General features: G+C 51.7%; 1 protein-coding gene and 1 long non-coding RNA gene across 2 annotated transcripts; one reads left to right on the plus strand and one right to left on the minus strand.

The window, feature by feature from the left end:
* The first annotated feature begins 10,392 nt into the window (after positions 1–10,392).
* On the plus strand, positions 10,393–19,396 carry KLF11 (Kruppel like factor 11). The gene is made up of 4 exons (XM_032430176.1): positions 10,393–10,549; positions 12,327–12,596; positions 13,849–14,809; positions 16,717–19,396. The coding sequence occupies exons 1-4, from the start codon at positions 10,508–10,510 to the stop codon at positions 16,995–16,997; spliced, it is 1,554 nt and encodes a 517-aa protein (XP_032286067.1). The 5' UTR covers positions 10,393–10,507; the 3' UTR covers positions 16,998–19,396.
* Positions 19,397–26,371: 6,975 nt separating this feature from the next.
* LOC116648230 lies at positions 26,372–47,531 on the minus strand. The gene is made up of 3 exons (XR_004302474.1): positions 47,425–47,531; positions 32,322–32,374; positions 26,372–28,305 (listed from the first exon to the last, which is right to left on the minus strand). It is a non-coding gene; the product is annotated as an uncharacterized LOC116648230 (long non-coding RNA).
* Between the last annotated feature and the right edge of the window lie 23,081 nt (positions 47,532–70,612).

Consider the following 70,612-nt stretch of genomic DNA (forward strand, 5'->3'; position numbering starts at 1 on the left):
CAAGGCTCCGGGGAGCAAGGGCCGCCATGAGCCTCCCGAACCCCAGGACGGCCCTGGGGCCTCAGCAGCCAGCCCACCCGAGGCAGGCATCCTCACGGCCCTGATGGACTCCTGCCCAGCGTGGCTCAGGTACACCTCACGCTGGGGGGCGCACCCCTCGTGGGGCGGTCCGTGCACTTACTACATCCTATTACATAGCCCTCTTCACTGCTGGTAGAGAGGGAGAAAACGCCATCCATCCGAGAGCCAGCCGCAGGACCATTCTTGGAGGAGAGAGCTGCCTAGGTTTGTGGGTCACCAGTTGTAGAAAGACGGCCCCCAGGGCCTGCCCACTATGGGGTTGCAGAGGGGCAGAGTTAACTGGGTGGGGGTCAGGCAGCCGGGGAGGAGAGACATGGGGGGCACTGCACATGGAGGACAGAGGACCCGGCTTTTTTTTTTTTTTTTTTTAATATCTACGTATTTATTTGAGAGAGAAAGTGTGTGTGCACAAGCTGAGGGAGCAGCAGAGAGAGAGAGAATCTTAAGCAGACTCCTCACTGAGCAAGGAGCCCGACGCAGGGCTCGATCCCAGGACCCTGAGATCATGACCTAAGCTGAAATCAAGAGTTGACGCTTAACGAACTGAGCCACCCAGGCGCCCCGAGGACTCGGACTTTTACGACAGGGACGTTCTGCTTTGCGTTAAGTCTTCACTTGTACCTCTTCCTCCAGCGTGACCTTGAGTCAAGGTGTCCATGCACTTGGCTGTGAAGGATCAGGCTCATCCAAGGGCACTCCAGGCCCAGGAGCTGAGGAGAGGAGGAGGAATCTGCACGAGCAGTTCTCAGAGCTGGTCACAAAGGGAGAGGTGTGGCCCTGGGGGTCCCTGCGGATACTGGGAAGGATGCGGGGCTCCAACTGGACAAGGGCTGTGCTGGAGCAGTTGAGGCTATTTCCTCACGTCTTAGGAGCAGGAGGGCTCAGTGGGCTGAGGGACTTGAGGGCTGCTGCCGGAGCAAATCAGGCAGCCGGCCGGTGCCCCTGAGAGTTGAGGTGTCAGCTCTGGCCGGCACAACACATCCCCTTTCCTAGAACCCCAAACTCCTCACTGGGGCTCACCAGAGGCTATGCCCCTATGGCCCTGCCTGTCTCCCAGGGCCCCCTCGCGCTCGGACCCAGCCACGCTCCTGGCCCCCCGCCCCGAGCCTCCACGGCCTGCCCTCCAGCCCCCTGGCACGCGTGTACCGCTCCCTAATCCACATCTGCACACACGTGCACGCGCGCGTGCTGTCTGGAAAGCCTGCTCCGAGTCATCTCTCACAGCGCATTATTTAAAAAATTTTTTGGTAATAATTTTAGATTTATCGAAGAGTTGCCAAGATAGTAGAGAGAGTTCTGGCACACCCTCCACCCAGCTTCCCTAGTGCGAGCATCTTACGGGACCGGGGTCAGCTCATCAAAACTCAGAAATCACCGTCGGGAGAATACTACGGACTAAACCGACTTTATTCGGAGTCCACTAGTTTTCCCACCAATGCCCTTTCACAACTCCTGGGTCCCATCCAGGGGCCACAGTGCAGTTAGCCCTCGTGCCTCCTTAGGCTCCTCCATTCTGGGATGGTTCCTCAGTCTCTCCTTGAATGTCATGACTTTGACCCCTTTGAAGAGTCCTGGCATTTTGCAGAGTGTCCTTTGATTTGAGTTGTCCAACAATGCTCATGATTCGACCAGGGTTATGGAATTTAGGAAAAATAACACAGAGCTAACGCACCCTGCTCGCCTCTCCTTGGGGGTCCATAACGTCAACACAACTCAGCACCCGTGAGGATAGCGCCCACCTGCCCCCTGTGCTTGGTCATGTCTACAAGCTTGGGCTTCTTTTGTACCAGACAACGGTCCCTTCCTTCATGTTTGCTTAATTACAATGCATTTTGCTTATCTCCTCTCTGAGAGCCTCAGAGCTGAGCAGCTGAAATAGCTCTGCCCACCATGCTTTCCTCTCCTGTTGCACCCATCAGACCTCACCATTACCATTACTTTCCTTGTGAGCCTCCCGATCACAGGACAGGTTTCCAGCTCTCATTTACTGAGTACTCGGTATGTAGCAGACACCTTATCCACCAATTTATATGAGCATCAACTCATTTAATCCCCATGACACGCCTGTAAGTAGATATTTTTACTATCCCCATTTGACAGATGAGGAAACAGGCTCAGAGAGGTTAAGCAACCCGCCCGAGGTCACACAGCTAGTGAGTGAAGTCCATGAGGGCAGGAACTGTGTCATACCCGTGTCTCCCCAGCAGCTTCACCAGGAACACGCTGGCTTTGCAAGAAGAACAGCAAAACCCCAGGCTGGTCTCGTGATAACTGCCTCGGTCAAGTACCTCCTGCCTTCCTGCCCAGAGCCTCCTAGGGGCCAGGTGTCACCTGAGTCCCCACCTGGCAGGAGGCAGAGGGAAAGGCGGTGAAGCCTCTCCCCAACCCGGAGCACCGAGCACCTGCTCCTCCCAGCTCTGCCGATGCCGGGGTGGACCGGCCCCGAGAGCGACCCAAGGAAGGTGTTCAGGAAGGGGCTCAGGACAAATCAGGGCACGCGGCATTTCCAAAGCTCCTCCTGGCTAGGTGGTTCGCTCACTTCTTGGGGAAGAGTGAGCCCAGTCAACACCGGCCTGCTCTGCGGTCAGAGCGGCAGGAGCTCCCAGTTCAGGGTGGAGACAAGACGGAGATGGTAACTCTGATCAGTGTGACTGCAGAGAGGCCACGTGGGGACACCGGAGAGGGACACCGACTGCAGGCTGGGCAGAGGGGCGAGATCACAGCTAGCAGGGGCCTCCACCCGGCGGTCCCGCGGTGCCCGGGGAAGCAGCTGGCAGCAGGCCAGGCTCCTGGGTGAAGCTGGGCGGCTCAGCCCTGAGCTGTGGCTGGCCCGTGTAGACAGGCATCTCCTACAAGGAGCTGAAATCTGTTCCTATGCTGGGTCAGGGGGCCGGCCAGCGTGGGGGGGGGGGCACAGGAACAGGACAGCCTGACGGAGGCTCAGCCTGGCGCGCCCCAGAGCGCAGGAGCGAAGAGCAGGACAGATCCAGGCTCAGGCCCCTGCAGGGCACTTACAAGTGGCCCCTGGGAGATGCTCCTCCCCTGGCCACTCCGCCAACGCCCTGAGCTGCTGGCCCAGCTGGCCCTGCTGCCCATCCGGGCCACTGCCGGCGCGGCGCTGGGTCGCTGCCGAGGCCAGGCTGGGAGCAGAGCCGGCTCCAGGCAGTGGGCCAGGCAGACGGGCTGGGTGGCCACGGGGATCCGGGGAGATCGCCCTCCCAGGCCAGCGGGCTGTTTCTGCTCTTGTCCAGGACCACACTGGCCTCCAAAGGCTTTCTCCTGGGCTCTTCCCAAGAGAGCAGCCCGGGGGCCTCCGTCCAGGGGGCTGTGTCATATGGGACAGGGCACTGAGTTGGGAATCAGTCTGGAGGTGGGTTCTAGTAGCTTCTTTGTGCACCCTCAGACGGTGATTTGGACAAGTTGCTTCTGTGCTCTGGGTCTGTTTCTCTTTCCACGAAACCAGGGGGTTGGACCGTATCCGTGGTTCTCACAGCTTGGTCCCTGCGACAGCGGTGTCGATGACATCTGGGAACTTGTTAGAAACACAAATTCTCAGACCCCCATCTGAGACCTACTGGGCCCAGCAGTGTGTGTTCTAACATTTCCCCCCTCCCCGCCCCTGGGAATTCAGATGCTGCTCAATGTGAGAACTGCTGGCCTGGATCCCCTCGTAGGTCTTTTTCCGAAGCTATTTCACTCGATCGGGTACCCGCTGTGTATGCAATGGGGATACGGTGTGTGTCAGCTCTAAGACGTCGCTTCCGTTCCCTGGATGGCTACCACCCACTTGTCCCTTAGTGCCAGTTCCAAAGCCAGCTCCCACGGGAAACTCTCCACCAGCTCTGTAGGCGGAGGTAGTCGGGGGTCCTCTGCTCCCTCTGCACCTGTGTGTACTTCATTCCCCTGTCGGTGGATCAGTTTCTCCTGCCAAGTGGGACCTGAAGGCCGGGGGTTGGTCTTCGTCCCCCAGGGGCATGCAGCACCCAGCACACCACAGGGGTCTCCTTCCCAGCACAACAGGCTGTCCTGCCTGGGCGCTCAAGGTCCCCCACCAAGCACCTACCCCCTCAGAAAGCCTCCGGGGGCGCCCATGCTGAGGCTTTCCTTTGGCAAAAGTTGCAGCCTGAGGCCCACATGACCTTTCTTCCGGAGCCTGGGGGCCTGACCCGTAGATGCAAACTGGTTCTCCCCCCTGGAAGGTTTGAAGACATAACACACAGGCTGGCCATCCTCGTGGGTCCGGTGGGGGCCACAGCAGCGCCCCCCGGCCGCCCCGGGCCCACTTACAGAGACTCACAGGTGCTCCTAGCACCTGTTGTGCAGACAGGACAAAGAAGCGCGGGCCTGGAGCCCAGGAGGTGGGCTGTGGTGTCCGCAGCGTCCGCAGTGCACAGGCGGCTTCAGTCCTCTAGCTCTCGGTCTCTTCATCGTAAAACGGGGCTGAAGCAGAGGACAGAAAAGGTGGAAGAGTTGGTACCCTGCCGAATTCCTGACCCACGTTTGGTACCTGATTAGGGTCTGTGGAGCCGAGCCTCCTTTATAACTCAAGCACATCACACAGGACATCGTTATCATTTCTCTCCTGAGCAAGGCGACTCCGTGTGGACTCACTAGGCCTCAGTTTCCCCATCTGCCTCGGTTACCCCTACAAGCCCCTCTGCTCTCCCCAGTGCCAGTGCCCCGGCAGGGGTGGGGAGGACACGGGCCCTAAGGTGTTAGGAGTGGCAGGTGCCCACTGCCAGGCTGGCGGATCCATCACCCAACAGGTGGGAGATCGGTGGGTTGGTGATTCATTAATCCATCCTCTAGTACGTCAGTGATTAGGGAAGTCGCTTAGTCCACCAGACCACAGTCAACCAGCTAGTCGGTTTGCAGCAGGTTCTGGTCCTCGTGTGGCTTCCAGTCATCGGTGAGCTCAACTCAGGGGGAAAGAGAGCAGCACGGGACCCAGGCCCCACGGGGAGCCAGCTTTCCCCCGTCCCCATGTCAGCTCTGCGGCCCTTCCCCCGGCGGGCTCTGCTTTGCAGCTCTTGGTTCCACAGCTGGGCCCTGGCCAAGGCTGAAACCTTCGAGAGCTGGTAAGGCCTGGGACTGCCAGTCAGTGACCCAGGGGAGGGGTGCTGAGGGTCAGGAGGAGGACTGAGTCTGCTTGCCGTGGGTCCTTGCCTCCCGGCTGTTGCCAGGCCCAGGCCAGAGTGCAGAGGAGTCGGCTCCAGCCTCTGTTTCTGACTTTGAAATCAGCTCCTCCCAGTTCAACATGGAAGGGAGTCCAGCCAGCCCTTCTTGGCTCTCAGAGATGGAATGGGCCTCTGGAAACATCTAGTCCAGAGAGTCCCAGATTTGGGCATTTCACTGACCACAAAATTTCAGAACAAATTTGGGGGGCTGCCAATGTTTTGTTTTCACAGGTTAGGGCACTCTGTACCCTCTGCTATCACGACCTCTTTCAAAAACACAGGACATTCTGGGGCGCCTGGGTGGCTCAGATGGTTAAGCGTCTGCCTTCGGCTCAGGTCATGATCCCAGTTTCCTGGGATCAAGCCCCACGTCGGGCTCCCTGCTCAGCGGGGGGCCTGCTTCTCCCCCTTCCTCTGCTTCTCCCCCTGCTCATATTCTCTCTCTATCTCTGTGTCTCGAATGAATAAATAAAAAAATCTTTAAAAAAAAAACAACACAGGACATTCTAACGAAAAAAATTAAGAGGATCTAATCTTTGTAATAAATGATAGTCCTTAAATTGTACTTAAATACATGAGGGAAAAAATGCAACAAAACCATGACAACGAACTTGATCATAGTTCAGGACTGATTAGAATCACAGAGCAAAGTCAGAAAACTGAGCTCAAAGATGAGAAAGAGGCCCACCCCAGGTGACCTAGTACCTTAATCCCCGGAGCTGGGACAAGAGCCTAATTCTTGGTCTAGGGTCACTCCAACATTATGACTGGGCCCTCAGTGTGGCAGGCAATCGCCATCACTGTCCCTGGCTGAGTCTGTTCCGGATCCTTCTCATCCCACCAGGGCCTGCTCCCTGGTAGATGGCTCCCACATCACCAAGAAGGCAAAGCATACGTAAACACTTTGGCCTTCTCTCCTCTCCAACCCAGAATCTTCCTGGATCTCCAGCCATTTTCTCTCCTTTCCCATGTTCTCCCACAAGGCAAGCCCTTCCTCCTGCGCAGGGCCAACTTCCCTGTTGTGTGTCCCCCATCCTCCCAAAACACACTTCCCCTGCCTCCTTCCCCCTTCCCGTCAGACCCCCACCTCTGTCTTGCATCATTCGCTTTTCTCCACTGGCCCCTTGTCTCCAGCATATAAACATGCTCAACTTTCTGTACTGTCGTTTAAAGTTCCTTCCAGGGTGCCTGGGTGGCTCAGCCGGTTAAACGGCTGCCTTTGGCTCAGGTCATGATCTCAGGGTCCTGGGATCAAGCCCCACGTCGGGCTCCCTACTCAGTGGGGAGTCTGCTTCTCCCTCTACCCCTCCCCCTGCTTGTGATCTTGCTCTCTGACAAATAAATAAAATCTTTAAAAAAAAATTCCTTCCAAAGTTCACAGAAAAAGAAATCAAGATGGCTTTTAAACACACGAAAAACTCTGAAGGAAACTCCATCAGAGAAATGCATTGTACTATCATGAGTTCTCATTTTTTCCACTTAGCTTGGTAAAGGTCAGAAAATTCAAGGCGGCCCGGCATTAGTGAAGAAATAGGGGACTGGCTTTGCAGTCCCTTGTTGGTGGGATAAATCGGCACGAGTTCATGTTTGGAGGAAAACGTGACAATCTTTCTGAATTTAAGATGCACGTACTCACGTATGAGAGGTGTCCTGGCGGTTGCATTCGTGGTGGCCCCGGGCTGGAAACAGTCCTGATGCAGAAGTCCGCAGAAGATGGGCCAATGCATCATGGCATGTTCTGCCTCGAAGACAAATGAATTCCGATTACGTGTGACTACATGCTAGACCCCAAAGAGAACTGTAAGATTCTCTCGGGACAAGTTTCAATACATGCAGAAGTCTCCTCTGGTGTTGGAAGCCATGATCGGGGTTATCCTGGGGGGGTTCGGGGGGGGCTCCTAGGATGCTGCTACTGTTCTGTTTCTTGATCCAGGTGCCAGTGACATCAAGTGTGTGCCTCGTGCAAATTCAGTGAGTGGTACCCTTACGTTTCCACGTTCTCCTGGATCCGTACTGTGCTTCACTGACGTTTACTGAAAGGAAAAAGGACAGAAAAGAAATGCAAGGGCAGTTAACCCAGCAACTCCAGTCGCAGGAGGAGATTCTGTAGGTGTCCTCGAACGTGGGCAAACAATGCTTGGACATCACGTCCTGGCAAGCTGGACACAACCTGAACAGCCCGCTGATTTAACCAGGAGGAAAGTAAGCTCTGACACATTTGTATAATGGACCATTAGTTAGCCCTTACGAAGCACGAGACTGATCTCTGTGAACGGAGAGGTAACACCCTCTAAGACACGTGGCGAGATCAGCAAGCGAGGTGCAGAAGGTGCACAGGACACTGTCCGCTGGGGAAGAGCACGTGTGCACAGAGACTCGGTCTGCAAAGTCACACGGGAAGGTGGTGGTGGTCTGCTCAGTGGCGGTTGTCCATGTCCACATCCAGTCTGTCCACACTCTGAGGGTCTCAGTGATGTCTCTGAGTGAATGACTTGTAACGGTCTGTAGTTTACAAACATGTCACTATTCCTCTGACTCCACGCGGGACCAGCATCCAGGGTGTGGCGTGCATGTGGGAGAAGAAAGGCTTCATGGAGAAGCAGGATCTGGGTAGGGGTGAGGGAGAAATAAGGACGGACCAGCAGGAGCAAAGGCCTGTCAGTCTGTCCATCCGTAACACGGGCTAGGCAAGGGAAGGACGGGGCCTTATACTTGAAGAGCCCTGAGCCAGCCTGCTGTCCAAGTTTCCAGGGGTTCCTGCTGCCCAGGGAGCAGGCACAGAGCCTGATGTGGGAGAAGCTCACACACCACACTCACGGCCAGCAGCTGTCATCTCGTATGCGACAGAGACATGGCCAGCCACGTGACTTAGCCACACTGCCCCGGCTGGGATTTGGATCCAAGTCCGACTCCCAAACCCTGCACTTAGCATTCTGCTGAGCTGTCCTGCTGTATGGCGGTCAGGGAGGGCTTCACTGAGGAGTCACGCAGTCCTACGGAGCCAAAGTGGAGAAGGGTTGCCGTGTTCCATGTAGAAGGTACACCGTGTGCAAAGCAGGAGAGAATGACGTGACCTGACATTGTTGGGGGGGGGCGCGGTTGCACGCACAGAGCTCTGTATTAGTGCAGTGGAGGGGGGACAGCAAGAGAATAAGGGATTGGGGGAACTGGTCGGCATGATGCAGGAAGCTCGGGCCCAGGCTGGTTATGCAGAGTCATGGACTCTTGCCTAAGGAGCGAGGTTCAGTCCTCTAGCTACTTGGCTTCCAGCTGAGAGTTTGCATACTTGGTACCGTCTCTCCTTCCAGAAGATCATTCTAGCAGTGAGATGAAGGGCGGATGGTAAGCAATGAGGCCGGAGGCAGGGAGACCTGCTGGGAGGCAGTGGAAACAACTCAGGTGACAGAGGACGGTGGCCTGGGCCGGGCACGAGTGGGTGATGAGAAGAAGCTAGCAATCTGAGAGAGAGTCAGGAAGAAGAAGGGCATGAAGTAATTGGCAAAAGGAACCAAGTGCAGGAAAGGGAAGGGTCCAAGTCGACTCTGCTCTCTGGGTGAAGTATCAGGGTATCTGGCGATGCCCTTCCCAGAGACGAGAAATCCAGATTTGGGTAGACTGTGAGTTCAGTCTCAAGGACAGAGAATTAGAGGTGTCTGCAGGATGTCCAAGTTGGGGGGAGCGAGGGGTAGAAGGTGTTTGCCTTTATTCACTCCTTCAACCAATGGGTACAGTGTGCCTGCGGTGAGCCCGGCACCGGGGGTTCGCAGGGACGCACACAAGCTCCCCAACCCAGGGAGGGGAGGCAATGAACAAAGAACCGAAGAAACAGAAAAGTGACAGGCCCTGAAATGTCCCGGAGTGGGCCTGAAGAAGAAATGGAGAGTAGTGGGTCAGCTTACCTCCCCCTACCCAACCGGAGCAGAACTGTGAGGAGGCTCAGCGGCCAGACCCCTGGGCCTCCCCTGGGGCCTTACCAGGAGGCCCTGCATGCTCTTGTGGCCTGTCCCTTGGGCCCAGGGCTTCTCTAGCTCAGAGCACAGCCCCCACACTGCAGGCACGGATCCTCTACTTTCTCCTGCAGTTCGCTTTTAGGGCCAAGGACTCCTCCCGGTGGCCTCTGCACTTCGGCTGCACCCAGCCGTATCACAGCTCGGCAGCTGGGGGCCGTGTGGGCGCATGAAGGGCTGCCCCACGCTGAGCTGCAGGCTGTAGGGGCACACGTAAACACAGCCTGGCCCCTGATCGGCAAGAACTTAGAGCTGCAGAAGGGGGTAAACCACACCCAAGTACAAGGGGAAAGAAAGATGCCAGTGCGTATCTCTCTCATTCAAGCCAGAGGAGTCCTAGAGGGGGTGACGCTTACACGGGGTTGGGAAGAATGGAGGGTGTCAGCAGGCACGTTTCAGATCTTGGTTCACCCTACGCCCACTTAAAAGAGTGGAAACTGGGGCCCAGAGGTGCCTGGGAAGGGGCGTCAAAGGCGGACCCACGTCTAGAAGCTTGGGTTCTGGGTGCCTGCAGAAAGGAGCCACGGATGCAGAAATGTCACCTGGAGCCAGCCAGCTTTCAAAACTCCTCCCCATCAGGGAGGCAGTCCTAGGAGCCAACCGGAGACAAATTAAAAACAAAAACAAAAACAGGCAAGCAAAACCTGGTGGGTTCCCTCTACGGGACGAATTCTCTCCATGGGGGCCTGCACTTGGGCAGGGCGCGGGCGGGACCCCTTTAAGTACGACCCCCCTCCCCAGCCAGTCCTGCCCAGGGACTTCCCCGGCCCCATCTGCACCGCCCTTCCCTCTGGCAGCAGCCGCCGCTGCCGCCGGGACCTTTCCCCTACTTTCCAGGGCCCCCAGGCCCCGCCCCTCACTCAGACCAAAACACGTGCCGCATCCCGCCCTGCCAGATCACGCCGCGGCCAGGCTCCGATCACGCGGCTCCCCGCGGCGCCCATTGGCCGGCGGCGCAAAGACCGGGCGCGGATTGGCTGCCGGGCGTCCGGCCCCGCCCCGGCGGGGCGCGGTGTATTTTGGTTTGCCTTCGCGCCACGCCCCCCCGGCCGCTCCCTCCGCGGCCGCCCCGCCCCTCCCGCACCGCGAGGGCCGCGCCGGGGCAGAGCGGCGCGGGCGGGCGGAGGCTCCCGCCGGCTGCAGGGACTCCGGGTCGCCGCCTCCCGCGGCGCACGTGCGGGTGCAGCCGTGCGCCGAGCTCCGGCCCCGCAGCTGCTTTGTTGCCTCCGGGCCGCCGGCACCATGCACACTCCGGGCTCCGTGGGCCCGGGCGACGCGCGTGCGGTGAGTGGACGCCCATCTGAGCGAGGGGCGAGGCGGGGACGTGCCGCCTGTGCGGGGCCTGGGCGCGGAGGAGGGCGGAAAGGCACGGGGCTTTGCCGCGGCCGCACGGTTAGGGGCGCAAGGGGACCCCGGAACTGGGAGGGCCAGGGGACGCGCCCGGCCTCCCGGGGGCGTGTGCCCCGCGCCGCCCTACGCGTAGCTTTGTCTGGCGTTTCCGCAGCGGCCGCCGGCTCCCGGCGCGGGGCTATTTCCAGCCATGACGTCACCAGGCCGTGTGAGGAGGAGGCCGTTGGGCGGGGCGCGGCTGGCGGGAACGCGACATGCGGGCGGCGGGGGTGCGGCAAGCGGGCGGTGGAAAGGGAGGGGGGCGGGGCAAAAGCTGGCGGGAAGGTGGCACGCGGGGGGGCGGGGTAGGGGGTGGGGCAAAAGCTGGCGGGAAGGCCCTGCGGGGAGGGGGCGGGACAAAGCTGGCGGGAAGGCCGCGCGCGGTGGGTGGAGGCAGGGGGTGGGGCAGAGCTGGGAGGAAGGCCTTATGTAGGGGGCGGGGCAAAGCTGGAAAGGTGGTGTGGTGGGGCGGGGCAAAGGGGGTGGGGCGGGGCACAGTTGGCGGGAAGGCGCACGCGGGGGTGGGCGTGGGGGGCGAGGTAGGGCGCTGTTCTTAGCCATGGCCCCTTGGTGTCGGGGCCTGAGGGCCACGGGGAGTTGGTTGGCTGGCTAGACCTAGGACTTTGGTCGTCGAGACTGGAGGACCCCGAGGGCCTGAGAGAGAGGTGTGGGAGCCCTGCGCGCCTCCGGACCTCCCGCCCATGGCGGCAGAGCGAGCAGGGGGCAGCCCCACGCCTGTGACCTCAGGGTTCCGGGGCCCGGGCTGCGGGCGAAGCTGGGCCAGAGTGGCGCTTGCAAAGGCAGCCGCCTTACCAGCGTGCCCTGCGGGGGGGACCTGACGCGACAGAGGGTTTGACGCTCGCTAGGGCAAGCCAAGTGGAAACATGTATCTTTATAGATGTAAAGGGTCTTTGGGAAGGGCTGAGTTGATTCCAGTCACTTCTCTTCCCACCCCCCCCCCCCCCCCGAAAAAGACCGGTGTGACACACAGGAAGGACATCTGTCTCTTGGGCTGGCTAGATTTTTTTAAATTCTTCTTCTTACCTCCTGACTGCGGCAGTAGGGAGTGACTGAGTGTTCCAGAGTCTAAGAACAAGGCTCAGCCAGCGTGGGCTCCCCCTTCCTGGCACCCGTGGAGTTGAGCCACTGGAAAGTTCTGCCCATGGTGATGCCCTGACTTGAGAAGGCTGTGCTGAGTGCTTCAGAGAGTTGCCAGAAATGCATCTGTAGGGACACTCTTCTGCTGGCTTTGCCAACTCTGAAGAGCCATGTGTCCTCTCAGCCAACTGAAGGCTTAGAGTCGGTGTCCGTTTCTCCTCCTGGCTGGCCAGTGTCACACTGGCCACTTTGGCTCACACCTGCGGGATTAAAGTCTTACTGATCATTACCGAAGGAAACACGAACTTAACTTTTCTTAAGAATCAGTGTTTTCCGTGGAAACTGCTGGCCAGCCAAGTCCAGTCATCTTCATTCTTCAGAACATTGGCTTAAAAGTGAAATTGTCGTCAGTGTTCTGTTGACATATTTTCCTAGAATACAGAGCGCGTTGTGTGTCGAGTATGGTGTGTTACATGCGTGGTGCAGGCGCCTGGTGTGCGTACCCACGTGCCCATCAGGGTTGCCCTCTCTTTGTCCCCTGGACTGAGAAGCCATTGTGTTGTGTCGCCTTTAGGTTGACATCATGGACATCTGTGAGTCGATCCTGGAGAGGAAGAGGCATGATAGCGAAAGGTCTACCTGCAGCATCTTAGAGCAGAATGACATCGAAGCAGTTGAGGCTCTTGTTTGCATGAGCTCCTGGGGTCAAAGATCCCAGAAAGGTGACCTATTAAAGATAAGACCCCTCACACCTGTCTCTGACCCTGGGGATGTCACCAGCACTGTGCACGTGGACGCAGCCGCATCTGAGCTACCAAAGGACTTCGACTCTTTATCGACTCTGGTAAGAAGTGGGGAGAAGAGCATTTTTTGTAATGACTAGAGTATGTTAAATAAATGTGCTGAAGAACTTGTGGGTAGATTCATTGGGATGCTGGTAGGCCAAGTGCATAACCTCCTCTTGGGTGGGTCCTAAGGGTGAAAACTTCTCTTACTTCTCGAAAATAGGCTCTTTCCATTAATAGATTATAGCTTGCAGCCACAGGGTTAAAATGTTCATAGGAGGAAACCTACAGATTGATGCGAGAAAGTAAAATGTACTCGCTTCCGTGGGGAATTGCAGGGTGGGGGCTTAGCTTCCCCCAGAGGACCCAGTCTGGAATCAGGGTGCCTGGGTGGCAGCTAGAAGCAGCCTGTCTTTGGCACCAGCCTTCGTTAGCGAGGTTGAAATACTGGCCCCGACCTCCCTGGAGCAACCCGTTTCTTACTTGTGTGAGCTGAGTGCAGCCAAGCACGGTTTTTGTTTTTGTTTTCTTAACTTGCTAGGGCTACAGAAGTGCTGGGAGAGATTACTTCTCAGCTTGGAGAGACTGAGAATGGGCTAACAGATGTGCAAAGTAGAATCTGATGATCTTGGGTTGGAAGCTTGCCCTGGAAGGAGAGTGTGGAAAGCAGACTTGGGAAGAGGGAAGAGAAGGAACTCGTGGGCAGTGGAGAGAATTGTACAAATAATGGGCCAGAAGCACCTCACGGAGCTCCTTGGCATTGAGCTCCCCCACGGGGGGCTGACAGTAAGTGGGAGCTGTTGGGTGCTACGGAGAGGCGTGCTTCAGTCAGGGCCACTGGGTGGAGCGCAGCCTCTGGGAGAGCATCCGGCAGGTGTGCACCTGGCAGCCGTAGGCACCGGCTAAGTGTGTGTTAAATGATTAGCACTGGGATTAAAAAAAAAAAAAAATTTGAGAATCAAAAACTATTGTGAAAAGCTCTTATTTTGAATGTAAATTTGCTTTCTCATTTGTGGTCCTAATGCTTAAAGTGCTCGTTTCGGTAGCTGTGCAAGCCCACAGGTGGCACTGACGTTCTTAAAACTAAGCAAATGGGTTGGTTTGGGAGAGCTCAGGAAATGGGGAGAAGCCTGCAAAGTAAAATACTTCATGTAGTATTGAAATTCACTGGGTGCTGTTGTGAGCAGGCTTAGACGAGTCTTTCCTAGATACTTTTTAAAAGGCATTTGGGGCATGGTGATCAAAGTAAGTCCCTTTTAAAATTTAACCACAACAACCTTTTCACACAGGAATTTTTTTTTTTTTTTTAAGTGCATGACTCCTCCTCAGAGCCCTGATCTTGTGGAGCCATCGACAGGGACACTTGTTCCTTCTCAAGTAACTGATTCCAAAGCATGCATGGTCACGGCCATCCACCCAGTCTCCACTGGGGCCGCCAAAGTGCTGAGCAGGAAGGCGGAGAGGGGCCTTCCTGGTTTGAAGCCAGAGCCACTGGAGCCAGCCCCCAGCCCCCCCTGCAGGCCCATGGTGACAAGTGTCATCCGCCACACTGGGGGGAATCCTGCTCCTGGCCACATTCCTACTGCCCAGATTCAAGAATGCCAACTTCCCGTTAACAGAGGAGAAGCACAGATTTTGGGACATACTGAAGCTTTGCTGGACACACAACTCACAGATAATCTACTGACCACTAACTCAGTGTCGTGTCAGCCTCGCTTGCACAAGTCTGGTGGCCTGATCCCCATTGACAAAGGCCAGCAGGCAGGGTGGCCTGTTGCAATTCAAACCTGCTTACCAAAGAATTATGAAAGTGACTTGCCAAGGAAAGCCACCCCTCTGATTTCTGTCCCTGTCCCCAGTTCTCCTGTCTTTTGCCAAATGATCCCTGTGACTGGACAGAGTGGCATGTTACCAGCTTTTTTGAAGCCTCCTCCCCAAGTGTCTGCAGGGACTGTCAAACCCATCCTGCCCCATGCTGCTCCCGTGCCCCAGCCTGTGTTCGTGGGACCGCCTGTGCCTCAGGGAGCTGTGATGCTGGTCCTGCCCCAGGCGACCCTCCCCCAGCCTGCCACCTCTTCATCCAGTGTCGTGGCTGTGGGCAACACCAAGTTCTTGCCCCTTGCGCCTGCCCCAGTCTTCATTGCCTCCGGTCAAAACTGTGCCCCTCAGGTAGACTTTTCCCGAAGGAGAAATTATGTTTGCAACTTCCCAGGCTGCCGGAAAACCTACTTCAAAAGTTCCCACCTCAAGGCTCACCTTCGCACCCACACAGGTGAGTACTAAGGCAGGTAGGCCATTAGAACTCCAGAGCCTGTGTTGAAGAAACACACGCTGAGCCTTCCTGGAGTGGGAGGGAAACATGAGAAGCACTGGAAAAGGTGGAAAGTTGGCTGTTTTTCTTTGGTTCTGAAAAGCCTTCATAGTCTTGTAGGGATTGGGATTAACATTAGTACAACCATCATTGGTTTTTCTAGAACATGCCATCTGCTCATCCCAGTAGATAAAATGTAGTATAGTTCTAGGATTGTGGTCCCTTTGATAGATTTTTAGGGTGATGCTCATGTTGCCCTTTTTTCTTTACATTGCAGTAGACTCCTCGGTCTTTGCGTTTTAGAAAATGTGCATTTCACATTCAATAAACATCAATGTAACTTACTTTGGTTCACTATGGGGAGAGGTCTGTAAAGTGTGGAAAAGTTTGAATTCGAAAATACGTGAACTTTAAGGGGATGTAGTTTTCTTAGGTTGGGAATATATAGTTTTGAATTCAGAAGGAGAAGTCATACAAGAAACTATAATGACTTAGTGATACCTTTTTTATCTCATCAGCCTGGTCCAAGAGAATTTTTGGCAATGTTAGAACTTTCTCTGTCCAGTTAAGGTAGCCACTAGCTGTTTGCTTAAAATGTGGACAGTGTGACTAAGGGAGTAAATTTTTCATTCTCATTGAGTTTACCGTTACATAGCTACATGGGGCTGGTGGCTACCATGTTTAACGGAGGTCTGGTAGAGCTGCTGCTTTAGTAGATTCGGTTAGAATATTTCAGATGTTCTGTGGCACTCTTGTTCTTTGAGGTAGTGTTCTGCTGTTTTGTTTTTAAGGCTCCTATGGTTAAATAGTGTGTTAAACTCACCTTTGAGAGGTTCACACACATACGTGAGTGTAAGCACAGTAACAGGTTGCACGGAGTCTGCAGTGAGGATGTGTTGCATAAACTCTTGATCATGGAACCCCCTTCCACCAAGATGTCTGCTAACGGCCTGTAGGACAGCAGTGAGTTGTGGAATACAATGTAGGAAGGGCTAAACTGGAAGGAGTTACTATTGTATTGTCTTCCAAAATGCATTTCAGATTGGTGGTTATAGCTCATTATAGGTCTAATCATGGTGGCTCCCACTCAACGAATGGAATAGAGTCTAACAGATAGTCACAGATGTATCGAAGCAAGTGGGTGCCTCCAAGGGGTTCTACTTTTTTTTTTTTTTTTAAAGAGTTTATGTATTTATTTTGTGGGGGGGAGTGCCTGCATGGGCTCAAGAGCACGCACACAAGTTGGGGGGAGAGGCAGAGGGAGAAGTAGACTCCCCACTGAGCAGGGAGCCCGAGCCAAAGGCAGATGCTTAACCAACTGAGCCACCCAGGTGCCCCTAAGGGGCTCTACTTTTGAGGGAAGGAATTATTCCTTTCAAGAATCTTCCCCCTACCCAAAGCTATAACAATGAGAGATTATTTTTATTTAAAAATATCTTTTGAGGAGCACCCGGGTGGTGCAGTCTGTTGGGTATCGAGCTCTTGGTTTCGGCTTGGGTCATGATCTTGGGGTTGTGGGATCGAGCCCCGTGCCAGGCTCCACACTCAGAGTCTGCTTGAGACTATGTCTGTCCCTCCCCACTTCACGCTTGCGCACGCTCTCTCTCTTTCTCAAATGGGTAAATCTTAAAAAAAAATCTTTTGAAATGTGAGATTAGTCTGACATCTTTGGGCCCTGACATATATCTTAGGTGTGGCAACAAAAAATGGAGGATTTCCTGACTTTTGAATAACTCAACACCAGAATAACAGGATACTACTTTCTTAGATTTTGATGAACAAAATTTCAAAACGACATGAATTAACCAGCTTGGGTAAGGTGCTGAGTGTTTACGTTTTCTTTGATGTGTGTTTTTCTCCCCTCTTAGGAGAGAAGCCTTTTAACTGTAACTGGGATGGCTGTGATAAAAAATTTGCTCGTTCCGATGAACTCTCTCGCCACCGCAGAACTCACACTGGGGAGAAGAAGTTTGTGTGCCCCGTGTGTGATCGGCGTTTCATGCGCAGTGACCACCTGACAAAGCATGCCCGGCGCCACATGACTACCAAGAAGATCCCTGGCTGGCAGGCAGAGGTTGGCAAACTGAACAGAATCGCCTCAGCAGAGAGACCCGGGAGCCCACTTGTGAGCATGCCGGCCTCTGCATGAGAGGTCAGCCAGGGCCTTGCCCATGGGAATTAAAAAGCATTTTTCAGGAATGGAACTGATGGTTTTCTCTCCCAAAAAAAAAAAAAATTGTTTTAGGGAGTAGGAGAAAGTAGGGAGCTGGTTCTGATGAAAGTATGTTAACTTTTCCTTTTTGGTTGGGACCCTGTTCAAAATCTTGTAGTTTCAGAAGTTTTTTTGAGGAAATGGAAGAAAATTTGATCATCTGAATCACCAGCATCCAAACCGACATTTCGGCAATAAAGTTTACAAAATTGGGATTTTTACAACCTTTCTATTCATGTTTTGTAGAACTGAGACAGGGTACTAATTTTTATACTGTTTTTTATTAAAGTATTTATATTGTTGGTGTTCAAATCACCAATTTCTAGATAGGTGATTTTACAGCCTTCTTTTCAGTGTTCAACAATGGTTTTCATAATAACTCTACATTTAGTAAATTTGGCACATTATTCAGCCACAAAAAAAAACAAAAAAACAAAACTGCAAGTCTGTCATCAGGCCTTTTAGATCTAAGAATTTTTTAGAACCAGGACTAGTTGAATAGAGGCTTCTTAAATGGGGCGGGGGGGGTGGGGAGAGAAGAACTTGCATTTAGCTTTTTCATAGCATTTTCAAGAGAAATTCCAGGCAACAATTCCTTTAAGGCTGTAGCCCAAGGAATTAAAATTTTGGTTAAGTAGAACTAGTCATTTACCTGTGTCCATGGTGTGACTTGTAAAGAATGTACCCCAGAGGATATTTAAAATACCTGGTAGATACCCAGTGAACAGTGAGCTGTAGGATCTGAGTGTCTGTGTCTTTGGGGGCCATTGCTCTGCTGAGAGCAACCTAACTCAGTTTCCTGTTTGTACCTCAAACACCAAAAAAAGATAACGTAAGCACTCAAACCCAGCCACTTTGTTAATTGTCTGTTGACTTCTTTTGCTGTGGCCTTATAGTATTTTGTGAGTAGAAGAACTTCTTAGAGAAGAAGAAAAAGTCCTTATTGGTTGGAGGAACTTTCCACCAAAGTACAGTTTATCTGAGGTGAAGTGTACATGCAAACAGCCCAGCTCCAATATTCTGATTCCCCTAATTATTAAATATTAAGAACTACAGGAAATGCAAGTTAGACTTAAGGCAGTAATACTACTGTGCTTTCCTTTCATTCATTTTACTTGAAGGGAGTTGATCGAACTGAATTACTTGGAATGGGGTGTTTTGCAGTGTGCTTAGAAAATAGACCCATGGCACCACTTTGAATCCGTGTGATCTCAGGTCCTAATTCTCCAGAGACAGCGGCGCTGGGGTCCGGGAAGCCACTGAGCTTGCTTGTGCTGGGTGGCGTCGGGAATCCAGGCGACACGATGCATGCAAGGAACATAGGAATGTTGCACTGCTTTGTGAGCCTGGGGATGGGTTTTTTTTTGTGTATGTGTGCCATGTGTATTTAGATTTTTGTCTTTGTCTCTTTGTTACTGGCATTTACTTTTATTAAAATGATGGTATGGTGAAATACTGAATAAATATGATTAGGTTTTGTGTTTGGGTCCTCTAGTCTGATAATCGTCACCTGGTCAGTCACTGGATGTTACTTGATACCCAATAAGTTGCCCTTTGGTATCAACTGCTCAGTGACCTACACGTCCGAGTGCTGGCTGTATGTTTAGGTGGCGTTCATATTTTTGGACCCTTCATAGTTGAGTATTCCTGCAGCTCATGGGACAATACCGTTGCAAGAGAACCGTAATTAAATGTATATAGCTCATGCTTCCCCACCACCCAGTCTCTTCTCCCGCTTCCATCTTAAATCAACATAAACATTTCTGACTATGTATATGCCGTTAAGTGGCATTAAATTTGGATATTTTTCTTAATTAATGCAAAATAATGGAAGTCCGACTCATGTTCTGGTGGATGATACAAGGTCTTTGAGTATTGGATTACTTGTCACATTAAAGTTCATTCTCTGAGCAGTGTCGCTTCTAAAGAATAGATGGGTTAAAATGCTTTTGATTTATACTTCCATTTCCTGATTAGATTTAGAAATACCTTCTGTAAACGACATTTTTTCTGCCCCCCTCTGTTTGTTGACTGAAAGACTGTCAGTTGGGAGAGTGTCCATCTGAAAAACACTCTCCTGAGAACCAGAAACCCTGGGGTTCTCAGCGTGGAGGCCCCCGGCCGGCGGCTCTGGGCGTCGGGAGCGGAGCGCGCCGCGGCCTCCCCCGGTGCACTTTATTGCTGAGCAATTTTGCTTGATCTTTTTTTGACTTTGAGCCTTTTTAAGTAGTTTCAGTAATAAAATTTAAAATGTTTTGGAATTATGTTTTATGTAACAGACTTGGACTTATTATTTAAATGAATATGTGTGATGTAACTTTTTTCTTTGAATCCTATAAAACTTTTTTGATTTGCAAACTGGACTTGCGTCCTGTGTCACGTAGCTGCGTCAGAACGTACCCATATCTTCTCAGCAGAGTCTACAAAATTTATTGTATCTTGGCCCTACCTAACCCTCCTCTCTGTTTTCTGGGCTTCTGTTCAGCTCCCAGGTGCCCTTTAGATTCCTTGGAGGATCCTTTATGAAAGAAACGTGTGCAGAGGCCGCGTCTGTGTGGGCCCTCTGACGCCGCTCTGGTTCCGACGGTGGGACCGCGGGCTGGGGGACCTGTGACGGGAGGCCGCGTGAGAGGGAGTCTCCTCCCTCCCTCCTTCCCCCTCCAGCCCAGGCTGTACAAGTGTGTCGCCGAGCCGTGGTCTTCACTCCTGCTCTTGGGGTATGTTCTCTCCTGAACCTTCGGCGGGGGCTCTGCACCCACACCTCACTGAAGGAGCTGAGATCTGCGTGAGTTCACGCCTCCGTCGTCATGCTTGTGTGTCAGCAGCCTTGGACAGAGCTGGTCACCCCCCACAGGCCACACTGGTCCTGCACTGTCTGCTCTTTGCTGGGGCCCCTCCTCTCCGACCCTTTTTCTACTCCCCTCACAACCACGGGGATCGTTTCCAGTCTCGGGCCTTAGACAGAAATAACCTCCGTACTGTGGAGACTCCGTGTGTGTATCTGTCCTTTGCACCTCTAACCTGAGCATCGGAGTCCCCCTTCCAGCTGTCTACTTGACGTGTGTCCAGTCGGCATCTCAAACTCAACCAAGCTCGTCATCTCTCCCATGCTCACTTTTCTCACGGTTAAGCCCACTGTCTTGAAAAAGAACAGGGAGTCCATCCTTCCAGCCTTCAGGTGTAAAACCTTGGAGTCACCTGCACTCTTTTCTCACCTCACACGCGATCTGTCGCAGTCCCGCTGACTCCCCGCCTTCCGAAGCTGGGCCCCCTGGGATGTGATTCAATAGGCCACACTGCTCCTGGTCGTGTGTGCATGCAGGCGACGGGCTGGGGGTGAGGGGTCGGTAAATAAATGATCATAATGCGCTTTGCATTCAGCAGTCCACCCAGGAAAGTCTCTCCGACTCCGAACACCTTTGTTTCTAGGGGACAGCCACAAGCGTGGTGCCTTGAGCTGTGTGAATTTGTACTCGCTGCCCTTCCTCTCTTGTCCCCAGGGTTCTAACTGCTGCCTGGCTGTAACATCCACTGTCCCTGTGCTTTCCACCTGCCTCCTTGTTGAGGGACTTCCACAGTGAGGAACTTGAGACATTTTCCTGATGGCCGGGCCCCCTCCTGGGAGAAAGCCCAGGCACCAGGACTCCCTACCCTCGAGGGGGGAGACACAGTCCCCTCTAAGTTAGGAGGGTTGGCTCCCAAAGGCCCCTCACCGCTCCCTAAGAAGCTTAGTGCCTTCCAGAATTGTCCTGAGCTGGCTCTGCAGACAGGCTGCTTCTCCCCAGGATGTCTTGCTGATCTCAGAGGACAAAGTGGCCAACAAACAAGATGATAAAGAAGAAACAAGACGCCACAAGTCAAGTGCTGGGAGATGCACGCGTAGTGAGGTGACAATCATACTGTGATGGTGCTCGCGCTTGCTCAGCTCTCAGCAGGCCGTTCTGATGGCAGCCTCTGGGGGGCCTTCCCAGGGCACCCCTTTTCTGGGCTCCTTCAAGACTAGAGGTTTGGTCTTTAAGACTAAAACTTGTCATATTTCATTGGATTTTATTGCAAATCTAATTTACCTGCTAAAACGTAAGGTCCCGCATGCCAGAGGTCATATCGCATCCACCTGCCCCCCATCCATCCTCCCATCCACCCCCCCACCCATCCATCTCCTCCCCATCCATCCATTCAAACCCCATCCATCCATTTATCCACCATCCAACAGCACGTAACAAACTCCTGTCATGTTGGAGCAGAAACCCAGAGATGAGTCATTCTAGTTTCTGCCCCCAAGGAGCTCGTAGCCCTGCAGGTAAGACGTGAAAACACATGAACACATTGAGCCGAAAACAGGTAAAAGAAGATAGAGGGCCAGGGAGCACCGTGCAGTGAGTGGCTGATCGCTGTGCCACTGGAAGAGTCTTCTAGAAGGAGGAACATCTGAACTGAAGGTGGAGGGAAGGTTTTCCAGGCCCTGGACCAGAACAGCAGCCCGCGCAGGACAACGATGCTGACGTCCCCCCCCCCCCGCCCCTCCCAGGCTGTAGGTGCCAGAGGTGGGATGTGAGGGCCTGGTGGGAGCGGAGGGGGCGATGCTGGGGAGGCAGCCTCGTGTCTTCCCTCAGGGCCGGGCAAGCATCGCAGAGGGAGCCCCAGGGCGGGAGTAGGGAAGCGGCCCACACCCGCTGCGGACTCACCTGGATTCTGGGGAGGGATGTGGGGAAGATGTGGGTCTGTGCCCCTTCTCCCCCTTTCCTGAACCTCCCTTTCATGCCAACAGCCTACCGCCTCTCCTGGCTGAATTCACTGCCCAGCCTTATTTCACGGACCTTGTCACGGTAATCACACCTTGTCCCCCTCCATGGACTGTGGGTTCCCTGAGGACAGGGATGGCAGCCCTTCCTTGTGGCTGGTCTGTGTCCCTGAAGCCCAGCATCCTGGAAGCACAGGCGACTCCCTCGGTGTTTGTTAAACGGGGCAAATTCATGCTCCGTGCTCGGGTCAGCCTGCTCTGGCCGAGGAACCGGAGGGGTGAGGCCGGGGCTGGAGTTCAGTCAGGACACTGCCGACTCGCAGACACAGGAAGAACGCTGGGAAACAGATGGGCTTTGAGCGGCAAAGGCTGTGAGGTCTCGCCGGGGGAAGGGGGCAGGTGGGCAGTCCTGTCTCCCCGTGTCCTGTCTGAGGGCGCACGTGCAGAGGGGTGGACGGCCCCGGGCGGGGGCCGCACAGAAGAGAGTGGCCTTCTTTTCTTTTCTTGTTTCTAAAGATTTATTTCTTTATGGGGGGGGGGGGCAGAGGGAGAGAACAAATCCTGAAGCAGACTCTCTGCTGAGCACAGAGCCTGACACGAAGCTTGATCCCAGGACCCCGAGATCATGACCTGAGCCAAAATCAAGAGTCAGATGCTGATTGGACTGAGCCATCCAGGCGCCCCGAGCGGCCTTCTTTTCCACAAAGGGGTCTGATAGGCCCTGGAGTCCCTGGAGGCTGCATTGGTGGGTAGTGTTGATTTGGCCTGAGGCAGGCCGACTCCATCTAGCCATGTGCTGCTGAAAGATACTCTGCCCTTCTAAGCTTTAATTTCCTTATTTATGAAATAAGGCCTAAGTAAAGACAAGAGGCAATGCGCCTTGCTCAGTGTCTGGCACTTTTATTTTGCATGTGGAAGAAAACCTTAGCACGGACACCTGGATGGTGCAGTCGGTTAAGCGTCCGATTCTTGATCTCAGCTCAGGTCTTGATCTCAGGGTCGTGAGTTCAAGCCCTGCATTGGGCTCCACGGTGGGTGTGGAGCCTACTTAAAACAAATAAAAAACCTTAGTTGTTTCCTACCCAAAGGAGCCAGGGCTCCTTGCAGCGTAGCTGTTTTGGGGGACACAGAAACATCCAGACAGTATCCTCATGTCACCAGCTGCCTTCAAGAGCATCAGGGACTGTGCGAAACAGCAAAGAAGTCATTCCAAGGGACTGCCACGGCCCGACTTGTGACAGTGTGAACATCAAAATCATAGAAATATGAATTCACTTCCACCCTAGATGGAGTAACAAGAAACGAATACACCTCACATCTGAAATAGCAAGGGAGGGGCGCCTGGGTGGCTCAGTCGGCTGAGCGTCCAACTCTTGGTTTCTGCACGGGTTGTGATCTGGGGGTGGTGAGAGCGAACCCCGAGTCGGGCTCTGCGCTCAGCGTGGAGTCTGCTTGCGATTCTCTCCCTCCACCCCTCCCACTTGTGCTCTCTCTCTCTCTCTCTCAAATAAATAAATCTTAAAATAGCAAGGGAAAACCCACCCAGATAAAATCGCAATCCTAGCGTTTTCAAAGGACCTGGACCATAGAGAGACCCCTGAGAGACAGGAAATGAGTGGGTGAGCCCCGCGATTGCCCCTGTTGGCTGCCTCGAGGAAGTTTCCAGGCTGCCGTGGAGGGAGGGGAAACCAGGCCGGCCCCAGGGGAGTCCCTGAGTTGAGGAGATGGCACTGAGGGTCCAGGGACACTAAGGAGGTGAGGGGTCAAAGGACAGAGTGCCGAGGAAGAGAGGACAGCGAGAGAATGCTGGAGATCCGCCAAGGGCGCCCCTGAGCGACCGGCGCGCACACCGGCCTGGAGCGTGGCCGCACCTGAAACCCAAGGCCATCGTGCGCACGTGGGCGTGTGTCCATTCTCCGGGCTGCCGAGCTGCCACTTACCAGTTCCTCAAAGGGTGACTCCGCATGGTTAGATCCGTGCTCTTGAGGATAAGGCTTCTCGGAGAGAGCACAAAGGGTGCACGGAGGGGGCAGGACATGGGCTGGGCCTGGGGCTCAGTGTGCGGGAGTCCCCAGCCCCGTGCCCAGCTGGCTCGATGTCCCAACCCAGGGAGACGGCTGTGCGTGTGAGCCCGGGGGGCCGTGACGTGGGTGCCCAGGCCAGTGACGACACGGCTGGGGGAAGCTCTGAAACATTAATACAGGGAACGCCAGGAAAATGCGGAGTTCCTGCTGGTAAGCGGAGTGGGGCTCGAAGCCGTGGGTCCTCACTTGTAACCTCGGGGGCGTCCCTGAGGAAGAGTTGTGCCTCTTGGTGCACCAAACCCCCCAAGCCCAGGCCCAGCCGGCCGCCTGTGGAGCACAGACCGGCCCCTCCACCTACACTGAGCGGCCCGACCTCACGACCAAGCGCCCACCTGTTACCTGCATGGGCTTTGCAGTGACAGAGCTCCCCGCCAGCCATCTGCCGGTCAGGCCTCCCGGGCATCGTGGGCAGCGGGAAGGACAGGCGCCATCTGCCCCCTGGATAGCTGAGGACACTAAGATCCCCAGATCACTTGCTGGAAAGTGAGGCCAAGACTGGAGTCCGGGCCTCCTCCCTGCCCGCGGGGCTCTCCCAGTCCCCGCGCTCCCAGCTCTTGCAGCCGAGACAAGCTGATCGGCCTCCTCAGGCACCAAGGCTACTTCCGACCCCACGTTTTCCAAGGGCGGGGGAGGGGGCAGTGTGGACTGCAGGACCCGGGCCCCAGCGGCTCCCCGCCCCTCATCTGAGCTTGCACGGGACTTGGCTCATTCCCATCACATCTGTCTTTTATACCCCCAGGGCCTAGCACATAAAGTCGTGTAATTTCTATTTTCCACTCAGATTCTCTCCTGTCAGACTCGTAAGAAACCCAGCCCTTCCCTCTGCGGTTCCTCCTCTTTCCCTACAAATTGTGCTAAACCTCTTGGGGCTTAGCGAGCCCGAATGGGGATCTTTCCAACCGCAGCTCCCCGGGGGCTGAGCCAGGAAGTCCTGACCGACGCTGCTTCTGTGATGCTTGCTGCCAAGTGGTGTCACTGTTGACCCCTGGCCACAGGCCCCTGACGCGGGCAGAAGCCTGGGTCTTGGAAGGACAGCCCTGTGCCCGAGGCGCCGCAAGAAACCACACGCGCTTCTGTGTGGCCACACCCAGACACCGCTCCACGGGTGTCCGTCAGAGGGTCACCTCCTGAAGACTTAAAATAAGTGTCACCTTTCCTTCCCAGGGTCCACACCCCACGGAAAAGGCAGCTTTTCCTTTCCAACTCTGGAAACTGACGATTTCATCACAGAAAATAGAGCCCTGCACACCCGTTAAGGTCGGCTTGGTCCCCAGGGGTCCAGATGCCCGCACACCGAAGGGCTGATTTCGTGTTGCCTCCTGCCTAGAGGAGGGCGCTGGCCTTCAGAGCCTCAGATGTGGTTTATCCTCCCCAGTGCACCCCGGAAAGCTTTTCTCCTGCCTGATTATTGCCAGAACAGAAGGCCCTCCACCCCCATGGGTTGGACCTCCAGGCGGGCGACGGCTACTCTTCTCTGACAACCTTTCCCCTCTCCGGAGTGAAGACGTGCCTACAGCTGTGCGGGCAAGCACGGACTGGGCATCTAGCCGAGGGCCAGGCTCACAGCAGCAGGGGCTCGGGGGATGGGGACGCATGTGGCACTGAGCAGAGCCTCGGGGGGACCTCACAGGGGGGGCAGCACAGCCCAGTGGGACGTGGCTCTAAGACTTTGGACCATCAAGGGGCGGCCGGGTGGCTCAGTTGGTTAAGCGTCTGACTCTTGATTTCGGCTCAGGTCATGATCTCAGGGTCGTGAGGTCGAGCCCCGCGTCAGGCTCCGTGCTCAGCCGGGGATCTGCTTGAGCTTCTCTCCCTCTGCCCCTCCTCTCTCTCTCTCTCTCTCTCTCTCTCTCTCTCAAATAAATAAATAAATAAATAAATAAGACTTTGGCGCATCAAAGGGCACTGTCTGGCGTGGCTCTGCTCCTTCCCCAGGGAAATGGCCACGACGTTTCTCAGAGCCGGGATGGAGTGTGTTTCCTGGCTTCCTGGCATTCTGCCGCCTCTCAGAGGAGCGTGCCCCCAGAGAAACCAGGAGACGCACTTCCAGTGCTCAGACCGTCCCAGAGCTCCGCACGGGTTGGGTCGTTGTCACTTTCGACTCTGAGGCCTTTTCCTTCCTGCCTCTCGTTGAGCTGCCTCCCACCCCGTCTGGGAGCAGGTCCCGCACTCAGCTCCGGAGCAGAGGGCTGGGGCTCAGGGGGGGCGCACGGAGCTGCCCCGGGAGGGGCTGGAGCGGTGAGTGGCCGCCGCGGGCCATCAGCCGCCGTCTAGTGGTCCCAGGCCTTCCCCGCCGCCGCCACCCCTGGGCCAGCCCCCCGCCCGGGCCCACCTCACGGCTGGGACACACGGCTTTAAGCTTTATCTGGCTGGTCACCATTCAGAAGACACTTTCCTGATTCAGGGAATTAAAAAAAAAAAAAGGACCCGAGAACAACTGCTTTGCTTTGATGACGTGCACTCACTTTGACCTCGACAGAGACTGGAGTAACCACAGGACGAATTCTTCTTTTTCTGAACACTTTTATCTCATGAATCATTGTATGAGGTTTCCACTGGAAAATGCAGGAAACTGGCTGAATGTGTTCCATTTTAACAAAATAATGATGTAAAACTGTAAACATTTTACGTCATTAAATTCAAGGCCTGATCTGTCTGGTGGTGAGAAAGAAAATATTAACTGCTTTTAAGAGAAATATTTGTATGATTAAAATAGTAATGGCTTTCCTCTTTGATCGAAAGAAATGATTTGGGCTTGGATGGGGAGTCGCTCTCGCTTTGGGGGGTTTCGGAGCCACTCCGTCGGGAACCCTTGTCGGAGGGCTCCACGTGCCATCCTCCGGCTCGGCAGTAAGAATCTCCGGGCGATGGGACACCTGATCAAAGGCCGCCTTGCCAAGCAATAAAAGTTCACGGAAACACCCGTTTGCCTGTGACGACAGCAGGCCTGTGGGTCTGGGGACAGCGCCAACGGGCCCTGCGTCTGTGTCCCAGAAGCTCTTGCGTGTTGCAGGTGACGCCAGGGAGCCTCTGTGTTGGTGGTAAGTGTGACAAGCTGAGACCTATTCCGGCTTTGGCAGAAGCTGACGTCACACCCACGTGCCCCTTTGTTCTGAAGCCCTCCCAGCTGCTCCTGAGGGGCCTGCCACCTGGCCCCCGAACCGCACGCCAGCCAGAACCTTCTTCCAAGGCCGGCCACGCCTGCGCCCCCCAGGAGTCCCACCTCCCAGTCAGCCAATGGCTCCCCTGGCCCTGCCCTGGATTCACAGACGTCCCTGGCAAACCGGCGTTCTCATCTGTCCGCTGGGAACGTTCTCGGGCTCTTCTGGCCTCAATGCGGGGACGCCGTACCTTCTCCCAGGTGGGACGAGAGTAAACCAGTCCCATCAGGCCGGTGAGAGCAGGTGTTCCTCAGGACCTCCTCCAGGTGGGGCCGGGGTGCCCCCCCCCAACCCGCCCCAGCTGCAGAGGCAGCTCTGTGCCCCAGGGGGAGGGCAGAACAGCAGAGATCAAGGAAGCCTGGATTGTGGGGGCTGGAATGCCTGGAAGAGCCTCCAGGACTCAAGTTCTAGAGAGGGAAACTGAGGCCCACAGGGTGAAAGTGGCTGCATGTTAGTTAACTGAGGGCTCCAGCTCCCGGTCCTGTGCTCTCCGTCCATCACACCTGCCAAGGAGGGGCGCAGGCCTCTCTCCAGGGAGGCAGGCGGGCTGTGGCTCTCAGCAGCCCCAGCGCCAGGAAGGAAGAGTCGGGTAAGGTCTAAAGCTTAGACTCAATCCTTCCTACCCCGAGCGAGGCTGGGGTCCAGGAGCTCGGGTCTCACCCGGGGGCTGGTCAGACACGCAGACTCTCCGGCCCCGCCCCAGAGCCACAGAACCGTAATGCACACATCAACATCTCCGGGCAGTTGCTGTGCAGAACCAGGGACGTGTTAGAGGCCCCAAGGGAGCCAGTCTGATGAGCTGTCCCCAGTCCCGGTGCAGAGAGGGCCATCCGACAGGGGAAGCATCTCAGGCTCCAGGAGAAGCCCGCAGACAAGCCCTCCGCAGAGACTGCGGGAGGAGTAGCTGGGAGAGCTCCTGTGCGCGCACCGGCGGGACGGCCCCTGTGTCTGCCCTCACGCCTGGGTCTGCACGCTGAGCACCGCTTGCCAGCAAGCTTGAAGCTGGATCTTTCGAAAGAACCAGGAGTAACTGCATGTTGGAGGGGGCTCAGCTCCAGCCGGAGCCTGGGCAGGGGGCGGGGGCGGGGGTGCAACCCCAGTCTGGTCGGGGGGGCGGGGGGCCTGCAGGGCAGCTCCAGCAGCCTCAGCGACAGTACTCCTGCTCGATGCTGGCCATCAGCTCCTCTTCCGAGCAGTCGTACGAGATGGCCGAGCTGCCCGACTGCCTCTCGGGCCTCCCGTGGCTGCCGCCCGGGGCTCTGTGAGCCAGAAACACGGACAGGGGTGTCAGGAGACAAGGTGTCACCTTCAAACTCGTCATCTCCATGATGGCCCCTTCAGGGACTTCTGATCCGTCCTTAAACCAAATCCGAAAACCTTTGTCCTGGGGAAACCTTCTTAATCTTTTATAAGAGCGGGCCTCTGCCTATTTCTCTGGCTTCAATTGCCTATGACCTTGTCCGCCCAGACCTTACGTACCCTGCGAGGAAGCCAGCCCCTGGGGCGTTTCAGGGTCAGGGCCCTCAGGGTGGAAAGGCCCAAGTTCGAATCCCAGCTCTGCCACTTACTAGCGCTGCAACCTTGAACAAGGCATTTGCCTCTCTGAGCATCAATTTTTTTACCTCTACAGTGGAGCTGTATTCATAAGTTCATTCTGGGGCATAAATAAGATAATGCACAGAGAGCACGTGACACCGAGTCCTGCACGCTGCACAGCCCTAAGCAAATGTGAGCTGCATTGCGAGCTACCCATTTGCCTGATTTACTCGTGGGCAAAATCTACACCCTTGGGGGGGCTGAACAGAGCTGCTGCTGCAGGACAGGACTGCGCATGGCAGAAGTGACCAGAGTCAGACCCTGTTCCCTTGGGGGGGCTGAACAGAGCTGCTGCTGCAGGACAGGACTGGGCATGGCAGAAGTGACCAGAGTCAGACCCTGTTCCCTTGGGGGGGCTGAACAGAGCTGCTGCTGCAGGACAGGACTCGGCATGGCAGAAGTGACCAGAGTCAGACCCTGTTCCTGCTACCCGGGCTCCACAAGGTGGTTCCCATCAGCCTGCACCTGGTGGCCCACCCCCTCTCCGACTTTCTGGACATCATAGGGACTTTGGGGTGGTGTTCACTGTACCCCGAACTTCCCTTTCTTTCAGGCTGCTCCCTGGCAGTGTTGCGTGGCACTGGCCGTGGCCTGCCCAGAACCTTTGACAGCTGGGGCGGTGTGGGCATGGGTCAGGCTGCGTGCTACCCGCTGCAGCGGATGCGAGGTCCGCAGCCCAGAGCTGCCCGCCGCCGGCGGTGGGACAGTGACCTCCCGCGGCCTGCTCTGCGGTGCTGGAGAGGAAGCCCGCTCTGCTCTGCCGCTCGGGCCGCTGGGGCGACTTCCCCTCGCACCTGTGACCTCAGGGAGCCGGGCTGGGGGATCCTCAGCGGCAGGTGCAGACAGGAGCCACCAGAGTCACCAGGCGTCCCCTCCATGCGCCCTCAGCTTCTGTTACCCAATCCTAGGACCTCAGGTCGGGCCAGCCCTGCCCTCAAAGCCAGCCCGACCAGCTCAGCCCTGCCGTTTCCATGTCTCCCCGCCCTTCAGGAGAAAGATGTAGATGTCATCAAGGATGATCAGGACTCGGGGCCGCCTGGGTGGCTCATGCGGTGAAGCGTCTGCCTTCATCTCAGGTCATGATCTCGGGGTCCTGGGATCGAGCCCCGCATCGGGCTCCCTGCTGGGCGGGGAGTCTGCTTCTCCCTCTGCCCCTCCCCCCTCTTGTGCTCTGTCTCTCTCTCTCTCTCTCTCTCAAATAAATAAATAAAATCTTATAAAAAAAAAAAAGGACGATCAGGACTGGGGGGTCAAGGCCCACATGGCCCCGGTTCACATCAAACATTCCTTTCAACAAGCGTCTATGAGACACCTGCTGTGTGCCCGGCGCCGTGAGGGACCAGACCTGAGGCAGGGGCCCACGCGGCCTCCGTGGGGCTGAGCGAGCCTGGGAGCCGACTGCCGTGGGTACCTGACGGGTCACGGGAGGCTGGGTGCCGACAAAGTGGGGCGAGACCCCAGCTTGACGAGGACGGAGGGGAGGGCGAGCGTTTGCGGGAAGAGATTTTACCTGGGCTTGGAAGGATTTTTCTCTTCAGCATTTTATCACAAAGACTTCCAAGCATACAGAAAGGTTGAAATTGTAGATTCAATAATTAAGTAAATACACACTTTTTTTTTTTTTTTTTGCTGTATTTACTTTATCACACATCTACTTCATCTGATTTCTGGAGGTATTTCAAAGTAAACTGCAGATGTTAGGACATTTCTCCCAGAAATGCTGCTCTGCTGGGTTCTGACAGCAGAGCCGGGGGGTAGGGGAGGAGGCCAGGAAGGAAGGGGGGCTGCTGCCTCTGAGATCTGCGTGGGGGGTGGAGGGAGAAGGGCCCCCGAGGGCCCGGAGGCCTGGGGGAGCCACGGCAGATGTGGGCCAGGAGGCCTGCTGCTCCCTCCCCACACGGGCTCTCCTTAGAGGCCGAAGAGCCCAAGTTTGGAGACCAGAGGAAGGCTGCTCCAGGCCTGACCCCGGGGAGGGCCACTGTGCCCTCAGAGCTTGCCTCCATGGCCCTCTCCTCCTTCCCGAGGCAGCAGGGCGGGCTGCTGGAGCCCGACAGAGCCTCCCATGAAAGCAGGTGAGCCAGGGAGGGAGTAGACTCCCGGGAGGGTGGGGAGGAGTCTGAGGAGTCACCGGGAGTGTGCAGGGAGCGGAAGGGGCCCCTTCAGTTAAAAAGCAGAAGAAATAGCTAATTGATTCCACGTAGAATTTAACCCTTCTAAATTCCTCAGGTTGATGAAAACTGGAGAAAGTCATGCTAATTCTCTTTAAAATCAGTGGAAACACTCAGCCAGAGCTGAGCTGTGCGCCGTTCCTTCCGCGGGGCCCACAGGCAGGTGTGTCCCCAGGTCCCCAGCACAGAGCTGCAGGCTCGGGCGCCTGGGTTGGCCCAGCAGAGCTGGCCGGGGCCCCTGGGGCGGTGGCTGCCCTCGCACCCGAGACCACCCCCAACCCCTGGCGCCGAGTGCCAAGCCCACCCCCAGTCCATACAACGAGAGGAGGAGGGTCTGAGGGAGGACCAGGGCTCTCCACGACGCTGAAGAAGGCTCTGGGCCTGGACGGCTGGTGCCAGGTTGGTAAGCGTTCCCACTGCTTCGCCCTCTACGCCAGCGAGGGGTCCCAGCCCGCTCCCACTCGAGAGCGGTGGCCAATGGCTACAGCGTGGCACTTAGCGCCCTCTCCACCTCGGGGAGCTTCCGGCTCTCGGTGACCCCCAGGGCCCTGGGCTAACTGCCACCTGCTGGCGCAAAGCGTCCTCAGCTGGAAATGCGGTCCGGGATGCTCCTGCCTCCTGTCTCCTTGGTGACCTCCCACGCGGCCTTCAAACCAGTTTAACCCTTACCAGCTCCTCTGTGAGCCCTCAGACCGCTCCTGTCCCCTCTCTGACCTCCCCTGAGCCCACTGCCTGCCCTTGTGAAGAGACCAAGCTGCTCAGGGAAGGACCCCTGCAAATGTGTGTTCAGTAAGGGAAACCAGCAAGCTTCTTGCCCTGAAACCATTTGGAATTGGTCATAAAAACAGCTATTACGTTAGCAGTTTTACACCTGTTCACATCCGTGGTCTTGAATCCCAGAGTTACCCACATCCCAGGGACGGGGCAGATCACTGTCATCCCTTTAGAGGTAAGGAAGCCAGGAGGGTATGGTGGGGGAGAATAGGCCAGGGGCCCAAGGTCATCCCAGCCAAACCTCGTGCTGGGCTGCTCTTGATGCCCTGAAATCCTCACACGGCCCAGAGCCATGTGGGATGGCCCGGAGCAGACAGAGAAGGCCTGGTCTCTGGGCCTGGGGTCCTTAGCTGACTCTTCCCAGGGGTTTTAAAAGCATTTTCCTGATAAAATTGTAACAGATTACAGGGGGCCCATCTGCCATCCCTCTAGGCTGTAAACTCTGGAAGGCTCATCTGCAGATGTCCCACGGCACACAGTTTCTGAGTGAACGAGTGAGATCGGGAATGCCCTGGATGATCTGGATCAGGGCCTCTCTCAGGGGGACGATGACAGCGGCTGTGAGGCTGAGGGCTTCTGCACAAGCCCATGGCCAGGACCTTCCCTGGAAGGAGGGAGCTGCATCGGGCAGTTGAGCTGGGACCTGGGAGCCATGGGGTTCTGTGGGCATCTGGGGCGGAGGCAAGAAGCTGCGGCTTCTGGCAGAGGAAACGTGTTCACCCCAGCCTCGCACTCACCTGGAGACTCTGCCGCTCTCTGGGTGCTCGTCAGCGCTCTGTTTGGAGGACACCTTGAGAAGGACAAAAGGAAGAAGCATCAGAAGATTGTCAGTGACGCTTTCTGCCAACAGACACAGGCCACCATGTTTAACCCAGGACTCGATAAACCACAGCGGGAAAGCCTCCCTCTGGCTCTCCAGTTGCATCTGCTTACTTCACAGGTGGGAAGACTGAGGCTGGGGCAGGGGGTGACTTTATGAAGTTCACACATGTGGCCAGCGACCTGGCTGCACCCCCATCTCTCACCTCCAGGGGTCACATCTGCCTTCCACTTGGCTCTGCCGAGCTCTCTCTGTCCCCAGACAAGGGTGTTTAGACGGAGCACACGTTTGTCTGCGGGCTTTTCCGGTAGTCCGGGCCAAGCCCTGTGCACCAGCCTGTGCCAGTGACCACAGCTTTAGAATGAACCTTGACATCTGCTAAAGCACGTCCTCCCACCTTTTTTTTAAAAAGAGTCTTGACTACTCTCGGTTCTTTGCATTTCCCCATATATGTATTGGAATCAGGTTGGCCTATTCCATGGGAAAAAAAAATCTTGGGGATTTTGTTGGGGTGGTATTAAACCACAGATCATTTGGGGGGAATTGATACCTTTATAATAATCAGCCTTTTGATTTATAAACAAGGACTGTTTCTCCATTCATTCAGGCCTTCTTTAATGTCTTTTTTTTTAAGTCTTTATTTGAGAGAGAGAGTGTGAAGGGGGGGTGGGAGGAAGGGCAGAGGGAGAGGGAGAAGCAGGCTTCCCGCTGAGCAGGGAGCCCAATGCGGGGCTCGATCCCAGAACCCTGGGATCATGACCTGAACCAAAAGCAGACGCTTAACGACTGAGCCACCCAGGTGCCCCACACAACATCACCTTTTTTAAATAAGATTTTATTTTATATCTCTTCTTGCAGAAATATGACTGAAATATATATATTTGGGGGAGTCGGTGAATTTACCAACTCTTGTATTAGCCCTAATAATTTATGTATAGATTCTTTTTGTATTATTTTTGTTCTCATTCACCTTTTCTGGGAATAACAGCCATTCAATTTCCCCCTAACTTTTCCAGACTTCTGGTACTACATGAAAAGAAGTGATGATAACAGGCATCTTTGTCTTGCTCCCTTATTGAAAGGGAAAGTTTCTATTGTTTCACAACTTAATGCTTGCTGTGATTTTTTTCTCAAGCATCTGGATCAGAGCCTCGTCTGGGTGCTATGCGCTGGGTCATTTCTCCAGCTCTGTCTTCCAATGTGCTGATCTCTTCATCTCTGTCTAATTTCCTGCTAACCCACACCATCGGGATCTTTAACTTTGTTTATTCTAGTTTCCATTTCTACAAGTTCTGTTTGGTTCTTTTTCAAATACACCAGGTCACTTTCTCTAGGCCCTTGTCCTTTGCAGGTATTTTCTTTAAACATAATAAACATAAATTGAATATAATCTGTTCCTGGTAATCCAAACAACCGAAGTCTTCACTGATCTATTTTGGAGGGGGGAGGGGCAGAAGGAGAGGGAGAGAGAGAATCTCAAGCAGATTCCCCACTGATCGTGGAACCCGACACAGAACTCGATCCCAGGACCCTGAGATCATGACCTAAGCTGAAATCAAGAGTTGGATGCTTAACTGACTGGGCCAGGCAGACGCCCTTCACTGATCTAGTTTTGTTGACTATTTTTTTTCTGGTTTTTACTGGGTTCCTTGCATAGTTGGTTATTTTTTGTTGTTTGCTGCTCCTTGTCCTTGGAAACTTCTTTGTGAGTATTCTCTGAGTCCTAAGAGGAAGATGACTTTTTGCTGGGCACCTCGGGAGCATTTCCAGTCTGGGACCACTTGAAATTAAATCTATGCATTCAGGCCTGGGATCGGGACCTCACTTATTCTGCAGACATTGGGGAGTTTTAAAGGTTTTGTTTTTTTCCTTTTAATAGTGGAGCAATTGTGTTCTCTCATTCCATGATCCTACACTGCCAATAGACAGAACTGGGCTTTTGCCCCCACAGGAAGCTGGTTATGTTCTCTCCAAATTCTCTTGTAAAGGCCTCCTGCATCCTCGGACTCAGAGATGTGATCACATGGATCAATCACTCACCAGCCATTCACCCAGCACCCAGCGTGCCCCATGCTCTATCAGCTGCTGGGCAGACCTGTGCTCTATGCTCTTGAGGTCCTGGCAATGTCGCTGGAGAAGTAAGTCTTAAACACATTAAACAGTTAGCCAGATGTGTAAGAACACAGAGCTGGGGGGCGGGGTGTTGCTATAAAATGTGCAACTGGAGAGGGTGGGCAGTACGGTAGTCAGGGGCGTAAGTTTTGAAAGAGAGACAGACCAAACCCTGCCCTAGCAGCTCTGCAGTTCGTGTGGTTGTCCTGACCTTTCTCAGCAGTGGTTTTCCTCGTGTGCAAAGCAAGTTTACTGGGAGATATTCTAAAGTCATTCCAGAGTGCCTGGCACTTAGTAAGTTCTCAGTAAACATTAGCTGCTATCGTTTCTATTATCATCGGACCGTCCTCTAGTTATTAACCTGTTAGTGTTAGTTAGTCCTCCCCAGCAAGAGTACCACTTCTCTAAGCTGGGCACAGGATAAACATGAAGTATTTTCCGAATTAAGTTGAATGTCAAGGTGCTGGGTTGTTATAATCTTGAGTTTAAAGTCTATATAGCAGTTGGCATAGTAGAGTAAAAATAGCATAATAGAGAAAAGGGTTCAAATCCCAGTTGTGCCATTTAATAATGATATGCCTTTGGGTGGATTGTGAGGCTCTCTGAGCCTCAGTTTACCCATGTGCATAATGGGGACTGAGCCCTCAGGGCTGCTGCGAGACGAGAGATTATCCATCCGGCTCATCCGTAGTGTAACCGCCATCCTACAGATGACCAGTAAACACCATCTGAAGTATCTGAACCAACGTCCAATCTAGGCCAACCTCTGACGAAGGCCCCCTGAAAGATAACCAGATTGCGTGATGTGGTTGGTCTAGGGAGCGTCTTGGTCTTCGAGGCCTAAGCAGAGGTTCCTGTACAACATTTTCTTCCCTGCGAAATCAGCTCTGATGTGTCTCTTGGGAAACATTAGCGCTGGGAACTGAAGCAAGCACACACTGGCCATGTCCTGTCAACGCGAGCCCCGTGGGGCTGGGCAGGGGAAGGCCAGCCAGCCTTGATGCGCTGTCCCGTAGAGGTTGGTCTTGCCTCCACTGCAAGTGGAGGCTGGCCACACGGCGAGGGTGCGCAGCCCCGTTCCAGCCATGTCCCCAAGAGCCGACTGTGGCTGTTGGTGGCTGGTGACCTTGCGATGGGGGACTCCATATCACGGCGCGTTTCTTGGGACACTCATTTTTGCCTTTGGGGAGTATAAAGATGAAGAGCAGATGACTCTCAAGTCAGCAAGGAATTCACAATAGGAAGAGGGACAGAGAGGGGGGATAGAGGGAAGAAAGAGGATGGGAAGTAACACACACACACACTCACACACACTTAACCCCACTGCCTCTTGAAGCCACGCATCCCATCTCAGAGCAGCTCAGACTATCTGAATGTTCTTTTTTTTTTTTAAGTTGGCTCCACATTGGGCGTGGAGCCCAATGTGGGGCTTGAACTCACGACTCTGAGACTGACACCTGAGCTGAGATCGAGAGTCGGGCGCTTAACCGACTGGGCCACCCTGGTGCCCTGAATGTTCTTTTTAATTAAAAACAAAATTCTGTGATAAAATATACATAGCCTAAAATTCACCATCTTAACAATTTTTAAGTATACATTTCAGTATTAAGTACATTCAAGTACAACCAATCTCAAGAGCTCTTTCCATCTTGCAAAACAGAAACTCTGTCCCCATTCAACCACTCCCCACCCCAAGCCCCGGCAACCACCCTCCTACTGTCTCTATGAATCTGACCACCTTGTCTAAGTGGAATCCTACAGTATTTGTCCTTTTGTGTCTGGCTGACTTCAGCTGGCACGTCTTTGGGGTTCATCCATGTTGGAGCAGGTGCCAGAATGTCCTTCCCTTTTAAGGCTGACTAATATCTTATTGTGTGTGTGAACCGCATTCATCTGTCAGGTTGCTTGCACCTTTTGGTTGCTGTGAGCACCACTCTTTTGAACATGGGTAGACAGAGATCTCTTTGGGACCCTGCTTTCAATTATCTCGGGTACACAAGAAAGTCCTCACTTATCACTGCCACCAAACTGCCACCCTACAGCTTTTGGTCATGGGGCCTGCCTACATGCCCAGGGCCTCCGGAGAAGAAAAGTAGTACTTTACCCAGCCATCCCCGAGCTGCTTTTTAGACATCATCCTATTTGCACCCTTGTGCCCTCTTGTCAGTTTCTGCGGAACCAGCCTTTGTCGTCACCTACTTTGGCTTTCCCCCTCATCACCAGACTGTGTGAAGGTTGTTACACATACAGTTTCTCCCAGCGGGAGGGCAACTGAGAGTCAGACCTTTGCAGGATCAGCCTGTCTCCACCTGCCCGCTGCTTTCCCTGTCGCTAAGGGGGACACCCTGCCGGCCCCGGGGGAGCAGCCAGGACGGGGCACACCATCACCCGCACACACCCTACAGCAGGGTTCGGAAGGGATGCTGTGCTCTTGCTTTTGTAATTTCCCCCATGGCTCAGCCTTGTTATATCTGCTCCATGTTTACTGAGGTTTCTTTCTGTGCCCGAGGTCGGAATGCACGCACGGTCCTTTCCTTGTCAGTGCGTTTCAGCCTTTCACTTGACTTTGTCACATGTGGAGTGTGTTAGACGCCCTCCCCGAAACACAGCTCGCTGAAGCCGCAGAGGGAGCTTGGACGAAAAGCAAAGACACAGCAGCCCCTGCCGCTGCTCCCGGCCTAGTGCAGACACACGTTCCCGCCCGGGCGGCCTGCCCCCTCTGGGCCAGACAGACCCCGGGGACCCCGGGGGGCTGTGGCGCCTGGGCTGGGCCGGCGGCCGTGGGAACCGGGCTGAGCTCAGGGAGCACGTGAGTGTGTATGGGCGGGCGATGTGTCATCACTCGCGATCCCAGGCAGGTTTTGAAGAACACACCAGAGCTGAAGGAGCAGCAGAAAAGAGGAGGAGGAAGTGAATCAGATGATCTCTTAGTCTCCCCAGACCCCTACAACTAGGGTTTTTTGAAAAAAGCAAAGTATCAATGGTTAATTTTTAGGAAATCCGCTGCATCTTTTATTTACCAAAATGTCTATGTTCTGCTTCTTCTGTTTAGAGAGTCCTCCCCTTTAACTCTTCATGTTCAGCTTCATATGTATGTATGTACACATATCACTGATACGGAGAATTGCCATAGAACAAGCCACAGATGTTTAAGGAATTCAGTTTGGTGGGCTTCCACACGTGCATGGACCTGTTAAACCATCCCTGCGGTCAGCACCCTCGGTGGTCCTCCCTGCTTCCCTCGGCCGCCCTCCCGTCTCCAGGCAACCACTGATCTGCTTCCGGTCACTGCAGATTCGTGCGCTCTCTCTGGAAGCCGAGACCCTCGGAATCATACAGCGTGCACCCTTTCCCTGGCTTCTTTCCCTCAGTGTAATGATTCTGAGATCCATCCACGTTGTGTGTAGCAACGGTTCACTGCGCCCAATGTGGGGCTCGAACTCACGACCCCAGGATCGAGAGTCGCATCTTCCACCCACGGAGCCTACCAGGCATCCCAGTAAGTTTACTCCCTTTTATTTCTGGGTGATATTCCACAGCCTGGGAAGACTTCCCCCTTCTTCACTATCGAAGAATTATCCTTCTTCGAAGCCCAGGTTTGTTCGATTGGTTGGGGTTTTTATGTTTCATTATGGATATTTGAGCACATAAAGTGGAGAGAACAGCGTGAGGGCAGCTCCTGGTACCTGGCCTCCCGGCCTCAGCGAGGTCCCGTGCTGTGCCCTCGGGCTCAGCCCTCCCGCCACCAGGGGGCACTCCTGTCCCCACACAGCCCCCCTCCGCGGCCTCCCAGGCAGCAATCACTGCGGGCCAGGTGGGCTCTGCAGGGAGAGCTGTTCTGCGTTAATAAAATGACAACCAGACTTTTTCAAAAGGAGGCTCTGACTCTGAGACCACCGGTCGAGGAGCCCCCACCTCCCTTCACGAGGCCATGCCTTCAGGAAAGTGTTTCCAAAGAGAATGAAAGCCAGGCCGACCTGGAGAAGCTAAAAGGGGTGGGATTGGAGGAAAAGGACAATCAGTTGCATTTATATAGTGTTTTCTCACCTTATAAAGCATGTTCACATACATTTTCACATCATTATAAACACTGGGGACTCAGCTGGACTCACGGATGGGCCGCGTTGCCCACCCTGGGAGCGGCCCCCATCCAGCGGCCACGTGCCCTTGCATGGGGAGGGAGATGACCTGCCGTGGCTCCCGGGCCTGCCCAGCCCTGGGGCAGCTCCCCCTGCTGAGCCCCAAAGGCCTCTGACGTAAATGAGATGTGGGCCTCATGGTCTCGTGTCCCTTTGGGGCTAGCAAGCTGATTCTCCAACTGGAAAGAGACCACCGGGTTCCTGGACATTGGCTGTCGGGAGGCAGAGTTCAGCGGCCACCCGAACTGGTGGCCTTGGGCTGGGAGCTACCTTCCTTGCTGGTATCGGGCTCCTGGCCCCGAGGGAGGTAAGAACCTCTGCTCTGTGCAGATCCCGGCTGGCCCCTCACCTGTGGGAACTAAAGCTCCTGGGCCCAGAAAGTCTTCACCAGCAGCTCTGGACGTCATGCTCCTGACAGCGACACCCCCCCCCCCCCCCCCCCCCCCCCCCCCCCCCCCCCCCCGCCTTCCTTCCCCTCTCCAGCCAGCAGCCAGCAGCCACTGCTGAGGCCTGGGGCGGGCCAGGCGCTGTGGGGCTGCGCTCTCAGCCACCGTCCTGCAACCACGGAGGGAGGGAGCCCTCGGAGGTCCCACATCCTGCCCGCTTCTCCAGGCACTGTGCATCTTACAGTTGAAATCTCGCTGTTTTTATAGGTCCCCTGAGGGAGGATTCTTCCTGCAGCGTTGGATGTTCTCCAGGCTTAGCATTCTTCTCCCCCAGTCCATGTGCTTTCCCCCCCAGCAGCCCGTCTGCATGCTGATGTTCACAAACCATGAACATCAGTGGACATGAATTTCGGACAGCCCCAGGAACTCGTCTGCCTCCCACCTCAAACCCGGGTCAACTACACAAGCAAGAAGCCTTGGCGCCGTTCTGGAAACTCGCCTTCCTTTGCATGTCATACCCAGATGTCATCTGGGCTCCTCCCACCTCCTCGGCCCTGGATTAGTGCAGTACCCTCCTACCTGAGCGTCTCACTCGTGCACAGTCTCCTCTCAATCCCTACCCCCTGCCGCTTCGGACCTTCCGAAAGTGAGGCTGGCCAGGAGAGGAGGCACAAGAAATAAGCTGGTGTCTCTGGGGAAGGGACCCGGGGAAAAGGTGGGGACAGTGGAAGGGACACTTCCTTTTCAGGGCATCTTTCACATCTTCTCTCCTGTGCATTTCTATTACCTCTTCTGATTTCAAAATCAACATTTAAGTATAATAAACACAGAAAACCTGCACTTGCTCTGCACTGTCTACAGGATGAAGTTCCACCCCTTAGCCTAGAGGGTTGTGAAATCATGACTCAAGGCGATATGGTTGCCTTTTGCGCTCCATCTGTCATCACCTCGCTATCCAGCCATAACGGGCTGCACGCTGTTCTCCTAAAGCACTTTCATGCCTCTGCGTGTTTCCACACGCTGTTCCCTCTGTCTGGAAGGCTCCATCCTTTTCCCACTGCTGGAAAACTCAACTGATCCTTTAGAACCAACTCAGACGTCAGGCCCACTGGGAAGACGCCTGCCTCAGATGGAAGTATTCCTTGCGTGTATAATCCTTCCTATATACCTCTACTGCAAGAATTCCATGATGAATGACACATGTGCATTTACACAACCCTCCACAACACAGTTAGGAGCTTTTTGGGGATCAGTACTAGTTTTACTCTTCTATTTTTCCTAGATTGCTCAAATACCACTTACTGCCACTTAAATTTGTGTGCTTTGCTATAGATCGCATCTGAATGCAGACGGACGGTAACTGTTGTCAAAATAGTGGCTTTTTTTTTTTTTGCCAAAAGTCCATCATATTACCCATCATGTTTAACTCTCTCTGGTGATCTGCTTTCCAGCCACGTAATCATTTTGACTGCTGTATTCACCCTCACATCCCACAGCAGCTGTGAACCAGGATTACGCCAAAGTCCTGGCTGATGGTAATAGACAAGGATTATCCTGGTCCTTCTTTGCTAGAGCAAGATGGAACCTTTGCAAAAATGGTGGAAGATGGATTCATTCTGCCTAACTAGAAGACATGATTGGCCTAGACCTTCTTGTAAAAAAAATGTGCTACCTTTGCAGCAACAATAAAGTTCCCAGAAAATGAAGGGCGCCTGGCTGGCTAAGTCAGTAGAGCATGTGATTCTTGATCTCGGGGTTGTGAGTTCAAGTCCCGAGTTGGGTGTAGAGATTACTTAAAAATAAGATCTTTAGGGGTGCCTGGGTGGTTCAGTCGGTTAAGCATTGGACTCTTGATTTCGGCTCAGGTCATGATCTCAGGGTCCTGGGATCCAGCCACCTCGAGCTCTGCACTCAGCAGGGAGTCTGCTTGAGATCCTCTCCCTCTGCCCCTCCCCCCCTCGCACTCTCTCTCTTTCTCTCTCTCTCTCTCAAACATAAATAAAAGAAATCTTTAAAAAAATATAAATAAATAAAATCTTAAAAAAAAAAAAACTTTCCAGAAAACAAACTTCCCTAGATCTTGATCAGCCCAGATTTATTAGGCAGGAGGGGGGACAAAGTCTCAACTACATAACGTGGTAGTAAAGGTGCTGAATTTGGATTCTATCAAAATTTCCTCTTTAAGAGTGCCCTTGAATTTCACTAGTGCATTTAATCTCAAAAACTTCGTTTATCCAGCCCATTCTGGGACTGAGATTTTTTTTAAAAGATTTTATTTATTTATTTGAGAGAGAGAGACAGAGATAGCAAGAGAGAGCACAAGCAGGGAGGAGAGGGAGAAGCAGGCTCCCCACTGAGCAGGGAGCCCAACGCCGGGCTCGATCCCAGGACCCCAGGATCATGACCTGAGCGGAAGGCAGACGCTTAACGACTGAGCCACCCAGGTGCCCCTGGGACTGAGATTTTTATGGTTAATTCCGTATCCTACCAGAGCCATCCTTGACTATCCACTACCACTTCACTGTAAAAACAACCTTCCTGAAAGCATTGACTACACTCTGGTTCCTTGCCTCTCATTCTCCATGAACCTCAGCCTGTCAAGCTTTCCCCACTGCTCTTCCTGAGGGCATTAGGGACCAACAAGTTGCTAAGGTCAGTGGTCAGTTCCCTGGCTTCATCCTATTCATCCCATCAAACAACATTTACAAGAGCTGGTCACCTCTCCCTTCTTGAAACACTTTCCTCCCTTGGCTTCCAGACATGGCATCCTCTTGGTTCCCCCCCCCCCCCCCGCGTTACTGGTTGTCCCCTTTGGCGTGTCCCCTCATCTTTTCCACATCTGGATACGAGGTCACACACATCCACGGCCACAGCAGTGCCTGGCACCCGGGCAGGTGTTAGCCGGCATCGTTGTTATTGGCGTTCTGGTCGACCCTCCATGCTCCTCTGTTCTGCTGGATCCCACACTCACAGCTCCAACCCCAACGTCTCCCCTGAGCACCGAGCTCTTACAAAGACAAGCTCTTCACTTGCCTCGCTGTTTGGGTGTTGAATAGGCATCTCAAACTTACACATTCAAAACCAAATTTCTGATTAACACCCCAAACCTGCCCCTTCCCCATTTCCACGTCAGCTAACAGCAACTATGTCCTTCTAGCTGCTCAAGCCCAAAACTCTGGGGTCATCTTTGACCCTTTTCTTTCTCACACACCCCACAGCCAATGCACTGGTAAACTGGTTGCCTCTCTTTAGTCTGTGTCCATAGGCCAACCACTCCTCACGTCCCTCACTACCGCCCTCTGTTCTCAGGGATCCCTGTGAAAGCCTCCTAACTCCAGTCCCAGCTGTGGCTCTGCCCCACCCCCACTCTGTCTCCAACACGGCAGCCAGTGAGGGTGAGCCTTAAAACAAATCAGGTCATCTCTGTTCAAAACCCTCCAGGGCTTCCCACCTCCTTCAAAGTAAAAGCCAAGGGCCTAACAGTGGCCAAAGGACCATCATGCCTTGCCCAGACACCGGGCCACCATCCTGGCCACCATCCTGTCTCCCACTACCCTGACCTTGCCCTCTCCACTCCAGCCACACTGCCCAACCCGCTGCTCTTTGAGCAGACCCTCCAGGCTCCACCCCAGGACCTCTGCCTGGCTGACCCCTTGGCTTGGGACACCGGTTCCCACAGAAGCACGGCAGCCCTCACCTCCTTCAAGGCTTTGCCCAAGTCCCGCCTCCTCAGTGACACCTTCCCTGCCCACCTATTAAAAATGGCAACCTAGACCCACTCCTGTTCTCCCCAGACCCTGCTGCTTTGTTGTTCTTTTTTTTAAATATATATATATTTTTTTATTTGAGAGAGAGGGACTGGGGGGAGGGGCAGAGGGAGTGGAGCAGAGAGAATCCCAAGCCCACTCCACACTGAGTGTGGAGTCCGATGCTGGGCTCGATCTCATGACCCTGAGATCATGACCTGAGCCGAAATCAAGAGTCAGACAACCGACTAGGCCACCCAGGCGCCCCTGCTTTATTGTTCTTTATGCTTTATTTTGTTCACTGTTGAACTTAAGACGATCAGAATGGTAGCAGAGGTTTTGTCCGTCTGGTTCACTGATGTATACTGAGCACCTAGAACAGTACCTGGCACGTGTAGGTGCTCTAAAATATACACTAAATGCATGGATCAAGAATAGACGGTAATTTTCCCAGGTAATAGAGCACTGAGTGGCGGAGATACTGCTGCATGGTTAAAAAACTATGATTTGGTCAAATAACTTAATAAAACCCAAGCCCAAACAATTAGCTTTTCTCACATAATTTTTCCATCCTAAATAGTTTTCAGTTTCAATATCCCACTAAGATACTGTTGATTTTAAAGTTCCACTGGCTTTGGGAAAAAAATTCTGCTCTGCACACCTAATACTGCAAGGCACAAAGTTAGAAATTAATCCAGGACGGTAACAGGAGATGGTTTAATTCATGGTACATGAATTTGATGGATATTTTGCATTTATTAAAATAATTAAGAATACTATGCAGCAATATAAAAAGCTGTTTATGAGGGGCGCCTGGGTGGCTCAGTCATTAAGCGTCTGCCTTCGGCTCAGGTCATGATCCCAGGGTCCTGGGATCGAGCCCCGCATCGGGCTCCCTGCTCAGCGGGAGGCCTGCTTCTCCCTCTCCCACTCCCCCTGCTTGTGTTCCCTCTCTCGCCGTGTCTCTCTCTGTCAAGTAAATAAATAAAATCTTAAAAAAAAAAAAAGCTGTTTATGGAATAGTTGAAGTATAAAAATCCAAAGCAGAATATTATAATTCCAGTGATATCAACATAATGCCACTAGGACCACTGAAGTAGCCGTTATATGTAGATACACATTTCTCATATGTACCTATATATATAGGTAGATAGATAGATATAATTGATTTAAATACCTCTTAAAAGGGGCACGTGGGTGGCTCAGTTGGTTAAGTGTCCAACTCTTGATTGCAGGTCATGATCTCAGGGATGTGAGATTGAGCCCCGCATCAGGCTCTGGAGCCTGCTTGGGCTTCTCTCTCTCTGCCCCTTCCCACCCCCAATCTCTCTCCCTCTCTAAAATAAATAAGTAAACAAAGAAATAAAAGTAAATACTTCTTAAAACTTAATTTTAAAAATCCCAGTTTTAGAATATGGCAATACTTCATTCTTATCCAGCAACCTTAACTGTATCAGGAAAACAACCAAGAATTAAGTAACAAGACAAAAACGCACATTTGATTAACTAAAATATTTGCCACAAAGCCCATTGGCTGAAGAGATGATTCTTCAGCCAATGGAGGGAAGAACCTCCTCCAGGCCTGACCTCGGAGGGTCCTGCTCTTCCTTGAAACACAGAATCAGCAGGCATGGTTACGTGATTCCAACCCCCAAGTGCAGCTCAGAGAGGCGTCCACTAGGGCCGGGGATACAGAGAAGCTTGTTTGGATGCATACAGACCTACAATGGCTAAAATGTGACAGTGGAAAGACGGACCAAGGCAGAGAGGCAGTAACAAGCATCACAGCTGTTAGGGCCATTTTGATAATAAGGGTACTGCCGAGAGTCTGATCTCTGCTCTGCCATAACTGTGTGGCTTTAGTTAAGTTGCTTAACCTCTCTGTGCCCGTTTTCTCTTTCCCACCTGTAAAAATGGACGATAATAATGTTAAAGATGAAAAGAGTTAATGCTTGTTTGAGACCCAAGTGCACATTAAAATATTAGCTATAACTATTCTTGAATATAGTCAAGTATAATCCATAATATTCAGGATGATGGTTCAGAGATATGCATAATCAGTCTCTAAGAAATTCTAACCGACAGTGGTGAAAATTTTTAAACGTGGGTGCTTAAAGGGATAATTTCACTTAAGTTTGATATTGTCTTATGAAGAATACCTCTCTCCTCCAAAATGCTAGACAGTTTAGAACCTAAGGAAGGTTTTCGTCCTTCCCTCCTAAAGAAATTTAAATTGTGTTATTTACTTGCTCAATCAAACATTTGCTCTGTCCTTGGGAACATCATTTCTAACATTTTGAAGAAGGGCTGACTTCAACCCATACATAGAAGTTGGCCCTTTGGTATTTAGATGGGTCAATATTGATCCATCTAAATGCCAATTTTTTCCTAGCTCAATGATGTCTTGTCAACTCAGAATCTTATAAGATGTACAACTGCCAAGAGAATCAGTCAAAGGACGTAATCTATACTGCAAAAAAGCATAAACTCCACACTTGAGTGTACAAGCAATTAACCTTCTGTGACCTTTACAGTCAAGAAATTAGGAGCCCTGACCTTTTCACTTCATCTCCCCACACCTGAAAATAATTGGACTCGAGGAGCTTTCTTACAGATCTAATAATCCTAAGATTCTAGGATTCACTCAAGAAATATTTATGGCACAGAGGATACATACAATCCACATCCAGAAGCACCACCACGGCTGGCCAATTCTCCCTCCTAGGCACCTCCGTCTCCCCGTCGGCTCTCCGACGGTCCTGTTCCACTCAGGACCTGCTCGCCCACACCACCGAAGCGGCCCCCAGCTGGCCATCCTGGCCCCACACTTACTTGGCCCAGTCCATCCTCCCACAGCTGTTGGTGTCATCTTCCTAACACACAAAATGCCGCTCCCCCTGGCCCTTCAGAGATAGCCACAGCTTTTATGGTAAAGTCCAAACTCCTCAACGTGGGAAACTCCCAGCACGACCTGCAACAGCATGGCACGTACCCCTCAGCCTCTTCAGCCAGGCCCTCCACACCCACAGCATGTGCACCGTAGACCCCGACCCATCGCCTCTGCCCACAGGCACGTGGGGTTCTCTCTGCACAAATGCTCTTCCCTGCTTGTTTGCCTGGCTAAAGCCACAGATCCTTCCAGATTCAGGTCAAGTGCTGTCCTTCTGGAGTGCCACCCTGACTCTTCCAGGGGATCGGTCGCTCCTCTTGTGGACTCTGTGCAGGTCTGTCTCTCACCATGCCCTATTCTGTTTTTTGTCTGCGGGTCTCTCTCTCCCCACTAAACAGTGGATTTCTTTTGGGCAAGGACCGTGTGCCATCTGTGTTCGCTTTGGCACCTAGAGGGGTGCTGGGCTCATAGAAATGACTGGGAGAGTGAGTAAGGCAGCCCTGCACCCTGACAGTCACTGATATTCAGGACATCGGGGGGAAATCCATTTTTTCTTTTCCTCTCGTTTTCACTTCTAGAGTTTCCAAGGCACTTGAAACTTGGACACTAGATGATTGCTTCCATGCTCCCTGAGAATTTCCCCCAAATTTCTCAACTGTTTATCCATTTTTAGTGTTATATAACCGAATGGTGATGTAGTCTTGAAGGAATCTTGTGAACAAATTCAGTCCTACTCACTGCGGCTCACTTTGGGAGGGTAGCAGGGGACAGGGGACGGGCAGAAGGACGGGGGGGAGGAGATGAGGCACTCTGCACTGTCTGATTTGAGCCAGTTCTCCGCCCTACCCCTCACAGTGGCATTTTCAGGATTCTGCTGCTTGGTGGCTGCCCCCAGAAGACACTTCCCTGGGTCCTGGCAGTTAAGCAAAGCCTGTCGGGCTCCAGGGAAGGGGGTGCTGCCTTTGGCATCCTCCTCAAGCCCAGGAGCTGATAGTAAAGATCTTGTTCATTCTGCTCTGCTGGAGTGAAGACTTGCCAAACCGAAGTGCTCGTTTTTATTGTTTTTCTAGAACAACGGGACTGTTATTACAAGTGTTCTGGAAGAGCGGATTCGGAAGCCAAAAACAGATTCCACAGCATCTTAAAAATAGCCAGTAGCATGTGAATTGCTTGACTAGCAAGGCAAGGCTCTTGATGTGTCTGACACATTTGTGAGCCACCGTTTGGCTACCGGTCCCAGCACTGCGCAGCGTCCCCTGGAGAGAACAGCCAGCAGCCTGGCCAACTCCCACCTGGGCTGGAAGGAGTCTGGCATGCCTGCCGGGAGGGTGGACACACAGCTCTAAAAGGAGGGAAAGGCGAGCTCTGGCCAGAAGCCAGCCCGGGAGATGCACTTCTGCCAAGGGATGTGTGCCCCCTGCTCTTCCAGGCTGCGCCCAGCACTGTCACCCCAAACTCGAGGCGGCGAGACCAGCACCCAGAAGGGGCAGACAGGGAGAAAATCAGAGGGGGTGTTAGGGAAGGAGAGGCCGCGTGAGCAGCAGGAGACCTCGGAGGCATTCGGAGACACACAGACGGTGGGTGACACTCGGGGCAGAGGGGGACAGGCGTCGCGCAGGCCCAGGGAGCCGGGGGGGGGGGGGGGGGGGGGGGGGGGGGGGAACCGGGGGGGGGGGGGGGGGGGGGGGCTGGGGGGGGCGGGGGGACAGGGCGCGGCCCCCACGGCTCCGCGGGCGCCCACACTCACCCGGCTCCCGGCGCCGGCTGCGGGTCGGGGCCGCGCAGGGCCCCGCGGGAGCAGCTCCCCCGGGCCCCAGGCCGCCGACTCGGCCAGCAGCTGGTCCAGCAGGCGCAGGGTCTCGTCCCCGCCGTCGGGGGGCGCCGCGGGGCCGGGGCCGGGGTCGCGGTCGGGGTCGGGGTCGGCCGCCCCCTCAGCAGCCTCCGCCTCCCGGGCCTCCTCCCGGGTGCCTGCCGCCGCCGCCGAGCCCAGAGGCCGCGTCCCGCCGTCCGAGGCTGCCCCGCCGGGCCCCGCCGTTCGGCTGTCGGGGCTGCGCAGCCGCCTCAGGGCCCGGCCGCTCCGGCTGCTGCCGCTGCCCATGGCGCCCCCGCCGCCCGCCCAGCAGGCATGTCTGGCCGCCCGAGCGCGGCCCCGGGGCGGGAGCGCGGCCGGGGCGGGGACGCGGGAGGGGGCGCGGCCGGGGGCGGGGGTGAGGACCGGGGCAGGGGTGTGGGGGTTGCGAGGTGGGGGACACGCGATCCGGGGGTGGGGATGCGGGACCCGGGGCGGCCAGGGGTTGCGTTGCGGATCCGGGCCTGGGGGGTGGGGTGGGGAGGGGGGGGCCGAGGGCACTAGAGGGGGGGGCGGCCAGGGGGGCGGGGGTGCAGGTCCGGGGTTGGGCGGCGGGGGGGGGGGGCGGGGGCGGGGGGGGGCGGGGGGGGGGGGGCACGGCCCCAGCCTGTGGAAGGTGGTGCGGGGAGCGAGAGCCGGGTGCGGGGCACTGGGGTGAGGGGTCGGGGACACTGGGGCGGAGCGTCCCCTCCTCAGTCTTCTTCCCCGTCTCCTCCTCCCCGCCTGGGGTGGGGACCCCCTTGCGGGCCCGCCTGCCGGGCTCTGGCTCCGCCACCCTGGGGTCAGCCAGGTACCCGCCGCCTGGAACTGAACCCCCACCCCCACCCCCCCGGGCGCCGACCGACCTTGGGGCGAACTCGGCTGGGCTCTTTGCTCATTTATGGAAAACACTGCGTGAGGACGTGATGAGAGGGGAGGTGACATCACAGCCTTGCCCCACCGGGCTGGGCGGGCGGTGGGCGACGTCGCCTCTCCGAGCCTCCCATTCCTCGGATGGGGTACAAACACCCGAGGACTGAGTAAGGTAATGTGCGGGGTCTCACACCTCAGTGGCCCCCCAGCCTCAAATTGCCGCCCCTCTCTCTCCCGCGCCCGGGGGGACCTAAACGTGACAGAAGGATGGAAGGGGCGACCCTCCGCGAGGACAGCCCCTCCAGCCTTCGGGCGGGCGCCGCAGCAGAAAGGGCCGGGCCCTCCTTTCGTCCCGCCCGCCCCCCGCCCGCCCCGTCTGAGACCCCGATCCCCAACGCTGCGCCTCACCCAAAACCCTCATCATAAAAAGTAATCACTGTTAGGAAAGAAAAATTAAAAAAAAGGGAACAGAGAAAGCATTCCCCCGCCCCCCAAAAAAGCAAAGGAAATACCAATAGGTACTAATCATAATTCTAGCTTTTGGTCATTGGATAGTAAAGAAATACGTTTATTATTTTAAGTGAATTAACCCCCAAGTAAAGAAAGGGGGCTCCTCAAAGCTGTTTCCTTCAACCCCAGGGATGTTATTGTTGGTCTTGCCTGTGTTGTGCTTAGACTTGATTTCTTCCTCTCTTTTTCCCCACTTACTTAAAAACCCAACTTTTCCAAAGGAAGGCCGTGCCAACGCCCTGAGTCTCACTCACCCACGTGGACTTGGCATTAACCAGAATCCTGACTGAGTTGCAGAACAGTTGGTCAGATGAAATGTTGGCTAATCTTTTCCAACCGTGGACTTGAAATGTTACTATTTTATCACTCCAGGAGTAGGGATTAAAAACTTTATGCGGGAGAAAATGGAATAAACATGGGATGCAAGTCCATTTCCATTCAGTTTTATTATCAACAGACCAAGGAAGTCTTTCTAACTTCCTTTTTTTTTTCTTTCTTTTTTTGACATGCAGTCTTAACCATCCAGATGTAGGAGATGGGCCAAATATATTATTTGAAGTCATCTGGGTGTTCCAAGTCTACAGATGTGTCTAATTTGGAAGCTGTTGATATGTTTTCTCGTTAAGAAAAAAAATCTCATCTTGAAATTCTTTAAGCCTGGGGTGGGGGGGGGGAACGTTCAGAGGGAAAAGACATTTTTCTTGAACTAAGTTCAACTAAGTTTAATCATTTAAAGGAAAACATGTTTTACTTCTGCCCAAGTAGAGTCTAGTCATGTGACTCATGGTTTAAATATATCCAGAGCTCTGTGTGTTCTACCTCTCAGGGCAATTGATGTTTCTGACCGCTCTAGATTCCAACCTTGTTCCCCCAGACTTGTCTAGCTCACTTGGCTTCAGCAACAGTAATGCCAAAGCCTGTGCTCTTTCCATTCTTGAGAATCCACTTAAAATCAGCTACATTTGGAGACCTGGCTTCCATCAAACATGCTAAAAACCCATATTGATTTTATTAGAAGTTTCCCATAATAAGCAAAAAACCTAAGTTTTCCCACATGACGAATGCCTCCTAAGATCATCTCTAGAAATAAACAAGAATCTCCGTCCCACGGGGTTAGCAAAATCCCAGGAATATTGGGACATTGAAAATGGGGTCTAATCCCTCTTATGGAGGCATCTTGGCAGCCACACGTCTCCAGCTAAAGGACTTCTTTATGCAGTGACTGTGGTGGTGGCTGGTGAGGGAGATGGAAGATGAGACCCAGCTCAAGAGCCGGCTGCTTCATTCCTGGAAAATAATAACTTCCTTGCGGTGAGCAAATTAAACCTCAGCAGAGAACTGTAGTTGTTCCTCTTTCAGCAGGAGATGTGTCCTGAGTGATGCTTTCCTTGGCAACAGGACTGGCCTGGCATCTGGAGGTGAGAGGTGCTCTGCTTACCACAGCCCAAGGACCACCCCCCTCTTAAAGCCCCCCTCAAGTGCCCTGCTTCTGGGACTCCCCAGATCTATTCTCCCTGCTCAGGACCTCTCTATAATCGTCCACCATTCCCGACACATCAGTAGCCGTTATGTAGGAGAGATATACTGTGTAGGTTCTGGTTATTATGAATATACAGAAAGATAGTGTTTATATTCAGAGGAAAAATGAGACAGCATTTGAAACACAGGCAAGCCATGTTTCTATTTTTAATGCTTAATCAGTAACTTGAGAGAGCCACAGTGCTATCAATTATTGCTGATACATTTGGACAGCAGTAATCTCATAGAATTGCTATTGTCTCCTTGCAAAGTGTCCACGCTTTTGCATTTAGTTTCATGACTTCACCACTGAGAGGGGTGGGAAGAAATGTAAGCAAGAGTTGATACTATTCATTAAGGATAATTAATGAATTACAGAACTCTTCCGCAGTATTTACTCAGAAATAAGAAATCTTAAGTCCTCAGCGTTGGCATGATGGATTTGGCCCATTCTATAACGTTGTAAAAAGTTCTGACCACAGGCAGTAAAACATGGATGACTTACACCCCGTTTAAACAAAAGGTGGGAAGCAGGGTAAATGATGCAGGCTGTCCATTAGGTGACCAGTTCACGTTGCTGAAGAGAGATCCATGGGCTTCTTGTCCAAAAGGGCAGGTCAGGCACTGTTTGCTTCTTTTTTTATTTGAGACCCCGCCCCACTGAAATCAAGATATTGAAGTTTAAAAAAAAAAGAAAAGAAAAGAAAAAGAGACAGGGAAGGTGTTGTAAAGGGGGGAGAAAATCACAGATGAGAGATTTCAGCACATTTCCGGAAGATGGAAAGCTGATCATAGAAGGTTTCCAGATGAAACAGGAAGAGGATTTACAGCCTGTGATATGATGTCAGGGGCTGAGGGGGAAACAGGAGTCAGTCTTCCGACAACGAGGCTCGGGGCCTCGGGCAGCAGGTATGAACGAAGGTGGGAGCGAGAAGTAGGCATACAAACCAGAAGACTGATGGAAGGTCTTCATATGGACAACGCATCATCCTCCACCTCCCCCAGTTCATGTGTCAGGAGAAAGGATCGGGTGGCTAGTGGGGAGCTCTGCTGCGGGGTGAAAGAGTCTTTTCCTGATGAGGTTTTACCTGGAGTGGGGAGCTCTGGTTGGGGTGGGGTGTTTACGAGTGGGCAGGAAGCAGCCCACTCTGGAGTTGGGCTACTCTAGGTCCGGGTGCCCACACCTGGCCCACTGAGCTACGGTGCTGGCCCAGCTGGCGGGACCGTCCCCTCCCAGGGGCTGTGGACAGCACAAGCATCACAGCTGTGCAGTATGGCATCATCCACAGTCGCCGGCCTCCGTGAACCTGATCCCTGCTCCTTGCAGATCCGCCACTCAGACAGCCATAGGCTGACTCCCCTTTCCACAAACACAGTTTTGAGTTGGAGATTTGGAGGGCATTCAAAGCAAACTTAGACTCTAGGCTTTGTTATTTTTCATCCTGAGGAAGTCCTATAGCAGGAGGGGAGAGGGGAGAGGGCAGTGGGGCGGGGGGGAGAGGGGCAATGCAGCAGGTGCGAACATGGCCTTAATAGGTTTTGATTATGGAAGTGAACCTTTGCACTCCCGCTGGCTAAGGAGCACGCATCCAACGTGAAATGTCCAACTTTAAGCTCAAACCACCCCACCGTGAACGGCACCTCTGCAATGTGGAAACTGCCCTGTTCTCGTCGCTTCTGCACAGAACCAGCGCATGGTCCCATAGAGCTGGGGAGATGCTTATATCCCTCCTCCTTCTGGGAGACCTGAGAATTCCCCAGTGAACTGATCACCCAAAGGAACAGTCAAAGCTCAGGTTAAATATTAAGTTTGCTGGCCCTTCTGTTCATAGTGTTTTAACTTGTTAAGTGGCACCAAAGTCTCAGCCTGCTCATACGGATGGGTGCCTGGGAATTGTTTGTACAGGTCCTCCCGTGGAAAGGACCCCCTGTCCTGTGGAATGCAATCAACCACCACCCAGGGAGGTGAGCTAGCACTTCCTGGTCCCTTTACAGACCTGGGCTCCTTAAAGGAGCCTCTTAGCAACCTCCTAAGGTAGATACTACCTTCCTCCATTTTAGGGACGACAAAGCTGAGGCTCAGAAGAGCTGCGGACTTGCGTAAGGTCTTGAAGCCTTGAAGTAGCAAAGGTGGGACTCGAACCCAAGTCTGTCTGGTCCTCATGGTCTTTTCGTTACGCTCGCTATACCCAAATATTGAGAAACCTAGCAGAATAGACAAACTGAGCTCCTTAGAAGGAGCTACCACCCCAGGACCCAGGTCTACCATGTAGGTAGGGTGACCAACCATTTCTGTTTGCCCAGGACTGAGGGTATTCCTGGGTTGTGGGATTTTCAACCAGTGAGTCCGTCGCCCTACGTGTAGGGTTGTACAGATTATTTACTGAACGAAAGTGCCTGACCGGGGAGCAAGTAGAAGCTGCGATTCAGCCATGCTCCATCCACCCAGCTCTCCCCTGTGCATCAGGGATGTGCCCCCCCGCCCCAGAGGAAAGTGCAGAATGAGCTAGCATGGTGTGGAGGACAGGCTGCCCCAAGATGAGCCACTCTGACCTGCAGATTCTTTTGAGCTAAAGGCAATCCAGACCCTACAGGCTCAAGAGAAGCTTCTGCCCCTCCCTTAACTACATAGGAGAATCTAAATCAGAGGATCTTTCCAGAATAAGGGTTACTTCCACAGATAAATTTTATCTGAGTGACCCATCTATATGGCAGCGCAAGCATTTGTTTACCAAACATTTACTCTTTTTCATCTTCCTGTGAATTACATCCCTTCCGTTTGAAGTCCAAGACCCCCTCGCCCCTTCTCCTTAGTTCACAATGGCATAAATACCTGATTTTGCCTGTCTTTGGAATTTCCCTGTCTGTGTGGATTCCCTGTATGTACGCTATTAAATCTGATTTTCTCTTGCTAATCTATCTCGTGTCAGTTTGGATCTTAGTCCAGCTAGAAGGACCCTTGAAGGGAACAGGAATTCCTGCTTTCTGACACTTGCTAAGGCCCCACCAATTCTTCTGACGCTATTAACCCAGAAGTTTGAGTAGCTGAGTGATTAAGGTAATGTTCTCATTTTACACTAACGTTTTTACCCTCTCTGGCCAAAGAATTTCTCTTAATCCCTACACACACACACACACACCACACACACACACACACAGGATCCAAGCACAAGTTCCTAATCATGTTCTTACAGACTAGTCCTGTCACTGATGGGAAATGAAACTGGAGGAATATGGGAGATCTAGAATGTTGTGTCTGATAGCAAACATTTCCTCCTGGAAAAATGGTAGGAACACACTCTCCACCTTGGGATTCGGTGGTCCTGGGACATTCTCTGGCCAATGATTCCTGAGCAAAATTGAGTGTGTCACTTTTGGGACTACAGCCATCAAGCCTGCTGGAAGATCTCGAATTCTCTTTCTGCCACGGTGACCGGCAACGTTCGTGATGGTGGTAGCTCTGTCACCCAGGGTCCTAGAGGGGCGGTCACTGAACAGATGCCCTGGCCAACTTGGGATGGGTATGGAGCCAAGGCAAGAACTAAATATTTGCTGCTGTAAGCCAGTCCTCGTGGGTGTTTCTTGCTGTGGCGTAACCTAGCCCCACTGCACTCCATGGTGAAGAAATGGACACTTGATTCTGTGAACTATGTGGAGGGCTCTGGGGAATAGTACAGTCAGGTTGGCAGTTTCCAAAGACCACCCTATTCTAGCTCATTCTAGGGGTTGTTAAGCATAAATAAGTTTAAGAATAGGGTTTGTCCTAAATATATTCTTAGAAACTAGGATTTTTTTAAGCTTTGATTGTAATTTTCTTTTGATAAAAAGTTACTCTAATAGTAGTTGTGATGGTTAATTTTATGTGTCAACTTCACTGAGCTAAGGGAGGCCCAGGTAGCTGGTGGCACATTATTTCTGGGAATGTCTGGGAGAGTGTTTCCAGAAGACATTAGCATTTGAATCAGCAGACCAAGTCAGGAGATGCCCTCCCTGATGAGGCTGAGGACCTGATTTGAACAAGAAGGAGGAAGGGTGAATTCTTACTCCCTTCTGGAGCTGGGACACCCATCTTCTCTTACCCTTGGGCATTGGTGCTCCTCATTCTCAGGCCTTTGGGCTCAGACTGAGTTATGCCACCAGCTTCCCGGGGTTTCCAGCTTGCAGATGGAAGACTATGGGACTTCTCAGCCTCCACAGCCCCGTGAGCCAGTTCCTATAGTAAGCCTCCTCTTATATATACCCCACTCTATATATCCTATTGCTTCTGTTTCTCTGGAAAACCCTAATACAGTAAGCCACGTAAAATCTCTGAGTAATCAAAAAAATCAAATTTATTTTCCTACATTGATTAAAACTTAACACTTCCATTTGGGGCCAGTGTGGGGCTTTCTCTGCATAGTTCTGTGCTCTCCCCACACTGCAGTAGATCAACACAGCCAGCAAGCTCCCTTCTGGGCACAACAAACCTCAGACCTTGAAGACAGGGGGGTGGGGGTGGGTGAGGAAGGGGTCCGTGACAGCAGCAGTTGGGTTCTGCCACAGGTGAGAGGCCAGCCATCCTTCTGGATCAGAAACCGCCATTCAGACTCGAGAGGTTTCCTTTTTTCTCACTCATTTGATTTTCTGTGTTAAAATTGCAACACCATAATAACCTTACAACTTGGTCATCATGGCTTCCATTTATATGTGCTTGCTGTGTTTAAGAGAAGGGACCAGTAAACCCGAAGCTGGACTGTTTAGTTCAGGAGTCGGCAACCTACAACCAGCAAGCCAAATCCAGCTCCCACCTGTTTTTGTAAATAAAGTTTTATTGGACACGGCCATGTCCCCCGTTTGTTCACGTGCGGTCTTCCACTGGTTTAAATCACTCTGAAGGGTTGAGTAGTTACCTCAGAGGCCCTTTGTCCTGCAAAGCCTAAAATATTTACCATCTGGTCCTTCCCAGAAAGTGTGCCAATTCCCAGGTTAGTTGGAAGGCCTCTGAGTTTCACCCAGTCATTCCGGATGATATAGCTTATTCACGAAAGAAAAGGAAGTTAATATTAACCACCTGCGATTTTTAGTAACTTATTTCTGCCTTCATACCTAACTTAGCCTTCTCACCCAGGGCCTTGGGTGAGCTTGTTGAGCTATGAAATTCAGAGTAAAAGGTTCTCATAGACAAACCCACCTTCTCAATTTTTAGATTCCTTCTTTTGTATGAGCCAGAAACTAGATCTGCAAGTCATCCTTATGTTTCTACTTCTACTGGTTTTTTCCCTTACAGATGAAATGTTGAAAGTATTACCGTCCCCTCATTCTCTCTCTTATTCACACACAAATAAAGGGAAAAATCTTTCCGATTTCCAGTTTTGTAAGCATCAACACTAGTGATGTGTTAAAAGTTATTTGAAGCTGTTTAAGAATACATACCCAATTATGCTTTGATTCCTTAAACTAAAAGCAAACTTATACCAAAATGAAATCATCAGAAAAGAAATTCAATCCGTTTGAACAAGTATACACCCCACATATATTCAATTTGATTAAGTCTACAAACATTTGTGAAGCACATAATGATAAATCTGGGGAATAAACAAATGATCCATAATCCCTACCCTCAGGGAATTTGGGGGCCAGAGGGAGAGACAGCTATGTTAAATAATTCAAATAAAGGGAGAAATGGGAAATAACAGGTACAAAATAGAGAGGAAGGAGGATTAACATGAATTAACTCCAGAGTGGTCAAGAAAGCGTCATGGGGCCAACACCAGAGCTGGGTTTTAAAAGAGGAGCAGAAGGTGAGTCTTCGAAAGCAGAGGTGAAGGCACGGGATGTTCGTAGGCTTGGCGGGGAGGGCAGAGAAATGCTGCCTTCTTCCAAATGCCCTCTTGGGTTCTTAGCTTCCTGCTCCAGTGGGAAAAACAGCAACCTGATTTTTATTTATTTTTTTATTATTTTATTTTATTTATTTATTTTTTTTGCAACCTGATTTTTAAATAGAATCCTGCTCTTGGAACGAAATGAAATCCTCGAGTAAAGAAAGGCTTCTCCCGGCCCCAGCCCATCTCCCGTTCCCAGCGCGGATGTCATCCTGTCACTTGGAGCATGACCCCCACGGGCCCCTGCTGGTGCTGTGTTCTAGACTAGACAGCGATGGTGAGGATGCCACACAGCAAACACGGGGGCATGGAGTCAGCCCTGGAAGGAGCCTGGGTAGCACACGCGCTGAACAGAGTCCTGAAGAAGGAAAAGTGACTCACCCGAAGTCCTGCGGCCAGGATTTCAGAGCTACCATTTATTAAGGGCTCTGGGGCCCCTGGGCCTCTGTGAGATTCTGATGGTTTGACCCGTAGCAGCATTATGGGGTAGACCCCATGGTCCCCCCGTTTGACAGACAAGGCACTGAAGCTCAGAGAGCCCAAGACACTTGCCCACAGTCACACAGCTCATTGGAGCCTCGGGCGGTCTCGCTGCAGAGCCCATGCTCCAGAACACCGGTCCTCACGATAAGGCCACGTGCCCGGGTCCCTGGCTGTGCCCTCCATCACCCGCGAGCCCCCCCAACTAGCAGACCAGCAGGCGGGAGCACGGACGGCTTTGGTGGCATTTACAGAGCGTGTCATGCACCATCATGACAACATGCATCTCGAAGCCTCTCTTGTCCAGTAAGATGCGAGCACCGCCTCTCTTAAAGCAAACTTTGGTTGCCGTGGTAACTGGGCCATCAGCCTCTTCCGGCCTGAACAGTGCCAGCAACACCCTGGTCTTATCTCTAAAACCCAGCACTCAGTGAGTCACTCCCGCGCCTCTAGCTGCAGGCTGCCGAGCTCTGGGTGGGGGCCCGAGGGGGCGAGGTGGGGCAAGGAGGGGCAGGGAGGCTCTCCTCACTGGCGCCAGCGATCTTCAGCCTCAGGAGCAAACTGCCGAGTCAGTACTTTGATCCTGGTGGAGCTAGGAGAGCCTTTCCTTAGCCATCTGTGTTTTGTTGGGGGAACAGGCATCGCGGGGGGCGGGGGGGCGTTTTGCTGCCTCCCAGACCCAGCTTCCTTTTCTTTGTTGTTGTTCAACTAATCTCTACACCCCACAAGGGGCCTGAACTCACAACTCCAAGATCAAGAGTCGCACCCTCCACCAACTGAGCCAGCCAGGCGCCCCCCAGCGGTATGGATCGGAAGTGGCCCTGGTGTCCAGGGACTGGCGGTCCCCGAGGCCAAGAGCTGCAGCGAGCCGGGGACCAGGGCGTCGGGCCAGGCCAGGGAGAGAGTCCCGCTGTGGCTGCCCCTCTCTTGGTGCTGGCTGCCTGGGCCCGTGGTCGGAGCTCCACATGGCCCCCCCAGAGCGTTGCCCAGACCTGGGGCCCGGCAGGAAAGAGGAGAGGTGCCAGGCAGTTAACAAGGAGACAGAGAACCGGTCTCAGGTTGGAGAGTCAGGAGACATGGCGACACAACACAGGAGGGGTCCTGCACCCCAAAAATGACTGTAGGGGAAAATCCAGGAAATTGGGATCTAGTCTGCAGGAACGTTAATAGTATCGTACTTACCACAGTCAGTGTCCTGGTTTTGCAATCCTACTATGGTGAGGCCACATGTCGGCACTGGGGGGAGCTGGGCGTGCTATGGAAAAGCTCTTCCATAGGTCTAAAATTATTTCGAAATAAAGTGTTTAAAAATCGTGTGTTTTTCCTCATGAGAATAAAAGGAGGTACTGCCTTTCATATCTTGGGACCTCATAAACTCATTTTGCCAGACTGCCTTATATTTCCTAAATTCTTTACTGCTCCAGTTACTCAGGCCAAAAACCTTGGGGTCATCCTCAACTCCTCCTCTCTCTCACATCACACCTTCAAACATGAGCAGTTCCCTTGGTTTGGCCTTCCGATGACATATCTGGAATCTGGCAACTTCTGACCACCTTCATGGCCCTCTCTCATTCCTTGCCAGCCTCCCTGCTCTCCATGCCCGTCCCCGATCATGCCAGACACACGCACACCCCAGGGCCTTTGCACTAACCGTGTCTGTGTCACTCTTTCAGAAAGCTGCACAGCTCACGTCCATCCACATGGATGGATCCCACTCAGTCCCATTTCATCATTGTAGGGAGGCCTATTTTCAATCAACCCCCCACCCTACACTTCAAACCTCTTTATTTTGCTCTATTTTCTTTCCATAGCCCTTTCTCCTTCTAAGATATAATTTAATATACTTATTGATTATGTTTATTGTTTGCTTCTGTTTTCCTCCTGCTAGAATGTACACTCCCGGGGGCAGGGATTTTTTTCTGTATTGTTCCCTGCTATGCTCCCAGCACCCAGAATAGTACTTGGCCCTCAGTAACCATTTGTGGCGTTGAATGCAGTCGTTTCCTCTCCGGGGACAAGCATGGGCAAACTGTCCACGGAACTATTCTTTTGTAGGTTTTTGTTCTTCTAGAGCAGAAATATGTCTGGCTACATGCTCGCTGTCCAGTCAACGCCAAAACAGAAATGGGGTCTATTCTCAGGCAGTGGCATTTGGAAACGAAGACACTCAGATGTGAGTTTACACATCTTCCACCATCTGTGTAGCTCCAGATAGATTATTTAGTCTCACTGCGCCTCAGCTTCCTCATCCATCAAATGGGGATTAATAATGCCCGCATCGTCGTGTTGTTGTGGGGAGTGAATATGACTGAATGTGGGCGTGCATGTCAAGCTATCAGCATACAACAATGTCGAGCGCGTGAGAGGCACTCAGAGAATGTGAGCTAAAAATGCATTTGCAAAAGGTAACTGTTTAAAATTCAAAATACATTTTTTCCCCAGAGAATCGATGAAAAAAACTGAAAAAAATGAAGAATTCCCTAGAGCGCCTGAGAAAATTTGGTAACAGAACTGAGAACGTATAATCGGCTCAAAGCTGGTACAATTCAGTGAACATTTACTGAGGGCCAGCCACATGCGGGCCACTGTACCCATGACAGGCAGGACTGACTTCTTAAGCAGGGCACAACTTTGTTTACCTTCTGGCTCTGGACTCATCAAGAGGAGTAGAAATCAGTTGTCAGCGCTCAAAGGACACTTAAATGCCCATCTTTCCAGGTGGGCAAGCGGAGGCCTGGAGAGGGTGTAAACCATCTGCCCAGGGTCACACAGCTGCTCCTGTCCAGAACCGTGTTCCTTTTGATGTTCGACATGATTGTATCAACGACTATTAGATGGAACAAAAATGTCTTCTTTGCAATACAAATGTGTCCCAGCGTCTTCTCTATAATGAACAACTGTGTCACTGCTCTCAGGCGAACGTGAAGCCTGAGCCCCCTCCTCCAGCGTCTCCTTGAAGACATGTTTTCCATCAGCTTTTCTCGGGTCTCCTAGGCAGCAGGGGAGAGGTCTCCCGTTTTGTTTGTTTTGCTTCCAGCCTGGAGGTGACTGACATAGCGCCGAGCGCGCCCCCTGCCGACCATGAGTGGTACCGCTCTTCCAGGACTCCAATCCCCGCTCAGGCTGAGTGGGGGTCTCGCAGAACCTCTCTTTATGAGCAGGGCTGAGGGGCAGCCATCTGCCCTTAAGTTGAGGGTGTGACACTGGCTGTGGGACTTGACTTTAGCCTTTGCAACGCGCACTATTTGATTTGGGTGGGGGTGTTCATTTGAGGAGGGCTTAGGAGACACGCCCCGTCCGGTCACCCCCAACACCCCACACCATCACCAGCTCGTTCCTTCAATGGCACTTGGCTAAATTTAATATCTAGCATGTCCTACCACGTGCAAGGCATTGTGCTCAGAGCTGTGGGAAATATGGAGATTAATAAGATCTTTACGTAAACTCACAAAGACGAAAGCGCAGCGTGTTGTTCCGTCCACCCCGCGCGGCCCCTGATACGTGCTGAGGGGTGTGCTCTGACACGGGGCCGCCAACATGGGACACCGTGCGCGCTCGGTCAATGTTAGGGCTCATCGTCTTCACCACTGGTCAGGGTAAATGGACTCACTCAAGGTCCCGGAGTGGGAGATAGAGGGTGGAATTAAGGGTGTATGTATATATCTGCTTTGGTTCAAATGCTTTTTCTCTTAGTGCCTCCGTGGCGCTAGAAAAAAGAACTTGGGCTTGAATGGCTTCTCACTCTTCCTGGAAAGGCCAGTGAGAGTGGAGTGGAGTGGAGTCTTCTTTCCCACACCTCCTCCTCTAGCTGAAGAAGATCCAGGGGCTGGGGGCCAGGTGGTGGGCCCAGCGTCCTGGAGCGGGAGGTACAGGCCACCTGTGCCAGTCCCTGAGGCTGATAGGGTCTTCCCTGCAGGACGTCTTGGGTCTCCAACCTGCTGACGTGGCCCCAGGGAAGGAGATGGGGCCGGGGGGGGGGTACCATTTCCCAGAACCTTTGCCAAGGAGTATCTCTTATGGATAAGTTTTCAGAGAAGGAGATGGAGTCCCCATGGCTTTTGGGGACCCTGTGCAGCCCATCGGGATGGCAGCTGTCCTTGGTGCTTCCGGGCCAAGTGGAGTCACCTTGAAGAGCCAAGCTGGCCAGAACCCGCTAGAGGGGAAGAGGAAGACAAGAGGTGGTTTCCTAGGAATGATGCCTGAGCTGTGTGCTCCCGAAGGGGTGGGAGAATGTATGTGTGTGTACATATTTTTAAGGGAATATTGTCTAAATTCCAGGGACATGTCTTTTGTTGTCAGACCCTAAATTGATCACCAGTCTCTATGAGGAAGTAAGTAAAAAGTTCAGATTTTAAAGTACTAAATATCAGTAGGATTTTTTTTAAAGTAACATTAGGTAACGTTTAGACCTTTTCTGCGCTGTTCCTTTAGCTCTCCTTGAACTGTTAACACAGAACCGAAGGGTCTCTCACACACACACACCCTCTGGTCTTAGAAGGGGCAGGAGGGCAAGAAAGGTTGGCCGCGTGTAGGAAGATGCCTGGGAATGAACAGGCACCAGGGTGAGCATGTGAACAGGGCCGAATGATGGTGCCAGAGATGGGGTGGAGGTAGGGGTACTCACCAAACTGATGGCACTTCTGGGTGCCGGGGGCGGGTTGGGGGAAGGGGTAGGCAGGGTGGGACAGCTACTCTGGGCTTTTCAGGCACTTAAATCAATAAACACCCTTTTTGCTCAAGTGTCTTATCACTTGCAACCAGTAGAGTTCTGAGTCCCCTTCTGGGTTCGTTCTGCTTGGCTCTGCATTGAGTCCACCTTCCACTCTGTGCTTCTGAGTCTCAGGCTTAATTCTCTAAGCTCCAAATGCAGCAGGAAGTCAAAGCTTCTCTTTCCGCCCATGGCCAGCAAGTGGCCTGAAATTGGGCTTCTTTAGCCCAAGGCTTGAGTTGGTTGCCCATTCCTAATGGGGTAAGCGCCGTGAAATTGCCAGGGTCATGTCCTTCCCCTACACCTTTGGGGGGGAGGAAAGTGGGGAGCTGACCCATGGGCCTCGAGGGCCTTACAAGGACGTGGACATCTGCTTGTACGAGATGAAGTCAGAGTGATCAAGCTCACGCTGGGTGTGCAATCCAGGCATCCTAGTCCTCTACTTCTTGGAACACCTTCTTGACACTTTGGGTTATATTAACCCACCCAAAGTGTGATTCTGCAGGTTTCGAATCTGCCCATCTGGCAGGCCCCATCTCTAAACTCCGTAATCTCCCCACACTCCTGTCCTCAGCTGTGGGCCAAGCCTAGATAAGCATCCCTGGGCCTGCCCATCAGGCACCCGCAGAGAAAGAATAGTGACACCTCCCCTGGGTCTCATCAGGCCATGCAGTGGGGCTTTTGGATGGTGGGTCCAGGGGGGCCCTTGGAAAACTCTGGAACAAAACTCCTAATGCTCATAATAGCTACCAATTATTGAGGACTACCAAATGCCAGTTACTCCACTAGATGCCATAAATTCTTTCACTGAAGCTTCACATGTCCTACTGAAATATTAATGCCCCATTTTATAGATGAGGGAGGTAAGGCTCGAGGAAGAGGCAACTTGCTCAGTTACACAGCAGGATGTGACAGAGGACAGCAGACGAGGTCTGTCCAACTCCAAAGGCCACGTTTGGAGTTACAGCCCTCTGTTTCCATGTCCCACCTCAAATGAATCTCTGGTCTCTTGTCAAATGTTTTCAACCTTTTTCACCAAATAGGGTTATGTGATAGGCAACAGATAACAGTATCAACTTTGTTCCAAACTCTACATCATCAGCCTATTAAAATACTCCTATAAAAGTTAATGCTGGAAATGCAAACCCAAACCACAATGGTTATTATTTTAAAAACCCATAAAATAGGGATGCCTGGGTGGCTTAGTCAGTTAAGCATCTGCCTTCGGCTCAGGTCCCGATCCCAGGGTCCTGGGATCGAGTGCCACATTGGGCTCCCTGCTCAGTGGGGAGTCTGCTTCTCCCTCTGCCTGCCGCTCCCCCTGCTTGTACTCTCTCTCTCTGACAAATAAATAAATAAAATCTTTTTAAAAAATTAAAAAATAAATAAAATAAATAAAAAACCCATAAAATAACAAGTGTTGGTGAGGATGTGGAGAAAAGGGAGCCCTTGTGCCCTCTTGGTGGGAGGTAAGAGGGTGCAGTCACTATGGAAAACAACATGGCAGTCCCTTAAAAAATTAAAAATTACATTACTCTCTGCATCTTTTTAATTTTAAAAAAATGAGGAAGGAAGGAAAAAGTACAAGCCACATTTTCTGGTAAATTATATCAGAGTAAAGAAAATATGTAAAGTTTCGGGCGCCTGGGTGGCTCAGTTGGTTAAGCGACTGCCTTCAGCTCAGGTCATGATCCTGGAGTCCTGGGATCGAGTCCCACATCGGGCTCCCTGCTCGGCGGGGGGTCTGCTTCTCCCTCTGACCCTCCCCCGTCTCATGTGCTTTCTCTCTCTCATTCTCTCTCTCTCAAATAAATAAAATCTTTAAAAAAAAAAAAAAAAAAAAAGAAAATATGTAAAGTTTCTTAATTTTATTCTAATGAAGCTACTTGGATTCCAAACTATGTAAGAAACAGAGTGGGAATGAAAAGATATCTAAAACTGAAATCAAATTGTATGGATAATTAACATTTTTGACTTTCTAAATCACTCAGATGAAGGTGGAAATCAAAACCAAAAATTCAGAAAGAATGCAAAAATGAGATCACACCCATTAAAACCTGTGGAATTTGGCCAATATATACTCAAAAGAACATACAAGGGCATTAATGATTTCATTAAAACAAACAAACAAACAAACAAGCTAAGCACAGTGTGGGATCCTGGATTGACTCCTGGAACATTAGTGAGAAATCTGGTAGAATCAGAATAAAGTCTGTAGTTAATAATTTGGTACCAATGTTAATTTTTTCACTTTTAACAAAGGTAAGATGTCATTATTAGGAGAAGCTAAATGAAGAGCACGTAGGAACTTTCTATAACATCTTTGCAATTTTTCTATAAATCTAAAATTATTTCAAAATAAAAAGTTCGAAGAAAAAGATAGCAGCTTAGAGCTACACGGGTGTCGAGAGGAAAAGTACAGAGCATCCACTCAGTGGCAAGGATCCTGGCTAAGCAGTGTGGACTTGACCCCTATGGGGGCCTTGATCTCTTGCCACTCAGTGGCAAGGATCCTGGCTAAGCAGTGTGGACTTGACCCCTATGGGGGCCTTGACCTCTTGATCCCAGTCCTCTGGTCATGGTACTGGTGGTAGCGCCCTTGGGGGGCCAGCTCTGCAGTGCTCTGGAAGTTGCTCCTGGAAGCTCCCCCCAGAGCCCAGCCCTCTACCACTTGCAATAATTTTGTAAGCATTGACTCCCCCTAGTCAACACTTTTCTGTTTAAATTGGCTACAGTAGTTTCTGCCTCCCTCACTGAATGATCCCTCACTGAGATGCAGATAGAAATACTGACTATTTATACCCCATAGAAGGACATGAAAAAGTTATCAAAAGTTTACCTCCCTCTGCACAAAAAGGTGCTAATCCTTGAGAGTTTTTATAGGCAAGTTCTATCAAGCTTACAAGAGACAGAGCATTTAAACTCTATGAGAGCAAAGAAAAATATGTAAAGTTTCTTAGTTTTATTCTAATGAAGCTACTTGGATTCCAAAGTATGTGAGAATAGAAAATTTAATAATCTAAATATTAGCAATTTTTTTGTGTGTGACTGATGCAAAATCTAAATAATGCTATTGGTTCTAGTAGAGTAGTCAAAGAATAAAAGACCATGACAGACACAGACTAACTTTGGGGTGAATTGCACAGATTTAGGAACAAGACTGTAAGGTTCATATCCTAGTTTCACCTGTTTGATCTTGGGTACGATACATAACTCCTCTGTCTCACCTTCTTCATATGTACAATGGGGATGATGACATACCTCCCTTGTGCAGTCGTCAGGAGCTAAAATGAGTAAATACAAAAAGTGCTTAGGACAATCCCAGTATATAGTAAACGTTGTGTATTAGTTGGCTCTTATTATTAGCATCATTCCAGGATGCAATGTAGCACATTACATTAAATAGATTTAGGTTAAGAATCACACAGTTTTCTTGGTAGATGCCAAATGAGTATTTGATTAGGGGCGCCTGGGTGGCTCAGTCACTGGGCATCTGCCTTCGGCTCGGGCCATGGTCCTGGGGTCCTGGGATCGAGCCCCACGTCGGGCTCCCTGCTCTGCGGGAAGCCTGCTTCTCCCTCTCCCACTCCCCCTGCTTGTGTTCCCTCTCTTGCTGTGTCTCTCTCTGTCAAATAAATGGATAAAATCTTAAAAAAAAAAAAAAAGAGTATTTGATTAAATTCAACACTTTTCATAAAAGCTCTCTGTGATCTGGGAATACTGTGACATTTATTGAACATAATAAAGAATATGTATCAAACACCGACAACAGATACTTCAGGAGAAAGAGGGTGAAGTGAAGCCAGATCATAGATTCTCCTTCCCGTCATTCAGTGAGTATTTGTCAAGAACATACTGGGATCCTGTGCTGGGAATGCAGCAGTAAACGGCTTGCTGGGTCCCGCTCTCATAAGCTTACATTCTAAATAAGAAAAAATTCAAGTGACTAACAAGTGCTGTGGAAAACATTACAATAGGGTGGTGTGTCAGAGTGACCAAGCCAGTGACACTCTGCTGAGATCAGAGTGAGAAGAGTGAGCTGTGAAAGAGACCAGGAGAAAGGGCATCTCAGGCCCTGAGAGCTACCCCGAGGGCTCTAAGTGGGGGGTCAGTTTGGGATGGCCATGGAACACAAAGAAGGGATAAGCACTCAGCTATAAAGATACTGAGAATTCAATCCAAGGAGAAATGTGCAAAACCTACAAGAAGAGTATGATAAAACTTACTGGTGGTCATTGAACAAAACCTTAATGAAGAAGTGTATCATGTTCATGAACGGGTGGACTTAGGATAATATTTTCCCCCAAATAATCTATAAATTAAATGAAATTATAATTTAAAAATTCTGGTAGTTGTTTCTAGTTTGTTTTAATTTGGAAATTGACAAACAAATTGTTAAGATTCATCTGACAAATAACTGTGCAAGAATAGTCCAGAAATACTTGAATAAAAGAATAATAGGGGCATCTGGCTGGCTCAGTCCATAGAGTGTGGCTCTTGACCTCAGGGTCTTGAGTTCAAGCCCCACATTGGGTGTGGAGCCTAAAAAAAAAAAAAAAAAAAAAAGGAAGAAGAAGAATGAGAGAGTCATGGCCTAGCAGACATAAAAAATAAATTACATAACTGCAATAATTAAAAGAATATGGGAATTGATCAGTGGCACATAATGGAGAATTCAGGAATTATACATATGGAAATTTAGTGCTGTACTTTATAGGATAAAGATACATTTAAAATTAGTATAGAAAAAGGGGCTGCTGTGGGGCGCGTGGGTGGCTCAGTCAGTTAAGTGTCTGCCTTTGGCTCAGGTCATGATCTCGGGGTCCTGGTATTGGGGTCTGCATCCAGCTCCCTGCTCAGCGGGGAGTCTGTTTCTCTCTCTCCCTCTGCCTCCTCTCCCCTTCCCATGCTCTGTCTCTCTCTCTCTCTCAAATAAATAAATAAAAAAAATCTTTTTAAAAATAGAAAAAGGCGCAGCTGGCTGGCTCAGTCAGTAGAGCATGCAACTCTTCATCCCCAGGCGCTGAGTTCAAGCCCTACTTTGGGTTAAGTATAACTACTTAAAAAACAAAACAAACAAAAAATCCCTATCAACTAAAATTACTATAGAAAGGATAAGTGGATTATTCAATAAGGGTATTGGAACAATGACCTATCAATTTTTTTTTTTTAAAGATTTTATTTATTTATTTGAGAGAGAGAGAATGAGAGAGAGCGAGTACATGAGAGGGGGGAGGGTCAGAGGGAGAAGCAGACTCCCTGCTGAGCAGGGAGCCCGATGCCGGACTCGATCCAGGGACTCCAGGATCATGACCTGAGCCGAAGGCAGTCGCTTAACCAACTGAGCCACCCAGGCGCCCTGACCTATCAATTTAAAAAAGCCGAGCTCAGGGGCGCCTGGCTGGTTCAGTTGGTGGAACCGGAGGCTCTAGATCTCGGGTTATGTGTTCAAGCTCCACATTGGGTGTTGAGCTTACTTAAAAATAAAATATTAAAAAAAAAAAAAAGGAGAGCTCAGCTACTAAAAAGTAGAGTAGAGCTCAACCTTATTCAGCAGATCAGAGATTCAAGTGTACAAAGTAAGTCGTCAATATTCTGTAAGAAAATGTATCTTTGTCTGGTGTGTTAGCAGGACAGCAAAACCAGAAACCAGAAAAGGAAATTTTTAACAGCCTTACCACATAAACACTTACAAACCTCTGAATGGTAAAAGACATCATACATGATATTAAAAGATAAATGAACAAGCCACAGACGGGGAGAAAATATTTACAAACCACCTGCCTGACAACGGATTTGCATCCAAAATATAATAAAGAACTCTCTAAACTCAACAGTAAGAAAACAACCAAAAACATCACCAGACTTTGCCAAATGTCCCTGGCGGTTCAAAATCACGCCCGGTTGAGGACCACTGAACTAGAAAATGAGCAAAAGACCCGAACAGACGCTTTGATGGAGAGGATGTGTGAATTGAAAGTAAGCACAACATGCAAAGAAGTTCAATATCATGAGCCAGGAGGGAAATGCCACCTAAAGCTCCATTAAGACATTACTATACACCTACTAGAATGCTAACATGGAAACTACCAACAATATCAAGTGCTTGTGAAGACATGGAGCCCCTGGAACTCACATTCCTGGCTAGTGAAAATGTAAACGGTACGACCACTCTCCAAAACAGCTTGGCAGTTTCTTATAAAGTTAAACAGACACTTAGCATATGAACCAGCAATTACACTCTTGAGTATTTATCCTAGAGAAATGAAAGCATATATTCACACAAAAATCTATATATGAGTATTCACCATAGCTTTATTTGTAATAGCCAAAACCCAGAAAATAACTCAGACGTCCTACACCAGGGGAAGGGTTAAACACACGGTGGCACATCCATACCATGGGACACCACTCAGAAATAAAAAGGGATATACTACTCACACATTGAGCAACATGGGTCCACCTCAAGCTCATTATGCTGAGTGCAAAAAGCCAATCTCCAAGGGCTGCACGCTGCATGATTCCATTTATATAATATTCTCTAAGTGACAAATTATGGTGATGGAGACAGATTGGTGATTGCCAGGAGTTAGGGATGGGGGTAGTTTGGACTATTAAGGAGTAACACAGGGACTTTCTTTGTGGTGATGGAACAGTTCTGCCTCCTGATTTGGTGACAGTTACTTAAATCTACACATGTGACCAATTTCTAAGAACCATGGACACACAGTGTTTACTCCCAGAAGTGCATGTAGAAACTGGTGAAATCCGGGATGCCACGGTGGCTCAGTAGGGTTTAGCGTCTGCCTTTGGCTCAAGTCATGATCCCCCGGGGTCCTGGGATGGAGCCCCATGGTGGGCTCCTTGCTCAGCAGGCAGACTGCTTGTCCATCTCCCTCTGCCCCCCCACCCCAGCTTGTGTGCTCTCTCTCTCTCAAATGGATAATAAATAAAATCTTAAAAAAAAAAGAAAGAAAGTAATTGGTGAAATCCAGATAAGCTTCAAAATTTACTTAATGGTATTGTGCCAATGACAATTTCCTGATTTTGACAATCCACTATGGTTATGTAACATATTGAGGGAATCTGGGGGAAGGGTACACCAGAACTCTACTAATTTTGCAACTTCTTGTATATCTTAAACTATTTGAAAATTTAAAAGTTCTCATTTTTAAAAAGACATACATGAAAAACCAGGAAAATATAACTGCTGTATATATGAGAGAGAAAGAGGTACTATCACAAACAAATAGAGCTCCTGTAAACCAGTAAGAAGATGATGAATAACTCAATCAATGTAGCGACAAATATCAGGAAATTCGGAGGAGAAATATAAATGGACATTCAATAAATATCCATGTGTCGAGGCGCCTGGGTGGCTCAGTCAGTTAAGCTACCGGCTCTTGATTTTGCCTCAGGTCATGATCTAGGGGTCATGAGATCGAGCCCTGTTCCAGGCTCCACGCTCAGCGTGGAGTCTGCTTGAGATTCTGTCTTTCCCTCTGCCCCTCCCCCCACTTGCATGCGTACTCTCTCTCTCATTTGATAAATAAAATCTTGAAACAAATTAAAAAAAAATCCATGTGTCCATATTCAATCTCACTAATAATGAAATAAATTCAGATGAGGACAACAAGCAAATATTAGTTTCCATCCATACAAGACTGATGGCCAACGTATAGACAGACGGACATTCCCACTCACTGTCAGTGTAAATTGGCCAACATATTCACAGGTAGCTTTATGGTACCGACCCAGATATTAAATGTTTACACCATTTGACCGAGTAGCTCTAAGAAATACAGAGGTGTACACTGCAGCATTGTTTATAATAGTGAAAAATTGGAGATGACCGAAATGTTCATTACAGGGGATTGGTTAGACAAAATAACAGTAATGGCCACGAATATTTATCTGGTGTTTTTGACGTCCCAGGAACTTTCTTAAGTGCTTTACATGTATCGATTCACTTCATCCTCACAATAATCCTATGAAGTAGGTTCTAGGTACTGTTAGGCTCATTTCACAACGGGGGAAACACGCTCATTAGCAAGTGGGGAAGCTGGGATTCACGCCCAGGCATCCTGGGTCTAGAACTTGTACCCTTAACCAAATACCACATTTCCAGGTGCTAATGTGGAGGGATGTGCAGGCATATGAAGTGAGAAAATCAGTATGTATAAGAGGATCCCAGACAACAGTGTGGATATAAAAGGAAAGTTCTGACGTTATCTTTTTTTTTTTATTTGACAGAGAGAGATAGCAAGAGCAGGAACACAAGCAAGGGGAGTGGGAGAGGGAGAAGCAGGCTTCCCACGGAGCAGGGAGCCTGATGCGGGGCTCGATCCCAGGACCCTGGGATCATGACCCGAGCCGAAGGCAGACGCTTAACGACTGAGCCACCCAGGCACCCAGCTCCGACATTATCTTTGGGGCTAGCTATTATGGGAAACATTTACCTTTTGTTTATACATTTTTATATTGCTTGAATTTGTAATAATACAAAATGTATCGTTTTTATAATTGGATAGATTATAAGGATATTTAAAGGCAACAGACCAAAAATTTAAGAGAGGAGAGGGAGAGAGAGAGAGAGGAGAAAGGAGAGAGGGTGAGAGAGCTGAGTGAGAGAAGGAGAGAAAGAGAGAGAGACACCAGATAAATTTAACAGCCTCAGGCTCTTGGTCCACTCCCCACCCCCTCTGCTGTGGGAGGGTCTCCCCTCGGGCGGGGGCTCCTTCTCCTGAAGGTGAAGGTGGAATCTCCTGGCTCAGTGGTAGGTGGTGGGCCACCGTCTTCAGGCCTCTTCAGGGCTGGCCCTTCCCCAGCAGCTGCTACTGCCCCAGGGGAGATCACAGGCCAAAGTAAAACTACCTCAAAAGAGAAACAACAAACTAGATTCCAAATACCATCAAAAACTGGAGATTAGAAAGGACAGACCAAGAATTTAAAATAAGCATAACATAAGAGACTCTTAATCATAGGAAACAAACTGAGGGTTGCTGCAGGGGAAGGGGGTCATCTGGGGATGGGGTCACTGGGGGATGGGCACTAAGGAGGGCACGTGATGGAATGAGCACTGGGTGTTGTATGCAACTGATGAATCCCTGAACTCTACCTTTGAAACTAATAATATACTATATGTTAGTTAATGGAA

Source organism: Phoca vitulina, unplaced genomic scaffold (genome assembly GCF_004348235.1).
Source record: "Phoca vitulina isolate PV1807 unplaced genomic scaffold, GSC_HSeal_1.0 scaffold42, whole genome shotgun sequence".
Classification (NCBI taxonomy): Eukaryota; Metazoa; Chordata; class Mammalia; order Carnivora; family Phocidae; genus Phoca; species Phoca vitulina.

Excerpts from the sequence above, each read along its gene's own strand:
- KLF11 (XM_032430176.1), top strand. The coding sequence starts at position 10,508 with ATGCACACTCCGGGCTCCGTGGGCCCGGGCGACGCGCGTGCG. Across the intron at positions 10,550-12,326 it reads GCCCGGGCGACGCGCGTGCG|GTTGACATCATGGACATCTG; the intron begins GTGAGTGGACGC and ends TGTCGCCTTTAG. Across the intron at positions 12,597-13,848 it reads TCGACTCTTTATCGACTCTG|TGCATGACTCCTCCTCAGAG; the intron begins GTAAGAAGTGGG and ends TTTTTTTTTAAG.